The following is a 72,089-nucleotide window of genomic DNA, read 5'->3' on the forward strand; positions in this document are numbered from 1 at the left end:
TTGACTTCAGTTGGAAGAATTCCTATCGTATGTCACTTTAGGCTCCCGCGTTGTTTCTATTTTTTAGTTTGCCCTCGATTTAAAGAACTTGGAAGACGGTTAAATTGATATTAACAACATTGGGAGCAGCCCCACAGTCAAGCTTTGTGGTAACGAGCATGTTCTTCGACCCTAGTTCTTCTCATTGCAAGCTTCCAAATTGGTTGTTGCCGATGAGATCATGTGCGACAACTGAAATTTTCTTGTATTTGTCAAGTTTTTGAGACGAATTTTGAGTTGTCACAATGAAATTCTTCACTTTTGTTATTTTCTCTATGCACTTGACAAACTTTCATCGTATGTAACTTTCGGCTAAAACATACTTTTTGAGTCACATAACATAACGTCACAAAGCTATTGACGGAACAGAAAATTCTAACATGTGAGAGTACTATGTAGATTTTACTTTGTTATTTATATTTTTTAAGCTTTACTAATTAAAATTTGGAAAAGCTGGAAATTAAATACCAATTTACTGAATAATTGCTCTTTTCAGTGTTGAGAGCTGACGGTCATGTTTAGTGAGAACTTCCATCATATTTAACTTTCGACTCTGGTGTCCTTTTTGCGCATGAAATATACCATCAAACTTTTGAACCCAATAAATTTGTTGGCTTCTGCCATTATCTTTTACTTGGTTGTTTCTATTTTTTAAGCTCTACTCAGTTTATAGAAGCTGAAAGACTAATTTACGAAATGATATATTGGTCTTCAAGATGTTGGGATCTGACATACCCAATTTAGTTGCTTGAGCTATAGGAGTTATGAAGACCTTAAGTCGTCCCCTCCGTACACTAGTTAATCTGTTAAGAACTTCTATCGTAATTTCTAGCTCTGGTATATTGTTTTATTGGGAACTTAATATGACATCCCAAAGGTCTTATTGTGAAGAAATATTCTGGCTTGTGCCATTATTTTATACTCGTTTATTTTTTAAGCTTCATTCAATTTAAATTTTAAAGAAGCTCGAATACCGCTGTTCAAGACGATAATCGGGAGCTGACTTTCAAGCTTGTTCTTCTCCCTTATACTTCTCATCGCACGCTTCGATCTCGAAAGACAGAGCTATGAGTTATGAAGACCCAAAGTTTGCCTTTCGGTAGCTCCATGTGCGCCTTTCAATCTGGACATTCAAGAACTTGCGAAAGTGTATGCTGATGAGAAGCTCGTTACACATTTCTACACGAAGATTCACAGATAGAAAGAGTCTGCTGATGAGTGTTGACTTGTAATCATGATAATCATGTTATTCCTATCTGTTCCGTTGGCAAAGCCAATATTGTTGATTCAAGGAGAAGCTATTCTGGTTAAAGCTTGTCCCAACGGTCTAGCTAAATTATTTTCATTTCTTTCGATTGCACTTTTCATTCTTTGCAGCCAAAGATTATCACACCTAATGAAAACTAAAATCTTAAAAGAACATATATGTCCAACGTACAGTTAAGGAGCAATAATGGAGAGAGTGTACAACGTACTCGATCTACCTCTGTCTGTGCCTGGTCCAAGAAATACATGCATATAAAGCTTGAGCAGAGTTTCCCAAAACTAGTCGGTGGCTAAGGTCCTACTTCAAAGCTTGGGGGTAACAGTTTAGATGCTGTCTAACTGCCCTTTGCCATTTGTCACTGTGCTGCATACTGTTTTCGATTAGTCTGACTACTCAGAGATTCACAGAGAGAGTCTGTTGCGATGATGAGTGTTTGACTCATGATCATGGTGCTCGTTCTATCTGTTGTGTTGACAAAGGCTATTATGATTCAAAGAGTTGTGTTCTGCTCAATTTGTATGTCAGGTTGAGCATCATTTAAAACCAAATTTGCATTGGATTCATCTTCTTCTTCACTAGAAGAGTCTAATAATTTTCTCCCCATGATCCCTGTTCACGCTCTTCTGAAAGAACTTGAAAAGTATTAGACAAAGGAACTGGAGAGACATGTTGTTGCCCGAACTTAACAAGAGGACTACGTGCATTAGGTGTATCAAGAACACCCATGACACATGGACTATGTTGACCTTCAATGCGATTGTCCACAAGAGTGCTGGGTCTTGCCTCAGTGTGCTGCTCCTCACAAATGATCATAGAAGCATGTGCCCCAAATTATTTGGAACATAAATGGGAGAATCTACAACATTTGAAGGGCTACTCAAGCCATAGATGGAATATAAGCTTTGCAACTACATCACCCGAGCCCACTGGCGGACCTAGCTCATGCCCAATGAGGGCTCCCAAATTATTTGGAACATAAATGGGAGAATCTACAACATTTGAAGGGCTACTCAAGCCATAGATGGAATATAAGCTTTGCAACTACATTACCCGAGCCCACTGGCGGACCTAGCTCATGCCCAATGAGGGCTGCTGTCGTCTTACCATATATGATATGAAAAAGTTTAATAAAAATCTAAGGACAGCCCCACTTAAAAAATGAAATTCAGCACATAGTTATAACTTTTATACACTAATTATATATTGAGAAATTTTGATAAATGACATTTTTTGGGTCTTCAAAATGGTTTATAACCTTACTTTCTAATTTAATTGAAAAATGACCATTTGAGAAGGTAAAAAGTCATCTAAACCCTTATTAAATCTCCGGAACAAAAATTTGAAAATTTTTAAGAAATCTTTTCTCATTCGGTGAGTAGAAGATTTTGAACTTTTAAACTCTGAAAATTTTCTCCTCTTCAATTTACATATTATTGACCTGCACAAACCAATCTGCTATATTTTTGCTTTGACCCGTGGAGTACAATTGCTCTGCTTTGCTTTAATTGAAAAGGGGAATATCATTTTCATACTTTTTTTTTAATATGGTTGATTTTATTAATAATCAAGCCATGTAAACATGCCAGAGTCTAACAGAACTTACATAAGGTTCCGGAACAAACCAGATAACCTATCTATGCCACACCTAAACTCATTAAGATCTAAAGGGACGCTCGCTGAACAACAAACCTAAAACTACGCAGGAATAATCTCGCCCTCTAAGGAAAAAATATTCATCTAGTATAATCTTCCAAGCACGCAATTGTGGTACAAATATCAACTAGAAATGTTTTAGAAAAGCATATAGAAATTACCCCTCCTGCAAAAGCTTGCGTCCAGAATGTCTTGTTTTGATTGAACCCTAAACAAGTTCTTTCTCTATCCCCGTAGGGTCGGAGTTAGTACCTGCATCAGAGTCCTCAACATCTAACAACCTCGGCCTCAGGTTGGTCTTTCTATTACCCAATTCTCCATCACGAACCTTGGGCTTGTTCTTGCGGCCCTTAGGGCGACCCTTCTTCTTTGGGATCTTCTCAATAGTAACTGGGACATCCACAAGGTCACCAAGATGAAATTCACGAGGTATCACGGCCAAGCTAGGCTTGAACCTCTTCTCCAAGCTCCACTCACCTTGGCACCATTTGTGCACCCCCAGAACTGTGCTTTCTACTGTAGCAGGCCCAATAGCAGATGCATGTTCAGCATCACGCCCCACCAATCTATCTGCCACCTCAGATAAAGGCCTTAGCTCTAAGCCCACAGCCATTTCAGACCCCAACAGTCCACCTACAACCCCAGATCCAAAAAGCCCAAGCTCCGGGCCCACAGCCAATTCCCTCCCAGACCCAGGCCCGCTGAAAACCGGCCCTGTAGAGAGCCATAATTTCAAATTAGGGTTTCCCGCCGAGAAACTCGGTGCAGCAGCAGACCCCGACCAGAGTTCTGCTGCTGAGCCCTCAGCCTCCCCACCTTCCTTCCAGACCTGAGCTATTCCGAGCGCCGGCACCTCCTCAGACCGGCTGGACACCCCATCTCCGAGCCCTTCCATCACCACCATCGCTGCCTCTACTGGTGGAGCAGTGTTCCCCGAAACCATTATTGCTGTCAGCATACCATCAAAGCCACCCATGCCATGGTCGAAAAAACCACAGCCCCTGCATATACCGTGGCATTTCTCATACCTCAGTTCGAGTTCGACCTCCACTGCCGCCGAGAAGAAGTACGTACGTCGAGCCCATATGCGCTGGCGAACGTTGTGCACAATCTAGACTCGTTGTACGGGATCTTTTCTCTGCAACGCCCCTTGATCATACCGCACAAATACCCCCAATTCAGTCCTAAGCAGGGTTAGGGCACGATCATTGCGCATAGCCATGCGCAGCCCTCTCACCACCACCCAAACCGCCATAGAATTCAACGAAACCTCTGCCAGATCCCGGATACCATCATAATCCGCCAAGAGAAGCATCAAATTATTGAAGAACCATGGTCCACCATTGAGGACGTGATCCTTCGTCTCTTGTTCCTTGAACTGGAAGACACAGATCCCTTCTCCCTCCTCACGGATCAACACGCGTTCTTTCAACCCCCAGATGCCAGAAATCGCCTCCAAAAACAACGGTCGGAAGACCTGTTTTTGGGAAAGCAATCGGCCACAAACATAGAAAAAAGGATCTTGGATTGCTTCCTCGCCCCCAACCAAATGCACGGTAGCCTCCTCCACCTCCATGCTCGATCAGTTCCCCTGCTAGAGAAAAACCCTAGCGGAGAGAAAGTCGACTTTTTCCCGTCTGATAAAATTAGAATCTAGCTCTTCTCTTTTATCATTTTCATACTTTGTTTGAATAGCCAAAAAAAAAAAAAACCAACAGTAGCAATGTACAAGGTTCCAGAGACTAAATGGCTTCTTAATGTCAAGCTTAGTGAAGAAGTAAGATGCAGCATATAGAAAAAATTACAACGCTGAAACTTAAGCACATAGAATTAAAGTGTTGTAATTTAGAACACAACATTAATAGGAAGATCGCATTCCATCAAACAAGTGGAATTGGATTTTGGCAAGTTTCACGGTTATGACCTCCTCCACCGCATCTTGTACACTTTTTTCTAATTGCATCTTCTCCTACAGATGGCATTCGTACCGTCTTACGTCTTCTAGGTACTACTTGTCTTATTGGTGGTAAGTCAATTTTGTTCTGCACTTCTTCAGGCACATCCCACTCACTTTTATTCCCAACTGGCCAAATAGGCTCTGCATAAGCTGACATAAGTGCATTGGCTGTGTGGTGACCAGAAAGGGGGGTCCCACAGCGCTGCGACCCCAAGCCAATGAGAAACCGACATGTCACGAATAACATCCCGATAACTCATCAACCCAAAATTGCAAGGCCTTTTGGGTTTAGATTGTTGATTTCGGGTTACCACAGGCTGTGTAAAATTGGGAGCACATGCTATACACTGATATTCCTTTAGTTCTACATGCAACAGTTGCATGGGCACAAGGAAGTCGATCAAGATCAAACTCTCCACATGTACAAGTCAAGTTATTTAAGTCCACCGTAAATGTTTGACTTTGTTCATGTATTTGAAATGCATAGAGATCAATTGGAGACACCTAATGTATAATGAAACCAAAGTTAGCATGTTTCCGAATCGAAAATAAAATAATATAGTATAACAAGTACAAAATATTATGACACTAATTTTTAGAATACATACCCGCATATGCGAACCACTATTGTTGTTTTTGCGCACTTTGTCTTCTGCCCATTTGGTTAAGTGTGTATTAAGGGAGCTTGCTGCATCACGTCATTCAACAAACCATTGTTGAAGCACCTCTCTTAGGTGATCCACTAAAGCAGTAACTGGTAGTTTTCTAGCATCTTTAAGCTTCGAGTTCATAGATTCAGCAATGTTGGATGTCATCATGTTGTATCTGTACCCCATAAAATGAGCTCGTGCCCACTTATGACACCCAATGTCTTCAAGATATTTACAGACTTCTCCATCTTTTATTTTTCGAATGTCATCCATCAATGTATTGAACTCGGATACTTGGTACTTCTTTGCTGCTATGTAATATAACTGAAGGATCTTCATTTTTTTTGCCAAACTTTGATTGCAGGTTGTTAGCTATATGAAAGATGCAGGCTCCATGATGTGCTTTAGGAAAAACATTATCCACAGCTTTGGCAATGCTTCCATGTCGATCAGATATAAAAACCAAGTTCTCTACAACTCTAATGGCCCCTCTCAATTTTGTCAAAAACCATGACCATGAGGCATCATTTTCCGAGTCTACCACCCCAAATGCCAAAGGTTATATTTGATTCTCTCCATCTTGGCATGCAGCCACAAACATGGTTCCAAAGTAATTTCCTTTCAAAAATGTACCATCTATAGCGATCACGGGCCTCATAGAATCACAAAATCCTCTAAATGAGGCTCCAATTGCCATGAAAAAGTATAGAAGGTGATTTTGTTCATCAGTTTCTATGTGTGTTATTGTACCTTGATTTTTGCGCTCTAACATAGCACAATATGTTGGAAGTATAGCAAATGATTCCTCTGGTGATCCCCTTGCGATTTCTAGTGCTGCTTCTCTTGCCCTCCAAGCTTTATTATAGCCCATATTAACTCCAAGTTGGACACGCGCATCATCAATGATATCTCTAGGTTTGTATATATGCGAGCTTCCTCCCTCAAACTTTGACTTGACATATTGACCAATTAGGGAGCTGCTTGCTTGTCGATGATCACGATGAATAATATCCAACGAACAAGAATGTTCATTATGAAACTTTCTTACTTCAAAATAGGCCAAGTCCTGTAGCTTTATTGCACGGAGTTGCCACTTACAGTTAGGATCCACACACCTAACTTCAAACTGATCACTAGCAGATTTGTTCACTTTAAACTCGTAATTCTTTCTTATTACGAGCATGTCCAAATGTTGTTTCAAGGCTTTCTTACTCGGATGTAACTGACCTACCAAAATTTCTTCATTGGTGTCCACAAATGCAAAATTGTCATAATCTTCTATGCGCCTTCTCTTGCTACAATAAGAAGATGATGGAGCAAAGTTAGCATTTGTACGTAGGTTGCTCAGTTTCAATTTCTACATCGTCCATTAGACTCTCATTATCTCAATTGGCATGTGTAAACTCATCTTCCTCTCTATTTTCGTATGAGACATTATCACCATTATCCAACCCAGAGTTTACTACTATTGGCTCATGCGGGGAACTCAATGCAATTGGACTCTGATCTTCAAGCTCAGTAGAGAACATTGTTGAGACAACATCATCATACTGCAAAGATGGGTTAGGTCTACTATTCATGCCTTGATTACTTCCACTTACAGATCTTGATAAGCTGCCTTAATCTAATAGGTCTAATTCGTTAACTTTCTGATGTGGGTTCCAGTTATAGTTGAGTTTTTTGTTTAAATTTTTTTTATTTGATAGATTTCTAATAGTGTGACCCACTCCTAAACTGACTATGCATACCACCTCAACACCACATCATAAAACATAGGCCCCATATGAGGCACGTCAGCAAGTTAATGGACTCAATTAATGGAAAACTAACAGATTGGACCTATTAGATCAAAATTGAAAGTGCATGGGTGTTTTTGATGAAATTAGAAGTTCAAGGACTGAATTGATTTTGGATTCAAACTACAGGGTAGTAATCAGTATTTAGCCCTTATAAAAATAACAACAGCAAAGCTATATGGAGGCTATTAAACAAGCAGACTATGGGGAGACATAAATCTTCTAGGCTAGACTCCTTAAACTATTATTCAATACAGAAACACAAGGAAGCGTGAAGGCAACAATTATTAACCAGGCAAGTATGTCACTAAATATATATTCTGGAACAATAATGCATATATATATTTGTTAAATCAAATATCCCCAACAAGGAGGGAGATCATCAATATTAGTTCAGATAGTTGCACGTCCTATTTGACTCAATCAGCAATGTCTGCATAGATTTTTATGCAAAATGAGATGCAAGCATGTAACAGTGTAAATAGAGGATTGGTACAGAAACTTTCATCCAAGTGTGAAAGTTAAAACTAATAGCTGTACTATGACCATTGTCTCTTCAGTGATTGCATAAATTAGAAGATCAAACTACAAGTAAGCATGAGTCCATAGAAATCAATTCTCATAAAATCAAATTACTAGGAATATAAATCAAATTACGAGGACAAAACTCATAACATCATGATCTTCAAAGAGTATATAATGAAAAGTAGTAAACTAGAAAGCATAACTAGACTAGTAATAGGAAACCTAGATAACATGATCAATAAGTAACAAGTCAAGCATCCTCCGATTACAATCAAATATATCTTTATGTTGGCAATCCACAATCATGATTAGCTTCTTCCTCTAAGACCGCAACCATCAATTATTAGGACTCTTAAACATATAGGAAGCGTTGGACTCTTAAACTCTTGAAGGACCCTAAATTAAACCCTAAATCTTCAAGAACATAATTAAAATAGCAAGCGTTGGACCTTTATTGGACCACGAAATTATAATCCAATTCTTGAAAAGAAAAACAAAGAGATTATTGATATACATACCTTGAACACACAACAATTTTGAACTTTTGATTGTGTTCCAAATCAGTAAGATATTGTTTAGGTTTTGACTATAAGAGCAATTGCTTGTCGTGGTAAAATAGAAGCAGGAACGATAGAAAAGAAAAGGAAGAGGCAAGGGTAGAGAAGTGAGTGGTTCATTAAGGATAATAAAGACATTCTATGCTATCATATGGTTATCTTTCAACTAAATTAGAAAATAAGGTTATAAATCATTTTGAAGACCCAAAAAGGGTCATTTTTCAAAATTTCTCTTATATTTCTTTCTAAATTTCATTGTACTCGTTGGGCGCAACACATATTAACCAAAATCTCGCCCCCACAAAATTAAAATCCTAAGTCCCGCCAGTGATCGAGCCTTAGAGTAGATTTTTATATAGATTAAAAGGACAGCTGAGGCAAAGACTAAACCCATTCTACATTTCTACGAGCATCAAAATCACAAAACTCATTCCTAATAGTATAATAATTACAGAACCCATTACTCATAGCATCAAAATCAACAAATCTCTTTCCTAATAGCATCATTATTAATGATCATTAAACCCATGCAAACAAAGTAAAAAAAAAACCTAGCGTCATATAGAGAGAACGCGTCGCATAGTCTTCCGTCAAGAGCTTATGCCCTGTCCGACGGTACACCCTTGCGGCGTCGTCGTCCAACGGGACAGAGGAGACTAAGTATCTGATTGTGGTTGATCATGGAGTAAGCCCAGCCAGAGAAGAGGAGACGCAGTGTCGACGCTGCTGTCCATATCGCGTAGAGGTGAAGTTGGGGAGTTGTTGTGGGTTTTTGACTGCCGGCGAACAGGGAAGGTGTCTCTACGAGGTGGTCTAGGGTCAACCCTTTCATGGAATTGGTGGAGGGGCAAAACCTGGATAGTGGCACAAGCATCGATATGGGTTGGAAGGTTCAGTCGGGAGGCTTGGGTGAGGAGAGGCCACTGTTTGGTATGTGTTTCCCAAGATTGCAGTGTGGTTGGTCAGTGATCTATCCATTCAAACTGGGTAGTGGCGGAGATGTCGCCATTGGTGGGTCGGTGGAGGAAATACAGGTGAGTGGGTAGTGGCGTGGCACATGCCGTCTCCAATATGGATTTGGGTTTGGTGTTAGTTGGGCATGACTGCATGAACTTTGGCTGTGGGCCTATGTTACTTTTTTTTTTTTTTTTTGGTTTTTACTATTTTTTAATTGTAGGATATGGCATTATGGGGGTAATAAATCCTTACCGATACGTGGTAGGGTGGGGTGGGCTTGGTCCCGAGTAGTACATCTTGTGTATCTTGTCTGCTCTATGCAGGCGGCGAGTTCCTTACTTTGTCAAATGGTAGTAACCTTCTAGTGGCACGGTGAAACTAAGTGTCGTCGGATTTATCCTTCCGCAATAACATAGTAGGAAAGCTGTGCTTATGGTAATTATGTTTCTTTGTAGTCTAGTTATCTTTTTGTTCTGTCATTGGTATGTCAAAGCAAATACGTACAGTAGTCAGTAGAACATACTTTGCTAGTTGGTGCCTGGTTGAATACATTTATTTAGTAGAGACTCTTGATATCAGTTCAAGACGTTCTCTAGATGTTTATTGTAATCATGGATTTAGGCTCAATATCCTCCTTGTGTTAGGCAATTTCATTAATCAAGACTTAAGGGCGGCCACATCAGCTCTTTATTAAAAGAAAAAAAACCCCATGCTGAAGTTAAAATCAGAGTACTTGTCTAATTAAACTGTAATACATAGAAGGAAACAAGATATATGTTTTTTTTTTTTGAGCTCGAAATGACAAACTATATTAATGGAATCAAGAAGATTAAACTAGGTGGAGAGGAGTTCCTCTAATACTGTGGGAACAGATCCACACCAAGAGATTAACAAACCTGTGCCTAGAGCACATTTAGGCAACTTATGAGCTAATACATTGTAGGGCTGGCTCTAATTACCATACCTACTGGAACCGACCAGAAATGGGCTGAACCGGTGGTGCCGGCGTTGAAAAATTCGGTACACTAAGAGTCAGTAAGGTACTACCGTACCACAGCAACATTTTCGGCTCGGTAGTGGTACAACCAATTACATAGGTTCAGTGATACCGAACCAGTTGAGATAGATGGGTCTGGATTTAATTCAAAAAATACTACCTTCTTGCGTCTGCCAAGGATCGAACCGTTGCCAATCTCGCTACAAACTCAATCCATTTACCACTAAGCCACAACCTTGCTTGTTGTCAGTTGTGCAAAAACTAAACAAATATACTTGAATCAGAAATCATAGAAATTAAAAACTCTTTCGAGTCTTCTACTTCGAGATAATTCTCTCTCTCTTCTTCATTCTTTCTTAGTTTCTATTCCTCCTCTGTTTTCTTACTCTCTGCTCTCTCTCTTCATTTCTGACTTTTGTTCTTCTTCCTCCATTTTCTCAATATTTTTCTTATTCATCCTTCCACTTCTTCTTTCACCTCTAGATATGAATCAAAAATCGGATCTCCAACTGAATTCTAGATCTGGAATTAGGAGGGCTGCTGTTCTTCTCTCACTCTCAACTTCATCCAAAAATCTGTTCTCTTTCTTATTCAGTTCTTCTTCTTTTCTCTCTTCTTCCACCTCTGTACTCTTCCTTCTTTCTGTTTCTTCTTCTTCCTCATACTGTAGTTCTCATCTCCTTCACTTGGGTTCAAATATCGGCCAAAACCGACCGTTGAAATTGGTAAACCGAAGTTCCGGTAACTGAAAGCTCCGGCACAGTTACAACAACATATTTGGCAAAACCGAAGACTTTCGGTTGGTATTCTGCTGACGTAAAAAAATCCAGTAACCGTTCCACGGCCAGCCCTAATACATTGACTTCCCTAACAACATGAGTAAACAAACAACTTTGTAAGGTAGATACAGAATGAGAAATGTCATCCACCAACCTACCAAACTCCAAAGTATCTTCGCCCTCATCTTGTATTATATTAAATAACTGGAGGCAACAAGTTTTGAACACAACTGGAGCCAAACCAAATTACTAGCTGACAAGCTAGACGCCCAGTAAACACTTCAACCAAAGTAGGGAATAACACTACACTCACACAAGCACAAGCCCTAGCAATAACTTGGCCATCTTCATCTCGGACTACCACCCCCAAACCACCTCTATGAGCTGCGGCATCAAAGGCCCTATCCATGTTTGCTTTAAGCCAACCTTCTAGTGGGTCTAGAACGAGGTCTCCCCCCCTTGAAACTTTAGCAAGAACAACAATTTTCAAAGACTGAAACAAATTCATAGCTTGAAAGTAAACTTGAGGGAGGGATTGGAACTTATTATTCTATACTCTTTACTTCTTTCCTTCCATACCGCCTAATGTAAAACGAAGAGAAAAGAGAAATCCTCAAGAGATAGGGAAGAGTAGCATGCCTGTAGCCAACCCACTGTTGAATTAGAGAATGGTGGCAGCAGCCCAGCTTGCAAAAAAGGCACCATATTGATCAAATCCTGGACAAAAGGACCGTCCAAAGTAATATGGGAGATGGATTCATCTTCCTCATTACAAAAATAGCAGCCTCCCAACAAAGGAACCTTTGTCTACGAAGCTGTTGTATAGTAGGTAATATAGATTGACATACGTTCCATATTTGCACTTTGACCTTGCCAGGAACCTTGGCATTCCAAATACACTTCCAAAAACTAGAAGACTCAGATGAACTAAAAACATCCACCAAAGAAGAATGTAGCGAACCAAAAGTCAAATGATACACATTTTTGGTTGTAAATCGACCTTTAGGGTCATAGTGCTAGATAATTCGATCAACAATGCTGTTATTTCTTAGACGCAGAGAAAGGATTAACAAAGTATCCTTAGGACTAAAAGCCGCTGCCACCAACTCTCTGTTCCACTCCCCATTTTGAATTAACTCACTAACCAGAGTATGAGGTACATCATGAAACTTTAATGGTCTGAAAAGGTGAGGCCGTGTAATCCAAGGATCCTCCCAAACAAGTACTGATAATCCATCCCCTATCTGCCACCGCATACCGCATACCCTTAGCTATAACCTCCTTAGAACCAAAAATCCCATGCCAACATGTAGATGGAGTACGTGGACTTGGAGCCTGTAAGAAAGAACAATTTGGAAAGTACCTTGTTCTGTATAAACGACTCACCAGAGAATATGCCAACCTTTCTTAGCCAATAACTCCATATTGTGTGCATGTAGATCTCTAAAGCCCATTCCACCTTCCTCTTTAGGCAAACAAAGTTTCTCCCAAGACAACCAATGAATTTCACGATTTGCATCCTTACTGCCCCACTAGAATCGAGCACACATTTGATGCAAAGAATCACAAAAATCCTTCAGTAACAAGAAGCAACTCATGGAATAAGATGGAAGAGCCTGTGCCACCACCCTTATCAATAAATCCTTACCAGCCCCGCTGAGTAACATTCCTTGCCAACCAGCAATTTCCCTACTCAAACTTTCTTTAATATACGCAAAGGACTCCGTCCTGTTTTTGCCCAAGTAAGTAGGCAGGCCCAGGTATTTCTCATGCTTACTCTCAATCTTCACACCTAAAGAAGCTGCTAGAGCAGATTTGTCAACCTCAAGGACTTTCTTACTGAACACAATACTACTCTTAGCGAAATTAATATACTATCCCGATGCCAATTCATAATCAAACAACACCTCTTTTATATGATTGCATTCAACAACATTAGCTTTACCAAAGAGCAAGCTATCATCTGCAAACAGTAAGTGATGAATTACAAGAGCATCCTCACAAATTTTAATACCTGCTAGAGCACCCACCGAAGCTTTTCTTTCCAATAGAGTTGAGAACACCTCTGTACATAACAGAAATAAATATGGAGATAGGGGATCCCCCTGGAAGGAGAAAGATAACCCCAAGGCTAGCCATTAATCAGAAAAGCACACCATACTATAATAACACACCGCATTATAATCCCAACCCAGGATTCATTAAAACCTAATATCAACAACACTACTTCCAGGAACTTCCATTCTATCCGGTCATAAGCTTTGCTCATATCAAGTTTCAAAGAAAACACCCATTCAGTAATGGAATAACAACTATGAATATAATGAGAGACCTCATTGGCAATCAGAGTATTATCTATGATCAATCTTCCAGGTATAAAAGCACTCTGAAAAGGAGAGATAACGGTATCCAGAATTTTCTTCAACTTGTTAGCTATCACTTTAGAAAAAATCTTGTAAATAACATTACAATGAGCAATTGGTCGCAAATTAGCAACAGACTTAGGGTTCTTCACCTTAGGTATAAGACAAATATGAGTAAAATTAATCTCACCCAACAGCTAACCTGAAGTGAGAAAAGTCTGAACTGTTACAACAACATCACAATCGACAACATCCCAATATTTGTGAAAGAACTAAGGAGGCATACCGTCTGATCCTGGTGCCTTAGGAGGATACACCTGAAAGACAGTAGCCAGAATCTCCGCCTACAAATACACTTTAAATTATTTGCCTTAAAAAAAAAGAAATTATGGTCAACTGTGTGTGTGTTTATTTACTTATTTATAACTATATAATATATATGTGTGTGTGTGTGTGTGTGTGTGTGTGTATAGTAAAAAACTAGTTGTATTAATGAAATGACTCACAACATAGACATAAAAGAAAAACAAAATAGTTTGTTAGCTTTATGTAAAAAAATTTATTTAAGAATAAAGGATGCAAAGAGAAAGTTGAGAGAATAGTTGTATATTTCATTGATAGTAGGAGCCCCTATATATAAGGTGTTTACAAGATACGATCCAATATGTATTAGGATTCCTACTCCTATTCTAAATCTATAACCATAATCTAGAAGGATTCACTTTCCTTATTCTAGTCTAGATATGATTACTCCTAGTTTGACTACGCACACACAAACAGGGTTTCCTCGAACACTTTCCCTTGTGCTGTCAACAGTAGGTGGTGCTCATCTCGTTGCCTCGTAAAAAACCCGGCGAAGTAACAAAAACCCAGTGGGACAAAAATAACCGTGGTCGAAGGAAAAGAGTGCAACACACTCTTCACATTTGGAAATTAGCATGTAGATGTCAAACTTCCCCTGATGTCTGTGTCTCCCCTTGATTCCTACAATCATGGGATCTCAGATAATTTAAGCAAACCAATGCTCTTTACATGCTTCTCAAATGTGGATTTAGGCAAAGACTTGGTAAATAAATTTGCCACGTTATCCTCATATCTAACTTGATTCACTCTGATATTGAGGAGTGTCTGCTATTGATGATTATAAAGGAACTTATGCGAAATATGCTTGGTGTTATCGCCCTTAATGAAACCTTGCTTCATTTGTTCAATGCAAGCAGCATTATCCTCATAAATGCTTGTAGGTTAATCTGTGGTAGACCTTAAACCACATATACTTCAAATATGTGAAATTATGGACCTTAACCATATACATTCACGAACAGATTCATGAAGAGCTATAATCTCTGCTTGATTCGAAGAAGTAGCGACAATGGTATGTTTTGTAGACCTCCAAGATATCGTGGTGTTTTCCATGGTAAAGACATAACCAGTTTGGGAACGATCTTTGTGTCTGTCAGAGAGATACCCAGCATCTGCAAAACCTACCAAAACATCATAGGGATTATGGTAGTAGGATAGGGAGGCGGTGGCGGCAGTGATGGGTCCCATACCCATTTTGCCATATTTTCTTGACTCTCTGTAGGGATAGAACAAGACCATATCAATCATACCTCTTAAGCATCAAAAGTTAGTCTTTATGCTAATCCAATGACGTTGCGTGGGCACGGAGCTATACTGAGCTTACAAGTTCACAGTGTACATACCAGTAAATACTTCACTGTCACAAAGTTTCATACTACCACCAGACCCTGTAGGACCACCCAATTGCCAGGCCATGGGCAGGGCCCAGTACTCAGTAGGATGGTGCCAACAATGGGAGGTACCTTAGGCTGTACAGGTCTTAACTCAGGCTGGTAGGGTTAACCAAAGTGCACACCAAATTCGATATAAGTCTGCAAACTGAACTGCGTTCCACATCGAAGAAATGGGAAACTCCTTCCCCTTGCTCAAAGTATATAAACCAAGCTCAACCACATTAATGATGGTAGTAACTTCTGATCCTTTACTGTTACTTTGTCAAATTACATACATAGCCTTACTTAAGCATCAGAGAGGCATAAACCGACCGGTTTCGTTTATACCTCTGACGTTATGTATTTCCTTTAACAGGCTCCCGGAGTTGTCTTCCTATCCGCTAGGGGGTACATCATTCTGCCAGGCTACAGTAGAGGAACTAGCAGAAACACACAACAAATGAGATATCGGGCCTTGTGCACTGTGCCAAGTACAATAATGCTCCTATTGCACTTAGGTAAGGCACTTCAGCCTCTAAAACGTTTTCATCATCATCCTTAGGATGAAACGAATCCTTCTTTGGATCTAGGTTGCGACCAATCATGGGAGTGCTAACAGGGTGGACTTTTCCATATTAAAACACCTGAGCATCTTTTGGGTATAAGCTGATTGATGAATCAGGATTCCACTATCAAGGTGCTCAAGTTCCAATCTAAGGCAAAATAGTGTTTTCCTAAGATCTTTTATCTCGAATTCGGATTTCAAATCTTCAGCTATTTCTTTCAACTCATCAAGAGTCCCAATAATATTCATGTCATTGACATAAAGTGCGACAATTGGAAATCTAAAGCTTATCTTCTTAATGAACATGCATGGGCACAATTCATTGTTCACATAGCCCCTTCCAATCAAGGAGTCACTTAGACAGTTATAACACATCCGTCCGGATTTTTTTTAATCCATATAGTGAGTGTCGCAATTTAATGGCAAACGTGCTCCGTGGTTTAGAGCCACTTGACTTGGGTAATTTAAGTCCATCGGAGACCTTAATATAAATCTATGTATTTAGATCCTCATAGAGATATGTAGTATATAACCACATCCATAAGCTGCATATTCAGTTTTTCAGAAACTACTAGACTGACAAGATAGCAGAACATTATAACGTCCATTACGGGAGAATATGTCTCCTCGTAGTCGATTCTAGGGCATTGTGAGAAGCCTTGCGCCACTAGGTGACCTTTGTATCTTACAATCTCGTTTCTCTCATTACGCTTTCTAATAAAAACTCATTTGTATCCAACAAGTTTTATTTTAGAAGGTATTGGCATCACCAACCCAAATAACTTTAAGGATAAAATTGACATTTAGAATATATATATATATATATATATATATATATATATATATAAATTAAAAAAACATGAGTTTTGTTGGTTGATAACTGTTTTTCATCATTTTATGAGTATGAATTAATGTTTATGTATTATGTTGAAGATGAAATAATCAAGTTTTATGTTTAAGAAATATAGTAATCATGATTTGAACACCCAAGAGACTACTCCACAAAACTATGTCTAATCCACCAAAAGTAATCTCGTGAGTGTTCAAATCACGACGACTAAATTTTTTAAACATAAAATTCAATTATGTCATCTTCAACATAACTGAAAAGCATTAATTTATGTTCATTCGCTCCCCAATGACCCAAAAAATGATGAAGACACCCAGGGTTGATAGTCATCAACCCACACAAAACTCATGTTTTTTATTTTATTTTTATACATATATTCTAAATGTCAATTTTATCATTACATTTAATTGAAAAAATGAACAGAAGTGTCGAAATGTCAAGCAGAGCCTAAGTTCAGGTATCAAATTGTCCTCTTTGAAGACTAGGTGCCAAAGTGTCCAATTGGCCATACCTCATGTACTATCGAAGAAATTTACTCTTTAAAAATTATCTTTTCTCACGCTTGAAAAAATTTTACAATACCTTTTTTTATATAAATTTAATAAACATTGAAACAAATATTTGGTTAATGAAACTTATAAAATTAATATATCTAAAATTTAGTTACATTATACATGTTTGAGTAGGCAGATTACCCTAGATAGGCGGAATGCCTAACCAAGCCCGAGACAGAGATGGCTTTCTAGCTCTTTTCTTCCACAATTAATGGACAAAACAACATGCTCCCAAGAAGACATGGATTCGGCCCCATTAAACCACCTCAATCAGCAAAAATGTTTGACAAATAGGCTCATCCACGTGCCAAGCATGATTTGTGATCGAGTCTTCGTACAAAAAACAAATAGATAAGCATTTTAGGTCATGTTCATGTATCATAGTAATCATACGTTCTCACTTGGTTCCAGACAAAAAAGGAGCATATTAAATGATGATTGTCCAACCCAATTAGCGCCGAGACCGTAGCATAACTTCATTTTGTGGAGGCTGCTAGGCAAACGCGCAATTATATTGAGGGGGACTCAACAAGGTTTTGCAACGAAAATCACAATATAACTTTGACTCATTCCAAGACCCAAGACTTCTCTGCAGGGCTGCAACTTAGTTTTGGGGTCCTAGCTTGAAGCTGACATATAGTGACATGCATAATGCAAGCTGTTCATGATTAATGGGGATGTATATAGTGGTAACAAACCCGAATGAAGTGGCGGGAAGAGCCCACTGTGACATAGATTTAAGGATGGCGGCTAAGGTTGTTTTTGGAGATTAAGGTCATAGGAGTTGATGTTCCTGTATATTTGTAAATCGTACCAGGTAATGTAGTTGTAGACTTGTAGTTGTAGTGATAATCAACCGCACTCTTTAACTGGTACAAAACAATTGGTGTTCCCTATAGTGCTAGTCTCTTTTGTACAAGTGACTGACCGACCCATGAGCTGTAACAACTGGATCCCATCTACCCATTGAGCAAGAAAACTTCCACTCCAATTTATTTGGCACTGTGGTGTGATGAATACTAGAAGGTTTCAGTGCGAGGAGACTTGCATACCAAGGATGTATATGCCCTCTTTTAATGGTCTTAACTGACGCATCCTGAGGAGATAATAGTGAGATAAATATTGTATACGTGTGTATATCAAGTATTTTGATGGTATTAAATAAAGAAAACGAGGTTAATCTACCTCAAAAAAGTAGTACTCCTAAAAATATTTAGGTATAGCTTAGTAGTTTTTTTTTTTGAAATGAGGGCTTGTTGCGCAGTTTTAAATTATTATAATATATGCATTTGAATTTAATAGATGTGGCTGAGAATCCTGAGATCCCTAGTAGTCCATTAAAATTGTCTTTTAGGTGAGTATGATTTGTTTTCCATAAATGTTTTTCACTAATATGTAGCATTTAAGTATTGATTTGTGATTTATGATAAGGAAAACAAATTAAATTTAAGATATGAAACCATTTATTTCTTTTAATTGTCCATAAGAACTTATTTCAATTTACTTATGGCTAATTTCATTTTACCTCCTTGACATTTGCACCTTAAATCCGTTGTGCTAATGCACTTCTAATTTCATGTCATATACTCTCTAATTTATTCAATCTTGTCCACATATTAGTTTTTTTTTTTAATATATTATTTTATAAAATTGAAATGTGACTCTATTGGGCTCCCTTATAAGAAGATGATTCACTAACGTGAACTAACAAATTATATCGTATGCGACGAGAATTTCAAAATAAATTACACAATACTTGGCAAAAAAAAGCTAAGGGTTAGACAAGATTAATTGAAATTGATAAATACAGGATCACCCTTGATGAAATTAACAGTATAGAGGGCATAAATGATTTAGGGTATAAGGATTAGAGAGGTAAAATGAAAAATTTCCTTTCATTTATAATGCATTAGGGCATCTCCAACAGAATGACTAAATTCAATTTTTAGCTATATATAACTAGTTTTTAAAAAAAACTCAACTCCAACAGACTAGCTATAGCTAAGTTAAATTTAATTTTAGCTAAAATGGCTAGCTATATTTAGCTAGACAATCAAGAATAGTAAAAGTAAAAGTTATATTTCTCTCTCCTCTTTTGTCCACATGTCAATTTATAATTCGATAAAATATAGTATATCACTTATAAATAGCTATTACTACTGGATCAACATTGTTAAATCAATAACTATATTTTTTAAATTTAGCTAAATTTAACTAAAATATAACTTCTATTGTTAGACATGCTCTTAACAGGTTTTTAAAATAGGGGGAGGAGTGAGGGTTCCCGGGGGGGGGGGGGGGTTTGTTTCTCTACATCTTCAAATTGACAGTGGTTGTTTTAGGGGAATTAAAACCCTAATTCATTATTTTGGAAAAAAAAAAAAAAAAAAGTTCTAATGTCCTTCACAGACGGTTTCACCCTCTCTTTACCCCCAACGAAAGGTGCAAAATCTATCATTCATTTGAATCATTTCCTTAATTGACCACAATAGTTTATTTTAACCACTATGGTCATGAAATCAATTAGCTTGGCCAAGTGGCACCAATGGGAGTATGAGACTCAGTTTCCTCCCATTGGTCAGACTTACTTATGGTATTAAGCGTGAAAAAAGAAGAATGCATGCCAGACACAAGTAGATGTGTCGTATTATATATATATATAGTGGTGTTCATCTGGTCAGTTACTGACCAAATAATTTATGCTCAATAACCCTTAGATTTACATCCAAGAGTGAAAAACAAAACACCTCAACTTAAAAATAATTCTCTCTGCCATTAGATTTACATCCAACGGTGATTGAGCATTATTTTCTTGATCAGCAACTGACCAGGTGAACATTTTCGTATATATATATATACATAAAAGGAGGGTGCGTCTGGGCTACGCCGAAGTGGGATCAGATGCGTGGGTCGTTCCTGTTCACAAGTTTTGAAAGAGAAGGGCAATGATGTAATTTTCCAGATAACTACTGGTATCAGTAAAAAATACTCCATTATGGTAATACTTTCTTCGCTCTCTATTACGTGGGAAAGCATCAGCTTTCTTCACCGGGGCATGTTGCTGCCAAGTTTCGAATTCCAAGGCTGTATTTCCATGGAACCGGTTTCTTCCCATCTGATTACCAACTGTAGCCCATATATTTTCCTGCAAATTGAATATGAAACCAGGTAGAAATGGAGAAGGAAGAGAGCGGCTTAAAAGCATCGATGCATCGATGCTCCGAAGCTTGTTTGATTGATCTGCTCGGGCTTTTTCATTTGGAGCAAACCTACTATTGATTTTTGTCATTTTGTTTAACTGCTGAGTTGAAATTCCTCTCATGAGTAGTGAACATGCAAGAACAGAATGATTCATTAATATGGTTGCAGACTTGCAGGTGATCTTTGAGAGTATACAAGTCCTCATATTTGACAGTCCTCTTGAAATACAAGTCCTGGCTGAAGACAGAAGACCTCAGCATAAATTTATCGGCTTCTTTAAGTTCTATCACCATAACAGATGCTTTTAACTCCTCACCATAAATTTAACAGATTTCTCCAGTTTATCAGCCTGAACCATAACAGATCAAGATAATTGGAAACTTCCCTATCACCATTCTCAGCCTCAACAACAGATTGACACATAGCTCCAACCATTTTTAAATATGAACTAGGGTCGGAATTTAACCAAGGGCAGCCAAGATAGCCGTCGTGAAAAGGAATTTCGGCTGCAGCCGAAACCGCTCCAAATACCCATTTTGCCAAACTTAACTAAGTTTGAAAATCAATTATTGAAAGACGTAGAGCATGACGAGATGATCGTTTTTCATACCTAATACAGCATTGATTTCCGCCGGAATCGCCAGAATTTGCAGAACATTTGCCGGAAAAAGTCGATCATTTTGAACTCTGAATCTTCTCCTCCAGTCGACGGTTGGTTGAACCGGTGTCAAGGTTTTCTTTGCACTGCCAATCTTGAACCATTTGACACCGGCAAGACCCTTGGAAGTTGCCGGAAGTGGGAAAAACTTCGGGGTCGGATTGTGTTCTTCGTGGTTCTGACTTCTGACATCTGAGAAGCGCGTCTGGGTTCTTCGAAGAGGGAGGTCGCCACAGTTAAATCTTTTTTACCTGTTACACGTCATCTGTTGTCTGGCCGATTTAAATTGACAATTATGCCCTTCTTTTCACTTCCGTTTCAGGCGTACGCTACGCCTGGCGTAGCCCAGAATTGTGCATAAAAGTAGAACAAGTTTGGTACTATTTGTTTAATAGTGACCGGACCATTTTGTCTCTGTATTCTTTGGAATTTTACCTAATGACTTCTAACATGTGTCCGTCTTCTGTGTTACTAAGTTGTTTTAAGGTGTTTTCTCTTCTTTGCTCTATCGAATAATAGAGGGAGTTGAGCGATTCTATTTTTTTTTTTTTTTGCTCTGCAACGCTTTGTTTATTTTTCACTTTTCCTTCACTTGCGCTGAGTGATAAAGAGAGAAAGACATGGATGATTGTTTTTCTTCTTTGCGCGACTTGGCTAGAAAGAGAGGGATGGAGAATTGAAGAGCTTTCCATCTAAGGAAGAAGATCACGAATCTAGGTATTTGATTTTTGATTCTTTTTTTTTTTTTTTTTTATAAGTTTCTTCTAGTTTCTCATGCGTTGGTTTTTTATTTTGATTGTAATATTTTCATACTAAAGAGCACGAACAAGATGAATTATTTGAAATTGGTTTAGAATATGAAAGTGAAAAATATGCATTGACGATCTATATATGTTTGTTTTGAAAGAAACCGGCAATCTTTTGATCACTGATTACTACAATATAACTTTCCTAATGTCATATATGTACCGTTATTGTTACTAACTTATGAAATTTATGTGAAGATACAGATAACATCTTATGTCCATTATAGTTTATGAAACTATAATTTCACCGTCACTAATTTCCACATTCTTCTACTCCATTATTGATGTAGCTTCAAAGTAACTGTGGTTATAGAAGATGAGTCTGATGAAAGCACCGCCATCATTATGGGAAAACTAGCTTATGAAATATATAAATTTACAATGACAGTATAAAGCTTATCAAGCAAACAAACCGTGCGGGAGAAATTAGCTAGTTTTCTTTAAAGAATAAAAATTGTATGAGTAAATGTCACAACCAGTGCTTGAAGTTTTGATCATTTGACACTTTGATTCCAAACATTCTAAAATTATCACATTGGTACCTCAAAAATAATCACCGATATATTTTTAATACATTCCATTAATAACACCGTAAAACTCCTCATATTTACTAAGAGCATTTTCGTCTTCCCATTCTCTCCCTCCACAGATCCATCACTGTCTTGATCGAGATACTTAGTCAATGATCACGAACTAAAAATTAGAAGAAAATAAAAAAAAACAAGCAGAAATTGTAGTAGTATAACATAACGAGAAGTAATTAGAATAACTACTAATTAACCAACTTGGAGAGGGAAAAACGAGAATGTTCTTCGTAAAAAAAAAAAATGAGTTACCAGTGTTATTAACCGAGGGTATTAAAAATATGTTAGGGATTAATTTTGAGTTGTGATAATTTTATAATGTTAAAAGTCAAAACCAAGGTGTCGAATCACAATTTGGAGACTCTTTGTGATAACAACTCATAGAAATATGAAAGTTGATATGTGTTTGTTGAGTCGCCCCTAAGGATCCAGCTTCTCTAAAGTAAAGAGAGTGTAAATTTACTTCAATTTCATAAAATCTGGACTTTCTATCTAATATAAAGGTCATGACAATTGACACATCACTCTTCTATCAATTTTTAGTTTTTCGTCTATACCATAGTTAGCTTGCCGTTAACTCTAGAAAAAAAATAAAAATATATTAGGGATTTGAGTTGCTGCGTTTGCTTTCTCTAAACTTCCATGGCAACTCATCCATGGTTGAAGAAAAGAATAAACAAATCGTGATGTTATTGATTTACCATTCAATTGTTCATTATCTCAGTTGCGTTTGCCCTTTGGTTTGTTCCAATGCTAGAATTATATATTCAACAATTGTTCAGTAATCCATTAGCCAACGTCATGAATTTAAGAAGAAGAAAAAAAACTTTTGTAACAACAAAGGACAATTATTAGTTAGCATTTAAGATTGAAACTTGGGAAAGCGCATTGGGAATTTCTATAAGATGATAGGAGAAATTGCACTTAACTTATATTAGTCATGGAAACTCATTCTTGGTCAATTTTTCCCGATATAGTATTGCTTCTTGATGAATTTTCCAACTGACACAACTTCCAGGGTTATGTTTATAATTGGGAAAAAAATACAAACAGTACTCCAACTATGGTCCATTCTAAATTTTCATATCCAACTTTCCGAAACTATCACAATGGTACCCCAAATAACTAGCCCGACTCAATATACGTACCCGCCGTCCATAATGGGGTTAACACGTATGCCACGTGGCGTATTTGATGGGTATTTGTGTCATTTACTTTCCCAGCCCCATTCTTTAATCCCTTCTCTTTCTCCCTCTCTCTTTGCCTCTCTCGTTTATCTCTCACGCTCTCTCTCTCTCTCTCTCTCTCTCTCTCTCTCTCTCTCTCTCTCTCTCTCTCTCTCTCTCTCTCTCTCTCTCTATTTGCTTCGTCGCTGACTGCAGCATGACCGCTGTTGGCCACCTCGAACACTCCGACATCAACCTGCTACCTCGCTTCACTGTCGCAAGCACTCGCCTAGTTCCGCCATCAAATATCCTCCAATCCTTGAACGAAGGAAGACACCGCCCGAAACCGGATCTCCCTTTCTGACCACAGAAGCATCTCCACCGTGATTGCACCCCGAAGCCAAGCCAACCGAGCATTGTCGCAAGGGCAACCCACCATTCCTCTAACTAAGGGTTGAAACGATCTGTCTCATGACAAGATCGTCGAGACGAGAAGGAATATGGAGGCTACGAAAACCTCCCTGGAAGCAGCCCAAATAAGGCGGCTCTATGGTTTCAAGAGAGAAAGCTCTCGACTCTCATTTCCCCATTCTTCTCCTTGTTTCTTCTTAATTTGGATTAATCTTTTTGAATTTGATTAGATGTTTGTGGAATTTGGATCAGATGGATTGGTAGTTTTTGGAATTTGGATTTGTTCCTTTCTTCTTATGCCCAGTTGATGAATTGATGAAGATAAAATTTTCAATAGAATTATGAATGGATCTGTGGGGATACCTCTCTTTTTCCTCTGGGGTTGTAAAGAGATTTGGTGGTGATGGATCTAATCAGGGCGGTGGTTTATGGCTGAAAGGAACGTCTGGTTTCAGAAGGGATAGAGGAGATGAAGAGAACTGGATTTCCATTGGCAAAGAAAGAGAAAATGGATTAGAAAGCCAAAAACAGTGGTATTATTTTTCTGGCCGTAGGATTTTAGTGAGAAAGGAAATGAAGGGCTGATATTCCCTTATAAGTAAATATAACTAATAAAAAATTTAGTTAAAAAAATAATTAAAAAAAAAATTAAGGTGAAGACACGGAAGGACCAAAATACCCCTGAAAATATGCCACCTAGCATAATAATTAACGCCGTTATAGACGGCGTGTATGGATGTTGGGTCGCGCTAGCTTTTTGGGGTACCAATGTGATAGTTTTGAAAAGTTGGGTATGAAAATTTAGAATGGGCTATAGTTGGAGTATTGTTTGTATTTTTTTCCCTTTATAATTCACATGGCATATTCATTGCTGCTATTCATTGCAAGTCAGCTTTTTTTTTTCTCTTTTCTTCTTCTCCTCTGCAACCCTGAATGAGTTACCATGGCCAGAAACACAGAGAAAGAACACGCAGCAACTCCACGCTAAATCCCTAATTTTTTTTATTTCATTTTTTTTCTAGAGTTAACGACAAGTTAACTATGGTTTACACGAAAAAATAAAAAATTGATGGAAGAGTGATGTGTCAGTTGTCATGACCTTTAGATTAGATTAGATAGAGAGTCTAAATTTTATGAAATTAAAGTAAATTCACACTCTTCTCACTTTAGAGGAGCCGGATCCCGCTCGTAAAACTAGTGTTTGTAACCCATAATTACTAAATGAAACTGTGAGTTCTCCAAGTTCAAAGCTTAGCAACAGCAACTTAACATGCCCAACTCTTAATTTACCCTTTAAATTTTGTGCTGTCCTTAAAATTATTAGAATTTTCGAGAAAAATTTCTCGACGAGGTAACTTAGTTCCTAAGAAATAATTGTAAGTGATGTTAAAAGTAGGGGAGTGAAATTTGCACTCCCCTTTTTGTAAACCACACTCAGTTCAAAAATACCCCTAGTTCTTCATCTCTTCTCTTCTTTTCTTTTTTCTTCTTTTCATTTCTTTTCTTTAGTTCTCACATTCTGATCAAGTTCAATGGGAAGGCTCTTCTGCCATTGCTTAACAATTGAAATTTCTAATTTATGGTTAGACCACTAATGAGCCTAAATTCAAGCTGGAAATCACCTCAGCCCCAACTCGATGAACTTCAATCAACCCCGGTTTTGATCGAATCGAAACCAACGTTCATGGATTTGCCAAGCTACTTAGAGGGTGTAAAGTGTGACTATAACAAACATATTCAGACTCTATTTCCTCTAAATGATGAGCTCACAGTAGTTAGCCGTTGCATAGATGCAATAGCCTCAAAGGCCCTCGTAGAGCAAATTGGTTCAAGCTTCTCACTCTCGGAGTATAGCAGCTCCGGGTCGCTTCACATGAACAGGCAAGCCAAATGTGATGGGCACTGTTGGTTAGATGATCTTTTTGGTCTATGAGTTGATATGAGAGTAAGCGAGAGAAGATTATAGAGAGAGGAGCTACAAAAGGCAATGAGGGGCAAGGAAAATATAGAAAGATGGTAAGGGTAATTTAGAAAATTTAATAAACAAAAGAGATAATAGGAGTGTGGTTTACAAAATGGGGAGTGCAAATTTCACTCCCCAAGTACCTCTCTTTCCACAATGCATGAGATTGACATCTAGTTGTCTCGATCAGTTTGGTTTTAGTTAATTTATTTAATTTAATATGGAACATGACTGGATTCATTTCCAATTAGTTAATCTCTTAGTAAGAAAAGAAGCTAGCTCCTGCACTACCAACCAGATTGTTCTGTGAACTCCATTAAAGCAACATTTAATCGTATCAAGTACTACTGCCAGCATACAGAAAATTCCAGGAACCAACATAAAGAAAGCTACAGCCCCTACTGGGTTTTCAATGTTTAATTTACTGCTTTTTCTGCATCATTGGCATGGTAATGAAAGGAAAAACAGTAGGGGGAGTACCAGAAGAAGTGAAGAAGGTCGACATATATGTTGGTGAAGCTTATCGTTTACCTAAGAAAAAGACTTGTTGAAGTCTTTACAGAAGACTTCCAAGTCAATATTCTCATCAGAAATAAAATATCCTCCAAATTAAATAAAAAAACTTTTCCTCAAGTACATATTGTATACTAGAGCAAGTTATGATATGAACAGGAATGCCTCCTAGTAAACAACGCGTAGTTGCTTTGAATCATGACAGCATTCCCAGTCATTGGTCACCTGATTACATGTCTAGACTCTAGACTTCTTGAGATGAAGAATGAAGCCAACAAATTATAGGTAAGGAATTAGTTAAGAAAATAAGAAGTGCTATTTGTATAATAATATTATCACCATGTACTCCATTGGTTAATTATAGACTCGGCCACTAGAAAGAAAAATTTGCTTTTAATGATTAAGATTTTGAAGTCCTGCTATGGGACCCTTCAAGTCAACCCAACTCTAGCAACATTTTCCTTTTCTTTTCTGATGAGCAGATAAAATTGATTTAATTACCATAAGCATTATAGAATATGAGCAAGAAGATCACTTTGAATCAAACTGAAGGTTCCATTTTCCACTTCTATTAATAAAATTATCTTCGAGTAATAACAGGATATATAATTCTGAGAAAATTCATAATGCATGCATTAAAAGTTGACTGTTGCAAAAAAGAAAAAAGAAAAAAGAAAAAAAATGGTTCGTTGAAATTGCATTTAAACTTCTTTACAACCTGCAATCGAAAATATATGACTTTTTTTCTTAATTTGAGATTGAGAGTTTCATTTATGGAGACTTAGTCTGCAATTTAGTTATAAGAAAAACTGTTTTTTGATTAGAATCGTACATTTTTCGAGTCATTTTTTTCTCAACTAAATGATAACTAATTTGAAAAGTAATGATCCACGTATGAATATTGCAATGTATGTATGTGACTATATGTCTGTGCATACATTGAATGATATATGTATGAATGCATGGGTTCTAACTACCAAAGTCTCTTTTTCCAAATTTTGCTTCCAAACCACTAAGTTAGTTCAACTCAAAAGAATCAATCAAGGTGCTTATTCCTACCTCAATCATCCTCCCTCTTTATTTGTGGGGTTTTTTTTTTTTTGGGGGATACATCTTTTTGCATATGAAAGGAAAAAGGAAGGAAGCCTGACAAGTTAAGGCTTGAAAATTACTAGAAGGTTTGTAGTGATTTTTAGTGTTGGGTTCCATGTAACAAGAGGAGACTCAAAAGTAATTAGACTTGCTCAAACTGATACTACAAATAGCATGACCATTGAATAGACTGGCTTAGCTGACTATAGACCCCCTCCGAAATTTTGAAGCTCTAGCTGTTTCATCCAAACCATTAGGATTATGTGGTAGCAATTTACTTGGAAATTAAACCAGAATATTGTCTGTGCAAAATTTCCAGGTAAAAGTCCAAACCCCTTAGAATTTAGAAGTCAAGCAAAGAAATTGCCAAAACTGTCCCTGTCCATGTCACTAGGACTTTCTATATCGAAACCGCGTGGGTCCCGGTCCGCATATAACTCCAATTTTCTATTGACTATTGATTGGAGACTCGGTCTAATGGTCCCACCCAAGCCCCCTTCTCCATCAAACCCTCACCAACATACAAAATCCTGGGCTTCTATAAATATTCTTTGATATTATGTTATGCTTCAGTGCACCAAAATCAAACCAAACACATTGTGCATGCCTTCCTTAATTTCTTACACAATCATAAACTAGCTGGCTCAGCTCGCTTCACTAGTGACCACTAAGCAAGCCTTCAATGGCATCTGAAATGACACCACCTGCAGAACTCGAACTTCCGGGATTCCGATTCCATCCCACAGAGGAAGAACTTCTCGAGTTCTACCTCAAGAGCGTGGTGTTCGGAAAGCGATTGCGCTTCGATATAATCGAGTTTCTGAACATCTACCGTCATGATCCTTGGGACTTGCCTGGTACTTTTACACACATTTTCCCTCATACTAATTATTCTCTAAACCTAATTACTTGTTTATTTTGGTGAATGGTAATGGTGCAGTGATTAATATATGGGTGTTGTTTGGTTGGTGTTATAGGATTGTCAAAGATTGGAGAAAGGGAGTGGTACTTTTTCGTGCCCAGGGACAGGAAGCATGGGAGTGGAGGAAGGCCTAACAGAACCACTGAAACTGGGTTTTGGAAAGCGACTGGTTCCGACCGCAAAATTGTGAGCTTATCTGATCCGAAGAGGATTATCGGGTTGAGGAAGACTCTGGTTTTCTACAAAGGGAGAGCACCAAGAGGAACCAAGACTGATTGGGTCATGAATGAGTATCGTTTGCCTGATAACTGCAAATTGCTCAAGGTAAATATTGATGCATCCCAATTTAATTTCTTTGTAGTATGTACTACTAGCCATTAACGTCGAACAACTTTCAGTTATTATATATGTTGAAAATATGCAATTCAAATTTGTACGTAAATCATTTTTTAATTTTTTTTTCAAATTTAGAATCTCATCCAAAGAATTTTTTCTTCTTCTTTGAATAAAATCGAAACAAATTTTTATTACGAAGAAACTTGAAAGCGTAAGTTTTATATTAGTGTTTAATTTTCAAGGAGCTAAAAGACATTGATTGATACCTGTACATGAAATTTCTTGTGAAGTTTCCATGCAAACTCCTAGAATCCATACATGGATTGTGTTTGCTTCATTAAGAGATTGGTGGGCCCTCGAATATATTATGATGAATCTTAATCTCAGTGTAGAAGTCAATTTTCAATTAATTAATTTGGTAGTTTGCTAATGGAATTTTATCTTATTCTTAATGCAGGACATAGTACTGTGCAAGATATATAGGAAGGCAACTTCCTTGAAAGTGCTAGAGCAAAGGGCAGCAATGGAGGAAGAGATGAAGATGGGCTTTCATGCCAATTCCCCTAACATTTCCGCGTCCCCTCCAACGTCAATGGACACCACCATGTCATTTTCCAGCTTCCAAGAACAGGAAGCACACCAGCATCATCATGATCTAACTGCGCAAATTCCCATAATTCCCACCAACCTTAAGAAAGAATTAGCAGATGATGCAGCACTAACTCCAGTAGAAGAGCAGCGAAAGGAAGAGGATGAGCAAGCAATGGAGATGAAGGAGGCTCCCACATGTCTTCATACTCCTTTTGGAAAAGACAAGCTGCCAGAGCTCCTGGTTCCCAAAATGAGCATGGACTGGACCCAAGACCAATTTTGGGCACCCATGAATAGTCCTTGGCTTCTGCCGACCCCTTATGCCAACATTCTCAACATGGAATTACTTTGATTAAATTGGTGGACATAATAAAAGTTTGGTCATGTAGATAAATTTTGGTCCGCAACTTGAGGACAGTAAGTGCGTCTCTAACCGGATCCCAGAATCCAACCTCGACTATGCGTTGTAGAATCTAAGATAATTAAGTGAGGAGTAAGAATTTTAATGGCAATTTGAAGCTAGTACGTATGCACACGTAGATAAGGACTTGGAGTTGTTTCAGTAATAACTTTGCATAGGTACAAGTGTTTGCTGTTCTAGATGAAGAGCAGCTTTGAATTTAGTTTCCCAGCTCAATGGCTTATCTATACATTTTTTTCTTTTCTCTTGAGAGAGAGTAATGCTATCTATCAACATTATTACATTATGTAATATGTGATGGTAAGATGTCTCATGGATAAATACGCCCGAAATCATGGGTATTGGGTAATGAGAATTGTTATTTTGTTCAAGTTAATTTGGGCTTCTCATATTATTATGCAGGGACAAACTTCCTCGTCTTTGGTGCTTACCCTTTGGGTTTGTTCTACGAATTGATCAAACATTTCTTTGGTCCAGATCATTAAATGTCAATTCAACTTTTTAAGTGTGTTTTGACTAGGTCCTGATTAGTTGTTCCCACTACTAGAATTTTGTTAATAGGCATCAGTTCAAAATTGATGTTAAACTAAAATTCAACCGATCTCTTAGTGGGTGATGTAAAAAATCAAGAAAATCAGACATCGGTAAGAAACTGATGTCCAGGATAACAACCAACATCGAACATCGCTTCTAAAACACAAATCGATGTATAATTGTTACAAATGAATGTTAACTATATTTAATTCCTCATAATTTGACATTTTATGGTTAATAAGTATAAGGTTAAATACTGTTTACTCCCTGAACTTTCAAGGAAAAAACAGTTCAGTCCGTCCCTTTTTAATTTCACATGTTTACTCCCTCATCTCTCAATTTTGGATCAATAGGTCCATCCGTTGAGATTTGACGTTAAATCAAGGATAAAAATGTCTTTTTCCTCTCTTCTCTCTTTGCATAAACAAATTCCCAATTTTTTTTGGTCTTATCCCAATAACCCATCGAATTTTGCCTGGACGCCCTTGCTTCTTCATTCAGGGGTTCCTTCTCCTCAAATCCTAGCGAAATCCCATCAATCCTCACAACTTATGCTTGTAAAACAGTGTCGTTTAACTCCTCAAAGAAGGATCTTTCTGGGTTCCGCCATTAGAGAGTTCGAGCTTCCCCACAGACCTTGCCGCCACCGGCGGCAACTCCACTCTCGAAGCCACCGATTGGATTCTCAATCGCAATTCCTCCACCGCCGCCTCTCAACCCAAACTCGATCGCTTCTTCCTCTCCCAATCCACAAACTCACAATCCGAAGACAAACAAGAACTAGAAGAACAACAGTCCACCCCAACCTCCCAACTCCCCAAGCGCCTCTCTCTCTAATTAGACCTCTTCAAGCTCAACACCAAAACCAACAACATCCACATCGCAGTACTCGACTCACTTTCTTAACCAAATCCCACAACCCAGATTTTGTACTACATGTTTGGCCGGAGAGCATCGTCGAAAGACAGCATTGAGGACGACGACGACGACAACCAGAGCGGAGATTTCTCCAAGTCGAGATCGGGATCGGGCTGGACCGATTCGTGAAGGTAAGAATCTGAGGAGTTGTAAAGATTTGGACTTTGTTGGAGGCAGTGTTGGTTGTCGTTTTTGAGTTATAAATTGGTCTCGGTGAATTGACTAGTTAGAGAAAAGAGAGAGAGAGAGAGAGAGAGGAAGATGAATGTTGCTCTTTATTTTTCTTTCTTTCTTTCTTTAGAACTTGTTATGAGCTTGAGGCAGTGAGGCTAATTTTGTTTGAGTGATGATGGGTTGCTTAGTAGTGAATTGCAGAAACAGAGGAGGATAGAATTGGATGGGGAAATGAGTAGGAAGAGAGTGAGGGGAGCGATGAAATCGAAATTGAAAATTGGGAGCTCTAAAATCTGAAATTGATGAAATCGATTTGACAGCAGCGGTGTTGGTTGATATGGAGTTGAGGGGTTGGATCCTACGTCGAACGAGGGAGGTCAGAGATGGAGATTGGAGAGAGCTGTGGGGATGGGTTACTGGAGTTATATATGGGTTTTGGTAGAAAGAGAGAGAGGTAAGAAAAGGGGGTACAGGAAGTGTTGGAGGTAGTGTTGGATAAGTCTCAGACTTGAAGATGAAGGGAAAGGTTGCGGAGGAGATGGAGGGAGGTATCTAGAGTAGAGAGAGCTGAAAAAAGGAAGAAGAAGAGATAAAAAGAAAAAAAAAAAAATATATATATATATATATATATATATATAAAAGAATAAAAAGAGCTAAAAAAAAGGTAAGGGTATAATAGATTTTGATGCAGAAGGATTGCCATGTCACCAATTTAACAGAGTTTTTGGACGGAAAGTTAACGGAATGGACCTATTGGTCCAAAATTGAGAGATGAGGGAGTAAACGTGTGAAATTAAAAAGGAGGGACTGAACTGTTTTTCCCTGAAAGTTCAGGGAGTAAACAATATTTAACCCATAAGTATATGTCGAACTGAACTGTTTTTCCCTAAAAGTTCAGGGAGTAAACAATATTTAACCCATAAGTATATGTCGAACAATGTCTAAGTGGACATTTAAATCGATTACTATTTCAGAAATGACGTCTGATACTCTTCTAAACATCAGTTTTCAAAAACTATTGTTTGTTCTTGGCCATTTTTACTTGTATCTTGCCACCTTATTTTCCTAGGAATGATGGTTTGTGCCTTTAGGCAACATCGGTTACTTTATTAAGAATGATGTGTTCTTTTACACAAGACATCATTTTTATTTATGTAAAATGATGTTCACTGATTTTATGTACATCGCTTCTTTTCACATAGACTGATGTGTTATTTAGTCGTAGACATCACTTCAGTTTTTTAAAATTGATGTTCTCTATTTTATGGTAAATCAGTTTACTTTATAGTAAGTGATTTGTACGTTAACAATAGATTACGTTTTGGTGTTTAGAAATTGATGTGCACTGGCTTTGGGTATATCAATTTTGCGCACACATTTTGATATGTTGATAATCATGAAACATCGATTTTTATTTTGATGCTGATTTCTAATCCCTCAATTGACTTCGTTTTCCTTGACATTACTATTTTGTTATACTTTTATGTACATCACATCATTTTGACAAGCATGATGTGCAAAGTTTTCATCTAGCTGCTATTGGGAAAAGAAATACATTTCTCAACATATTAACTCAAGCACATCATCTAAAAGTTGGGGCATTCCATTAATTTTCTGTCCAAATTCATGATCCAACATAATTCACAAAATAAAACCCCAAACCTATAAATGCTAGCGTAGTATGAACAAGTTAAAAGATTAGTTACATTTTCAGTCAAGATAAAGAATTGCATAGGTATGCCGAAACTCAAAGATTTCATACTAAGTGTGCCCCATTAGAACCGCAGTACCTTTCTTTTCCTGAATATCCCATACCTTAACCTGGAACAAAACCAAAGAAACAACGGAATCACTTAGTAACTAAACCAACTGCTATACAAGGCAGAATTACAATTTGATCAACTATTATAGGCCTGGAAAATTGAAATGGTCCAATGATATCAGAGTATTAGGAAATCAGAACAAGAAAAAGCATGAACTGAACACAACAAAATGGACAAACTAAAAATTGGAAACTAAATGCCAATTTCAGCCTAGTGTTATTTCACTCTTACAAAAGTTTAGAGTAGTGCCAACTGATATGTTTTTGTCATGTCCCAACCTCCCAACAGGTCAGTTATCTTTAGTTTTGATGGGGAGCGAGTTCTAAGGTTTCGTTGAGAATGGTGGTGGCGGTCCTTCTTGCATTTCTTTTGATAGCCTAAGTGGTCTTCTACCATTAAATTGGATTGTCAGGGCGGCGAAGTTCCAAATAAAGCTGGTTTATCACGTTTGTGTGTCTAACTAGATTGTACTACCTTTAGGCATCAAGTCCATGGACTAAAAAATCATCGAAATTTTTGTTTTTTGTTTTACAAGCATTAATATTAATTTTCACATATTTGTAATATTTTCTTTTTAGTATATTTTTAGTTATTATACATTTACTTCAAATTTCGGTTACAACGATATCCTATATTTTCTCGATATTTCTATGAATTCCGATAGTTTGATTTATGATCAAGTCTACACCTTTTTTTTTTTTAGAATTGTATCAACTATTTTATAGATGAGTGAAATGACACATAATGACCCACCTAGTAGGGTTGTCAGAAAGAGTCGTTTTCTAAACAATTCAACCTTTTTAGCAAACAATGAAGCACATCCAAATATACCCTACACTACCTACTTAAAACTCAAATGTGTGTAGATACTGTGGCAATATTGACGACGAATCTCAAACCTGAGAAATTACGAATTCCTTCCAAAAAGAGAAGAAATTCAACCAAAATAAAAACTAAAGCCAAGCCCAAACTCCAGCCCATAAACTTGGACAAAACCCTAGTCCAATAGGCCCAGATAGAAACAACTCTCTCTAGCCCAAAGCATCCTCTAGTACGGCTATCGTTGTCACTATCAACCTCGCCCCTAGCATGACCACCACCTGCACCCCTGAGCCACACCGACAAAGAAGAGTAGCCACCATGCCTAATGACTGTAGCCCCAAATTAATTCAAACCACCAGCAAGGCAGCCCCTCCTCTAGACTCGAGCCTCACTCCTAGCCAACTCTACTGTCACAGAAAGTCCACCACTAGCAAAGCCCAAAAGGCCTAGCCACAATCCATCACGATCGCACCACCATAAGGGAAACACAACAACGCCACCGGACAACGACCAAAGATAAGTGTTGCGCCGATAATTCATCTACATTGTCAATTGGTTTACCTGCACCATAACAAAGACAATCGAAACTCTTCGTGAGTGAGGACCTGTGTGGTACCAGTCAAATAGACTCTGAGGTCAAGTCAATAAAAGTGTTTAGGGTTTTTGTGTACATAATAGCTTGTGTAACTTTGGATTACCTTACCCTCAAGTGGTGGAATATGATGGGTATATATAATGACCGTGTATGAAACCCGGTTGGTTTCAGATTGCAATGGGCTTTCTTGGAGCCTAAGGAAGGTTCCCGAATTCCATTGAAGTATAGTCGCAGTAGAGGTTTAGGTGAGATTGTCTTCCTCACTTGGCTGAGAAGAATTAGCGTGTAACCCACCACATCCTCAAACTCGTTCTGGAGTCTTCTAGTCTAGATTGGATGAACTTGAATGGGATTGTTTTATTCCACACTGAGTGTTGGGCCTTAGCGCTGGGCTTAGGTTATTTAGAATGTGACGTGGAATTCGTCTACTGGACTTGGTCCATATCTGTTCTGAATAAGTTGTGGGCCTCAGCCCATATCTCATGGAGACGTACTAGATAGCTTTCCAGATTATACAGACATGATCTAGTTCTGGATTCAGCGTGAGCTCGGCTCATTCTCTTTGAGGGTAATTTGGTTCTTTCGGAGCCAAGAGACGTTTGTCCCGAAGCCGCGTGTTATTTTTGAGCTCCACAATAAAAAATCAAACGGTCTCTTTCACCCATATCCACCACCATGTCAAAACACAAATATAGATCTCCCCAATCCACTACATCGTCAATCGCATCCACGCCAAACTGAAAAACACTGCCCTTCATTCAATCATGTGTGCCAGTCTAGATTCACCATCAAAACCATCCCCATCCCCACCAAAGAGAACAAAAATGAGGAAGAGAAATAGGCTAAGGCTTACAGACTTCTCCATCAGCAAGAGCAGATAAGAAGAATCTTGACTCCAAGCCTAACGGCTACATTCCCAAACCCTTGTAGTGAAAAACTTAAGTCTAGGATTAACAGTTATATTATTTGCAAGTTATTACTAGAGCCATTATTACTATATACTAATCAAGTCTACACTTGGTCTTTACAATGAGAAGGATGGTTTGTGTAGAGTTGCATCGGTACTGGGGCGAAGGCTAGCTTTGCAAGATGTCGCAAGAAGGATGGGGGAGGGGCTTGACCCTTTCAGCTTAGGTCTTAATTTTATTTATTTGTTTATTTAATTTTTTTTTTTTTGAGAAAAAGTTATAAAATGGTCTTGAACTATAAGTTATTTGACACTTTGGTACTTTAATTTTCAAAATTATCATTTTGGTATCTCAACTTGTACTTGTTGGTTAGCTTTTATATATGTCGTTAATAACGCCGCCAACAAACTCAAATTACAAGGGTACTTTTATCTTGTTCTTTCTCTTGCAATCCTTGAGTTTTTTTTTTCTCATCCTGATTTTTCACTCTCTCTCTCTTCCCTTTCCCCTCTACACCCAATTATTCAATATCCATCACTTCAACCCTATGTATACCCGAGAAGGCTTCTAAGTTTCTCAGAGAATAAAATAAACAAAAACCTGTTTAATCTCTCTCTCCCTCTAAAAAGTTTTATCAACAATACTTTATCAAAAATTAGCAGAAATAAACCTTAAGGTCGTGCTTGTGCTCAGTTGCCGAACTCAAGCAAAACGAACAACATCCGTCGTTCTCCCTTCTTCTAAAGTCTTTCACCATGTCAACCATCGATGAGGTTACCTCATCCTTTGTTGCATCCCTGGCATTGGCTAGCAATGATGTTGTCGATCTCTCAAGAACCTCTGGAGAAGCCCAAAGGCGTGCAACGCAATCCTATATGTTTGCACGTCTTTTGGTCAAGAAGTCGGCCATGCTCAATGATCTAAACGTTTCTTCCGGCGAGTTTGGGTCCTAGATAAAAGTTTCAAGATTCATGAGAGAGCACCGAACAGATTTGTCTTTGCTTTTTATCTGCCTAGGGATCAAAACAAGGTTTTGAATGGTGGACCATGAAGATTTAATCAAGCACCTATGGTTCTTTAAGAATATGATGGCGTTACTCCCATCAATGAGGTCGACCTGAACTCACTCTTCTTTTGGGTTCGAATCAGCAACATACCACTCTTGTTCAAAGAACCTGATATGATTAGAAACATAGCTTCAGTGGCTAGTAAGTTTCTTGAAATGGGTGACAAAATTTTTGCAAATGTGAGCAAAGTTAGGGTTCATGTTGCACATGAAATTTCAAAACTCTTTGTTCTCAAGAAAACCCTAAAGTTGGCGCCTAGGGTTGAAGCTGAAATCTCCTTTTTTTTTTTTTTTAGAATCTTATTGGCAAATGTGATCACTACAATTTGATATATCATGAGGGTGACCATTTTCCTCTACTCGATAGCCATGCTTCACTGAGTGTAGCACATGGTCCTGATGAACAAAGAGTGGAAATCGCAGGTCCCCCCTTAGGGTTTGTCACTAACAGAATTATGGATGAGCTTTTAGATTTCAAGGTGTGCAAATGCCTATATTACCGGATGCAGGTCTCTATTTCAACCCAAAAAAGGCAATAAGGGCCGCTGACCTATTATATTGCATGAAAAAGTCCTCAATTCCAAAGAGGGAGATGATGCTTCTAATCAATCTTTGCCGTTAGCAGTGATTGAAGCGTCGGAAACTGAAGTATCAGAGCATGCAGACTTTGCTCTGAGTACTTGCATGGAGCTTGAGAAAGAAAATTTAGTTGAAGCAGATAGCAACATCAAAAGCAAAGATACTTCTGAGGACCAAACAAGTGAGACTGTTCTGACAGCAGAAAAAGAAAAAGAACACAGGGGTGACAATCGTAATCAACCTCCCTCTCATGCCAAATCTCCACATAAGCTCAAAATATTACTGCCTGAATTATTCAAGCCACTCCTAACTGATGTACCTGCAAAGAAGCAAAAAATGTTAACGTTCACAAGCAAATTCTCTGCCAGGTCCTTAGGTATGATTGAGGCTCCTGGTAATATTCTGGTGCCTAAAGAAGTGTTGCAGCCAAGCTCTGAACCAAAGAAAAAAAGGGAAAGGCCTCTGGGTTCCAAGAATAAAAATCCCCCAAAGTCAAAGAAGATTGTTGAAGCACAAGAGCTCTGTTTAGCTTTTCTCTCTAAATCCCCTAGACAACTGTTAAGGGCAAGGAGAAAATTTAGTTTTGTTTATTTTCTTTTTCTGAACTTGCCTAATTGCTATGTATTGCTTTCATAGTTATTAGGCTTGCTTGAATAAGTGAGCATTGGTTGTCTAATGGTTGGTGCTAGCATAACACGTCCTAAACTTGCCCTAGAGTTGGCAAGGGAAGATATGTATCTGTGCCATTTTGGTTTGAGATGAATGAATGACTACTTTGATTCAAAAAAAAATCTCTCTCTCCTCTCAAATCTCATTACTATAAGTTTTTTTCCTCACTCTTATTCATCTTTATGGGATCAATCTCAAGTCTAATTGATGGGTTATTGAATTTATGGCACTTTAAGGACAAAGTCCACAAGATTGATTATATAATAGTCACAACATAATTGAATAGAATTCTATTGTTGGAGAATGGAGATGAGTTGCATAAAAAATGGACAGGATAAGAATGCGGCATTTTAAATGGAGAAAGCAAAAAAGATTATGTTATGACAAAAATACCCTTGTTATTTGTTTTAAGTTGAAGCCATTATTAAAGGTATGTATGAAAATTAATTGGTACAGGTTAACTGAGGTACCAAAGTGATAATTACAAATCTCGGGTAAAGAAATGTTGAATGCCTTAAATTTCAGGAACTCATTGTGACATTTTCTGTTTTGTTTTTTAAAGGCCTGATAGGTAAGAGGGAGATCCATCTTATCCTCTTATATTAAGAGAAGAAAAAACAGAATACAAAGGAGGGGGACCAAAAAAAAAAAACTCCCAAAAGAACAACTTAATGCAGACGAAAGTTCGGAAGACCCAACTTGTCTTTGTTATACTGCACAAGGATGAAAGATGGAGCAATGTCCCACCAAACCAAGCTTGTAAAAGTAGCACAATAATTCACTAATGCATTAGCAACTTGGTGAGCGGAAATTCATTTGACAAATATGATACAAGAAATTGCGCCATTCGATGTGAAACGCCTATGGAACTAAACTAGAAGTGCGAAGAAAATCAAGACTGAGAGAAGAATCCACTTCCAACCAAATATGCTTCCAAATTCTAAACCCAGCAAGTCCAATGGCCTTGATGACCGCCATTACCTCTGTAATAACTGAACTAGGAATTTCAAGATTAGCAGAGAAAGCACCAAGAACATGACCTTTGTAATATCGAAAAACTGCACCATATCCCCCCAAATTAGAACTATGCTTTTAAGCACCATCAAAGTTAATTTTAATCCATCCATAAGGAGGTAGATGCTAATTAACCTCAATTATTCTGGGAGCACAGCTAGGGTTGCATTAGATACTAAACCGTTTCAATATCTAGAGATTCCGTATCTTGTTATACATGTTTCTGTGTGCAAGTCGACTAGCATATTGAATGTGCCCTAAGATTATCAGACATATCACATCCACTTTAGTTGCTACTTCATTATGAACCTTCTTGGTTAAAGGAAAATTAGATGAGAGATTACTACCTAGGGACTGATTTTTCATTAGCTTTTCGACTTTTCTTAAACTCAGCTTAACTTCTCTGATCACATTTGAGTGCCTTGGCAAGAGTTAGTGGGTGTAGGGCATCTAGTCCTTTTCACAAGATTAAGGCTAGCCGTTGTCAATTGAGGACTTGCTAATTGATTGTTGAATAAAATTTAGTTCTTTTTTAGAAAAAAAATGATTTTATTATTATTATTATTACTATTATTATTATTATTATTTAGAAAAAAATAAAAAATAAAATGATTGTTCAAGTAAATCTTTATTTGTGTGTCTGGCCCAAACTATAAGTTACTTGACCTAGTGGTAATAGAGTTTAATTAGAAGAATCTAGATATTCCTATTCAATGTATGATTACCTTTCTTTGTATGATTCGGATTCTATGCATTGTAATCCTCTATATAAAGAGGCCCCTATTATCAATGAGAATATATAGCGATTTTCTCTAAATTCCCGTTTCTCTAAAACACGTTATCAGCACGAGCCCTAACCCTAGCCCTAAAAACCAAAACCCTAAAACTCTTCTTAGTTAATCTACCACAAGCCCTAGCCCCGCAGCCCCGTGCTTGCTGCCTCCGTAGCTCCTACGTGCCCCCGCAGCTCCTTCGCGCCCCTGCACTCTAGCGTCTGCCCCCCGCAATCCTAGCAACTGCAGCCCGCAGCATCCCCGCAGTGGTCTTGCTGCCCCTGCAGCGCCCACGAACGCTCCCTCGCCGGCGACCCTGCGACAACGAGACCTCGCGACTTAGCGATCCCTCGACCTCACAACTTCGCGACCCCGCGACCTCGTGACTTCCGACCCTGCGACTCGGCGATTCCGCAACCTTTGCGACTCCGCCACCACGCTGCAATCCTTTAAGTCTGCTTGCTTGCACTAGGACTGAAGTTCATCTCCAATCCTACAACAAGGACCAAATACGTTTTGCAATCCTAAGAGGTAAGTTTTTGAGATTAAAGTTCCGGTTTTTGAAGTTTTTCATTCCTTTCTCTTCTTTTTCTCAGGGACTTGTAGGCTCCCTTCTTCTACCCCCTTTTCTTCTTCATAAGGGAGACCAAAAGCGGAACTGTGGGGGTTCGTACTCACTCCAAGCTTGGAGCTTGTTGAGATCTCTAAACTTATAGTTTGTAGAGAATTTATGATCGACCACTTACATCATTGTTTCGATCTAATCCAACCCCTCTTAGAATTGAATTGCTTAAAAGCGACTATGCTCGAAAATTCCTAATTTCTTGGAAGCGACTACGCTCAGAAATTTTATTTGTTTTCGTGGTAGCATTTTTCTCTCCGAAACTAACCCTAATTTCTTGTTCTCTTTCAAGATGTGTAACCTGAACAAATTGGACTTTGCTCCATTGGGAACAACTGGCTCTAGATATCACAGGTGGGTTTGTGATGTCCGCCAGTATCTCAAGGCCGATGGAATCCTGGATAGGATTCTCGAGCCTAGCCAGGATGTGCTGACTGTTGAGCAAGCTCAAGCTTTGGAAGCAAATAGAGCAGCCTTAGAGGCAAATAAGGCGAAAACCATCATCCTAATGACTCGTCATATGGATGATTCGCTCCATTACGAGTGTATGAATGAAGAAGACCCCAGAAGGCTGTGGGTCTCACTCGAAGAAAGATTTGACAACTTTCATGACTCTGTGCTTCCTGACCTAGAAGTGAGATGGCATAGCCTCCGCTTCTGTGATTTCAAGTCAGTTCTTGACTACAACTCAGAAGTACTTCGCATTAAATTCTTAATGGAATTCTGTGGTAAAGAGATCACAAATGAGATGTTGATTGAGAAGACTTTCTCTACCTTCCCCGTCTCTGCATTGATGGTTGCTAAGAACTTTCGAATCGATGTTACTTCAGGCGGATCACAAGGTTTCATGAGCTCATTGGAGCTATGAATGTCGCTGAAAAGCATGCCAACATCCTTGTAAAGAACTATAATTCAAGATCCATGGAAATAGAGCATAGTCCGGAATCCAATTATAGTCGCACCCCTAAGAGAAGGCGCCAAGAGCGAAACCCTAACCTTAGGGATACTTCTGGACGTTTTGGTCCATATAATCGCTCTACTTGGGAAGGTAACCGCCAAAATAGGCGAACACGGAACCGAAGAGGTTAACGTAGAAAGAGAGAGGGAGGCAACACCTTTGGCCATGTTGGTGGCATCACCAACACTAAGAGCCATCTAAATGACGCTTTCAAAGCTCCTCAATCAATGAAGTCTGAGCAAAGGGATGTATGTTCTCGATGTGGAGTATCCGGTCATTGGGCACACATTTGTAGAACTCATGAAGAAATTATCACCGCCTACAAAGCATATTGTGAAGCAAAAGAAGCTCATTATGTGGAACAAGAGGATCAAGAAGATGATCTAGAATGAAGGGTTGAATACTAAAAATCTGGCTGGGATCAATCGATCACCAATTCTGTTTAAGTCTTTATTTTTCCAAGAGATGTAATGGGCAATTGCCATATATTTTTGTAGTAGATGCAAATGGTTTAGTCTCTCTTCAAAGTAGGCGCACCCAAAGTAAATGTGATGTCTAGGAAGGTTCTGAGATTAGTGGTACTTAAGCGAGCCTTGCTCCACTGACATCTCTCTACTCACCTGGTCACATTTTATTTGGAATTACCGAAAGAAGTTAGAAGACTACCATTGTTTTGCATTAGCTAGCATTTTGGATTAGATTTTCTTCGGTCAAAGAGACAATGATGTAACACCTTGATTACTGTCACAGACTCTCTCTACGCTCGTAGGGCAAATCGCACCTATAAATAGCCAACGGATTTCATGCAGAAATGCATGTAGAGAACGGAAATGAGTTTCCTTTGCAATACCTCTAATGATTGCGAATAAAGACGCATCTTAGAGAAGTTTATGTGTCTCTCTAGTGGACTTTATGTCACTATTCGAGCTATTAAATCTAAGGGCTAAATACAAATTACTACCCTGTGGTTTAGGTCCAAAATCAATTCAGTCCCTGAACTTTTAATTTCATCAAAAACACCCCTGCACTTTCAATTTTGATCTAATAGGTCCAATTTGTTAGTTTTCCGATAACTGAGTTATTTAACTTGTTAATGTGGCTCATATATGGCTTATGTTTTATGATGTGGTGTCGAGGTGGTCTGCATAGTCAATTTAAGAGTGAGTCATACTATTAAAAATAAATAGTTTTTTCAACAAATAATCCAACTATAACTTGAACTCATAATAGAATATTAACGAATTTGCCCTATTAGATCAAAATTGAAAGTGTAGGGGTGTTTTTGATGAAATTAGAAGTCTAGGGACTGAATTGATTTTGGACCTAAACCACAGGGTACTAACTAATATTTAGCCCTAAATCCAATAAAGTTATGAGAGAAGATCTATTTGATTTAGACACATATTGGCTTTGTCACGACAGGATAGGTCATTCTAGTCATGATATGATGATCCGTCTACTAAAGACTTCACATAGACATCCTTTCTTTCGATCGAAACGAAGCATGAATCAAAAGTTGATTTCTGAACTAATTATGACTGCCACTGCTGCCTTTGGCACCGCCGCCGTCCACCACTAGCCTAGGGCTGACACAGTCCTTATCCATGACTCCATGGATAGCGTACATCATGGTGATGACACACCAGGTGATGCTGCAATCATCAACATGCTTCAAATAGCGTTTCAGACGCTCAGGCCTGACCAAAATTCTCATTGGTTGCTTTTAAAGCCTCTCGCTCGTTTTACAAAGCCTGTTCCTTAGGGAAATTAGGACTGAGACCGTCCTATGCAAAGGATATGAAAATACTCATTATGTTCTTATATAGAATCCAAGGGGATATCTGTGGACTAGTTCAACCAACTTGCGGACGTTTAAATATCTCATGATATTGGTTGACAAGCAAACACGCTGGTCACGTGTTGTGCCATTATCCACCTGTAAATGCTGCTTATGCTACACTTCTAGCACATATCATATGACAACGGGCTTACTCCCCGGATCATCCTCTTCCGTCAATTGGGCTTGACGATGCTAGAGAGTCTACATCAAAGACTTTCGATGGTTATTGCATTAGGACTAATGTTGGACATTATATTCTCATGAACACACCTAATTGGTCTCGCAGAAACGACTAAGATGGTAATCCGGACATTGGTAATGCGCACCAATTTCCTTATATCCGCTTGGCATGATGCAATATCGCATGCAGCTATGCTAATTCATCTACGACCCACTGCCACTCAATCTACCTCTGCGTTACAGCTAGTGACTGGGTACAAATACCGTACTTACACATATTTGAGTGTGCCATTTATGTGCCAATTGCGCGGCCACAGCGCTCTATAATGGGTCCTTACAAACGAATGGGCAACTCATTTGGATTTGAGACTCCAACAATCGTCCGCCACTTAATGCCCTTGCATGGCGATCTCCTTACCGCTAGATTTGCAGATGTCACTTTGATGAGACAGTCTTCCCGTCGTTAGGGGGAGATAAGAACACGAATGTTCAGCAGGAACAATATGAATTGTCGTGGTCTGTCCCTACTATGTCTCATCTCGATCCCTGTTAAAGTGACGAGATCACACACATTTGCTGCAAATATGCCTGCAAGGAAGGACGTCCCTACAAGAGGACGTAGTACCAGCCTACACGGAGGTAGGCATGGCGCAAACGCCAAAGAGAGTGGCAGTTTGGCGTTATAGGCCATGGCCCCAGCTAGGATGCGTGGGAGGCCTGTGAGTTCGAAGGATACTTTGGCATATTCCAATCCTTTGATCATCAAGGCTCAAAATCCGTCTCATGAGAATCTTCCAGGTTATGGTTATCGTTGGGGGACGCCTCAACGTCATAACCTATTCCTGAGAATATAGAGCTCTATGAAAATTACACTAGTGTACATGAGACGTGGGATAGAAACTTCATCATAATTGATGATGTAGTCATGCATTTCGTTGCGCATGAGTTTGTTGAGTCCGATGATATCGAACTGCGCTCCGTTGATGAATGAATGCCAACGTAGAGAAATTTGGCCTAAATGGAAAGATACGATCCAAGTTAAGTTGGATTTTCTAACAAAGAGGAAGGTTTTTGAGCCAGTGATGCCAACACCTCCTAACATAAAACCTATTGACTAATGGGTCTTCGTTAGAAAGTGTGATAAGAAAAAGAGATGGCAATCTCGCCTTATGGCGCAAGGCTTCTCACAAAACGCCTTGGAATCGACTATGATGAGATATATTCTCTCGTAATGGATGTCATTGCACTCTACTACCCTGTCAGTTTGGTAGTTTCCGAATAACTGAACATGCAGCTTACGAATATGGTTACTATGTATCTCTATGGGGATCTAGATACAGAATATACATGAAGGTTCATGGTGAACTTCATTAACCCAAGTCAAGTGGCTCTAGACCACGGAGTGCGTTTACAAAGAGGTTGAAACGCTCACTAAAATGACTACTTGATTGGGAAGGGATATGCCTGCGTGTTTTCATAACACTTTTCTGATTCTATCGCGGTTCATGTTGGACATGATATTTATTGGAAGCCCCTTAAAGCGCTGAACACTTGAAATCCGAGTTTGAGATGAAGGATTTTAGGAGAACACGATTATGTCTTGGTTTGAAACTTGAGTATCGTGTTGATAGATGCTTAGGCATTTTGACAAGGTCAAGCCTTCAAGCACCCCCATGATCGTCCGTAGTCTTGATCCAAAAAAGGATCCTCTTCATTCAAAGGATGATGACGAAGATGCACTAGGGGCAGAAATGTCCTAGTTAAGTACAATAGGCGCATTATTGTATTTAGCTCAATGCACAAGACTGAACATCTCATTTGCCATGAACTTGTTAGCTAGATATAGCTTTGCGCCAACGCAACGCCATTGGATTGGTGTAAAAGATCTCTTTTGGTACTTGAGATATACGATTGATATGAGCTTATTCTATCCCTAAAGAGAGATGATGGATTCGGACCCATCACACACCAGGATTGCCGCCAACACTGGTTTGCGTCCACTTCCCATCCCAAAACGACATGTGTTTTGGAAGGTTTTGCTGATATTGGGTATTTCTCTGACCCATATAAAGGTCATTCCCAAACTGGTTAAGTGTTCACTATGGGAAAAGACTGTGATATCTTGGAGGTCTATCGAACAGACCTTAGTCGCTATATCTTTGAACCATGCAGAGATTATTTCTCTTCACGAAATGGTTCGTGAATGTTTATGGATTGGATCCATAATTACGCATGTTCGAACAATTATAGTTTGAAGTCTACCACAGATGAGCCTACGAGCATTTAGGATGATACTTTTTCGTTTTGAACAAATGAAGCAAGGCTACATCAAAAGCGACAACACCAAGCATAATCAGCAACAACAAACTCTCCTCAAGATCAAAGTGAACTAGGTTCAATCTGAGGACAATATGGCAGACTTGCTCACTAAGTCATTGCCTAAATTCCACTTTTGAGAAACATGTTGGTAGTATCGTTTGCGGAAGTTATCCGAACTCCAATGACCATAGTCATGAGGAGGAGATGCAGACATCAGCGGGAGGTGTCTACATGTATGGTCTCGAAACGTGAAAGGTGTGTTGTGGTCTTTTTCCTCTTCGACCGAGGTTATTTTTGTCCCACTGGGTTTTTGTTACTCGGCAAGGTTTTTAGCGAGGCAACGAGAGAAGCACTGCGTTTAGGCGACACAAGGGGAGTGTTCAAGTAAATCCCTATTTGTGTGTCTGGCCCAAACTCTAGGTTACTTGACCTAGTGGTAATAGAGTTTAATTAGAAGAATCTAGATATTCTTATTCAATGTATGATTACCTTTTTTTGTATGATTCAGATTCTATGCATTGTAATCCTCTATATAAAGATGCCCCTATTATCAATGAGAATATATAGCGATTTTCTCTAAATTTCCGTTTCTCTAAAACAATGATTTTATTTTTATTATTATTATTATTATTATTATTATTATTATTATTATTATTATTATTATTATTATTATTATTATTATTATTATTATTATTATCATCATCATTCATCATCATCGTCGTTATAATAATAATAATAATAACAATAATCATCATCATCATCATCTTCTTCATCATCGTTGTTGTTGTTGTTGGGAATAAACAACAAAACTTCTTTTGTCAAAACAGAGAAGAAGATAAAAACATCAGTTGACAAGCCAAGTACCCCCGCTTCTTAATGTCAATATCGAAGACAAAGATGTGTAGTCATCACTGGCTAAAAAGAACTATCAAAAGTAGAATAATGAAAAACCTGAATTGGCTAGGGCGGAAATGATCAAAAAAACCAAAAGTGTATAGATCTCAAACTCCTATGTGAAACCCATCAAAATCAAGAAGTTGAGATTAGTCCTATGCCCAAGACCCAAAACAGATTTAGACTAAGCATGCTGAATTGGTCCCATTGTGAGCAACCTAACCAGAACCATTATCTCTTAGAATTGCTTATCATTTTGACGTTTGAGTTTAAGATTTTGTTATGAGTTTTAAAATTAGATTGGCACTCTAAACCTATATTCATGTTGTTTGGGTTTATAATTTTGTTATTAAATTTTTAATATTGAACAATTAACTCTAAATCCACGTTGTAGTAAAAGTACATCCTAAATAATCAAGGAAACCACCATTGCAAATTAGTACATACTACATAGCCGTTTAATCTTCAATCTGGAGGGTAGGCAGTGATTCCCATAGAAAATTGGTATCTACTTTGCAAAAAATGTGGAGCCAAAAGTAGGGGTATGCAAAATATGGTACAAACCGGTCAAAACCGACTGATAAATATGGTTTGGTTAAGAGTTTTTAACTTTGAAAACTAAAAGCTGGTTTAATACCAAACAAAACCATTTATGAATTGCGTTGGTTTGGTTTTAGACCTCATAAAAAAGCCCGTGGATCAAGTGGGCCGATGGAGGCCCGCCGGCCTTGAGGGCTAAAAGCTCGGCCCGGCCCTTTAAAAAGCCCGTCTCGGTGGGTAGTGGGCCGGCTCGCCAAAAGCCCGCAAAAAACCGACCCGGCCCGTAAAATCTCGTAAAATATTATATATGTGTGTGTGTGTGTGTGTTTATATATATATATATATATATATATATATATATAGATATGTGTGTGTGTTTATAAATACACACACACACACATAGATATATATATATATATATATATATATTTGTGTGTGTGTTTATAAATAGATTTATATATATATATATATACACACACATATAGATATATATTTGTGTGTGTGTGCGTGTGTGGAAGTTCTTATACTTCTATATAGAAAATGTGCATTAGTGCATATATATATTCTACATATCGGTTGACCAATTCGATCGGATTAGAAAATATAGTGAAATTGGCTAAATTTTTTACCACACTCATAATTTATTGTAATAAACTCATCCAACGGTCGGTTTTTCCATTTTCTTTGAATTGATAGGGGTTGCTATTTGGAGTGTATGATATATAAATATAGGTTTATAAGAGTAACTAAGTTTGACGTCGTGGATCGAATTCGAAACGAGAACCAAATTGGCTGAATTTTCTACAACCACCATAAAACATTACAATCTCTCCATCGAGCGGTTGGTTTCTCCAAATTCATTTTCCACTTCATGGTTTCTTTAGAATGAACCTTAACAATTTAAATGTAATGTATAAGTCATCCAACTTTAGGAGGAAAATTGGTATAGGCCAATGTGTTTGTAATTAAAATTATTATTATTTTTTATCTCATGTCCACACACATACATCGATGGAATATTTACAAATGTGATGTGAAAAAATAAACACGTTTCACGGTCGTCATGCCATCGGTTAACAAAGAAAACATATAAGTGACGACGGTTGACCAATTCAATCGGATTCGAAAATATGGTGAAATTGGCTAAATTTTTTACCACACTCATAATTTATTGTAATAATCTCATCCAACGGTCCATTTTTCCATTTTCTTTGAATTGATAGAGGTTGTTCTTTGGAGTGTATGATATATAGATATAGGTTTATAAGAGTAACTAAATTTGACCTACTTGATCGAATTCGAAACGAGAATCAAATTAGCTGAATTTTTTACAATCACCATAAAACATTACAATCTCTCAATCAAGCGGTTGATTTCTCTAAATTCATTTTCCACTTCATGGTTGCTTTAGAATGAACCTTAACAATTTAAATGCAATATACAAGTCGTACAACTTTAAGAGGAAAATTAATATAGGCCAACATCTTTGTAATTAAAATTGAAATTTTATCTTATGTCCACGCACATCCATCGATGAAATATTTACAGACGTGATGTGAAAAAATAAGCACGTTTCGCGGTCGTCATGCCATCGGTCAACCAAGAAAACATACAAGTGACGACGGTTGATCAATTCGATCGGATTCCAAAATATGGTGAAATTGGCTAAATTTTTTTTACCACACTCATAATTTATTGTAATAATCTCATCCAACGGTCCATTTTCCCATTTTTTTTGAATTGATAGGGGTTGCTCTTTGGAGTGTATGATATATAGATATAAGTTTATAAGAGTAACTAAATTTGACCTAATTGATCGAATTTGAAACGAGAATCAAATTAGCTGAATTTTTTACAATCACTATAAAACATTACAATCTCTCAATAGAGCGGTTGATTTCTCTAAATTCATTTTCCACTTCATGGTTGCTTTAGAATGAACCTCAACAATTAAATGCAATATACAAGTCATACGACTTTAGGAGGCAAATTGATATAGGCCAACATCTTTGCAATTAAAATTGAAAATTTTATCTTGTGTCCACGCACATCCATCGATGGAATATTTACAGACATGATGTGAAAAAATAAGCACGTTTCGCGGTCGCCATGCCATCGGTCAACCAAGAAAACTTACAAGTAACGACGGTTGACCAATTCGATCGGATTCGAAAATATGATGAAATTGGCTAAATTTTTTATCACACTCATAATTTATTATAATAATCTCATCCAATGGTCGATTTTCCCATTTTATTTAAGTTGATAGAGGTTTCTCTTTGAAGTGTATGATATATAAATATAAGTTTATAAAAAATATTATCTTTAAAGATTTATTTGTAAATAAAGCGCGCAAGGCCTGCCCCGAAAAAGCCCGCAAGGCTTAGCCCGGCCAGGCCCGAAAAAGCTCTTGAGGCCCGCATTAAATGGATGGGCTTGGATCCTTCAATTTACAATAAAGCCCGGCCCGGCCCGGCTCGGCCCGCTATTATTTAAAAATGGAGTAAGGCCCGACCCGTTGATGAGGCCTATTTAGTTTCACTTGTACTTAAACCGTAGAACCCGAACCAACCGGTATGTATGAAATATAATAAGAAAAAGTTTTAAATTTTATATATAATATTCATTTGTACAGTCTGTTCTAAGTAAGTTCTAAATCTCAAATTATAACTTTATTCCAAATGATAAATTATCATACTGAATCCGAGGCCCAAAAATCTAGAACCCTAGTATATAATCGCTACAATTTCTTTGATTCTCTCACATCATATCTCTCAATGTCTCATTTTATAACCTTTGATACTACCATATTAACATAGTAGCCTAGCACTGATGGCTAAGCAATCAAATAAGTGAATCACTTTTATTCTATTCTAGATTTTGATTTTTGAAAAATTGGTTTGGAGTTTGATTATTGAATTTTAAATTTAGATATTGTTTAACATAATTTTTATTATAGAGATTGAACATTACTATAATTATTTTTTAATTTTTTTTTTTTATAAATAGCATGTTATAAATAGAGTAAAACCGCCTAACTGACCGAACCAAACCATCTTTTTTTTTTTTTTGAAAGAAGGACGACAAACTATATTAAATGAAACTGAGGAGTACATGGCGCGATGCATAAAACATCAAAAGAAAGCAATAAAACATAACGAGATGCACAAACACATCTATGATAAAAGAAAAACAATGACGCATAACCAGATGCATAATCGCATCGAGAATGAAAGGTAACCAGGTAACCATGTGACTTGATGCCATAAGGCATCGCTGCATTGCGTATGTCACTGAAGCAGTGTAAATAGAAGAGTAACCGTAACTGTAACCGGTGATATGACCACCTAGGAGAGGCGATACACTCACCAAGAGATGGAAAGCAACCGAGGGTGTCAAAAACTCGAATGTTGGCAGACGAACTCCCAAGAACCAGAACCAATACCAGAACAATATGAGCAGCTGTTTCGGATCCAAAATCTGAATTAGGGTACCACCTGGGTCCCAAATGCGGATCCAAATCCGGCCTGAAGTCAGATTGAAACTGATGCAGCAAGGAGAGTCCAAGCCCAAGTAGCGTTGTTCTGCACACCCAAGCAACTGGGCACCCAAGAGGAGACGACCCATTTGGAAATACTCAGGCCACCTAGGCAATTGGGCACCCAAGCATCGCCGATCTGAGCAGCAGCACCGCCGACCACAACTCGTCGCTCCGCCGATGCTGATGGAAGAGAGCAATTTGGGAAGAGCAGACGATCGAACGACCTGGAAAAGCTCATCTCTGAGCCGATCTGCAAGTGATGCCAGAAACGCAACGCCTCCAACCCTCTGTGGAGAAGACTCAGTCGCCGTGCCGCCGTCGCCCAACCGTCCAATCCACCCCATGTCATTCCAGTCAATCCACGCCGGACGGGATCAGCCTCACCTTGTACCGATTCGGTGACAACGCCGCCTGATCGATCTGGTCTGGGCATTCCCCGAACATCCAAGAACAAACCAACCCGACCCACCTCACCAAATTTAAGACGCGCACGCTGAGGCCTCGACAAACCACCACCGTGAGCCGCCATCTGCGATGATAGGTGGGCTATCAACCTCAACACCGATCGATCCGGCAAAGCGCACACCGTCTCCATCTCAATGCACGGGAGCGTCATTGGATAAAACGAGAAGGAGGAGAGAAGAGAGTCCCCAATCCCAAGAGCCGACACCACAGAAGGTGAAGGAATAGATCCCCACTGAACAAGGGGGAAGGTGCTGCTAAACCTCACCCAAGGGCGGCGGCCGCTCAACCCTAGCAGGACCCTGCTAGGTCGCATAGTAGTGTCTCGAAATTGCTCAGATAAGTTAATGTGTATTGTTCCAAACCATCTTTAATTTGATTGGAATGGATTGGATCGGATTAAGTTTTTTTTTTTTTTTTGATGAGCGGTTGTTCAAGATACTTAAACCGCTCACTTTGGCATAGAGACAGTTTTGAGTTAAAACCGATCCAATCCAATCCGTATGCAGCTCTAGCCAAAAGCTGTCTTAATTACCTTAGTCACTAAATGTGGATTTGTTGATGCTATTACATCAGAGATTTACCTTAGGACCTTTCTTTTGTAGCAAAAAAAAAAGAAAAAAAAAAGAAAAAGAAAGAAAGTGGCTAAGCCACCCTTCTCGTCCGACTGGGATAAAATTGCAAAGCAGATGACAAGAGCAGCAAGAGATTTGTTTTGTTGGTTTATGATCAATCAAACGATCTAGTGAAGTGTGCTCTGGTAATGAAAACATGGATGAATAATTCAAGGATTCATTTATTATTTGCTCATGACTTTCACAGTGCACTTTTTTTTTTTGGCAAGGAGGAACTTCCGTAGAACAAGAAAAGAAAACTACAGAACGTACAACAGCATCTCCTCCAAAGAGTGTCACCAGTGTTCTGACAACAAGGGAGGCCATCATACAATAGGACATTAGAAAGAGAGGAAGTCGGATGTGAAACCCAGTTCACAGTTGCACTTATTTCCACATAACATCTGCATTTGCATATGAAACAGTGTCACTCGTGTACTGACAACACCAATTAAAAAAAAAAAAATTCACACCTCATATTACACTGGTTTGAGGCACTGAATAGCATAATGAATAAGTCTATTCCAAAAAGCCTCTGATTGTAACAATCAAGGTTGTCACCATAGCCAACCCCAAGCAAATCGCCAAACCCTCTTATAAATCCAATACGGTCCTCAACCTTAGCATTCCAACCTTGACCGCATACATCCTGGCATGAGGGTTTGGGAGATCGAGGGGGGTCATCCAGAAGTAGAATGCGGTCTTGAAGGCAATGACAGGGTCACTGGCAACAAGGTCTGAGTTGCTTAAGACCCCCTATAATACTCTTCCACACTGTCCGTAGTTATAGTTCTTATACATGTCACATGGTGCAAATATCAATAATTATTTGGGAGCACATATAAAATTCAGATGTAGGATTATGTTCTTACCAAGAAAGTTGCATAGACCACAGCCATAATACTGCTTATTGGCAGCACAGGCGGGTTGGGAAAATTGGGATCACAGTAGAAAATGGAGGAGTCTTTTCCTGTTGAAAGCTATGTCCCCTAGAGTATGGTCAACTATCAGGTGCACTAGCCCATCCCCCTAAACATATATCAAGTAAATTATTCATAATAATCACCATGAATTTAGTAAACAATTTAGACAACTTATTGAACTCAAGTAGTTAAAAGGAAAAGGTAAATAGCTATTGTTACATATAGTTGATTTGGATGAAATGACAATGGTAAGCTAATTTGAGATGGGGCAAAACTGTAAGAATTAACTGAAGTAATTAACCCCATATGCTTCTTGCTGTTTGTAAAGAGGTACATGATTTAAGGTGCATTATTTCAAGTAAATGTTTTCTTGTCAGACAGTTGACACGTTGTTTTATTAAACTGTCAATATAAATAAATCAATTTTCATTAAAAAATGTAATCATACACATTTCTAATCTAGTGCACAAAATACCATATGTTTAGCAAAAGATTACAATGTTTGATAAGACTGTTCTTGTTTTACCAAAAAGTTATGTTAAGGCATATATTTGAGTACTCATATGTCATGCAAAATTTTAACTAAATGAACCCACATATCAGTAGTTTCATGCGAAGTTTGAGCTAAGAAAGCAGCAATCTCCCGTTTACTAATGGCAATTACATCACTTGTATAAAGTTGGGGAAGGACTTGGCAGCTGCAACGAAGGCATCGTAAGTATAAAACCCTTTGGCAGAGCAACCACCATCTTTCCTATGCTTAAGCATCTGATCAAAAGTTGCCCGTGATATGAGACTGCAATATCACTGCTACCCCCGCTGCCACATTGATTTGGTGAGAAATTCTTAGGTAGGGACTGCCCTACCGCCACTGCCCTACCACGTGGCGGTAGGGCAGCCCAATTAAAACTAAGAAAGAACTTTGCATATCCCGAAATTAGCCCTATTTTAATAAAGAAATATACCCAAAACACCCCCTACAAGATCCTGATTGGGCAGCCCTACCACCACGTGATACCAAGGCCGTTCCTGAGTTTCTCAAGGCCCTGGGCTAAAAATAACATAAGGCCCTCTTGTATATTCATCAATAAAATGATTTAAAAAGAAATGAAAAAAAAAAGAAAAAAGTCTTCCATAATTGAAATCTCTAAAGAGAAGCCGAACATAAGTCCACTAAACTTTGAATGTAAATGAATCAACTTTGTTCCCCTTCTTGTTTTTCCTTTTCTGATCGAAATCGACTTGCAACTCTAACTTCCAATTGCATCTAATATTGAAAATTGAAAACGACTTAGCAAGTTGTTAGAAATCAACAAAACTCAAAAATCAAGTAACTGAATATCAAAATTTGAAGGACACCCAGTACCTATTTTGATTTGTACCTCAACCTACATCGATAGAAAGTCGAAGAATTCGTATGAACACCATAGAAGAACAGAAGCATAAAGAGGAGAGAGTGGGTGATGATAAATGATGAGAAGAAATTGAAGATTGAATAACCATTGAAACCAATTTAAAGAGAATTTGCTTGATTTTAAGGTTTGGAAGAGAGTAAGAGATGTTGGAATGGCGTAATGCGTGTAGTTGGAAGAAAAAGAAGAAGAAAAGATGTAGATTACGTTTAGGAATCTGCAATTTTTTTTTAATGTTCTCTACTTATTTATGTGTTTATATATATATATATATATATATATTAAACCTTATTTAAAAAATATGGTGCCCCCTCTTGGTTATGCCCTGTGCGGTCGCCAATGCTGCCCAGCGACAAGGCCGGCCCTGTATGGTACGGCTGCCCTACCTAAGAATCTCTCTTATTTGGGAACCGGTGTAGCAGTAATCAGGTGCAGTGCTGCACCAGCTATATTGGTTGTAGCATCGCCCTCCTAGGCATACAGCACCCCCACTGCTCTGCTGAGCCTCTTCGGAGATTTGAGGCCACCAGAAGATAAACAAATACCAAAGCCCACCACAACATCATGGGATTAATTAGTTTTAGAAATAGTAGTCGATGTCATTGTATATATAGAGATTAGAGGGGTGGAAGAACTAGGTGATAAAAACATGTAGTCTTCAGTTCGTCAACAATTGGTAACATCTTATCTATAGTACTAGTAGGTTGATTCATCAACCTTTTAACTTCTTGTTCATGAATAATAGTTCAGGCACGATCCCATATACTGATTATTGAGTAATTGACATTCATGTCTTTATGCATAGAGTTCAAATTAAACAGAGATAGGTAGTACACATAATTTCAGAATTTTGGGGATAAATATAGATCAGAAGACACATGAAAACCAGCTGCCTGAATTGTGCCACTCACCCATGAATCATGACGTTCATAGAGAACAAAGAGAAAGTAACACCAGCATATTTTGCTGGATATATATCATTTTTGGTTACGGTGAGGCTATTACCACCCTATAATTTTCTTTGTTCACCCTACTTGCTCATTACACCCTACATTTTAATTTCAATTATTAGATTTACTTATCCAACCAATTTCTCTTTTTAGGAATATCCTCCATCATATAACATATCAAATTTAAAAAAAAAAATTTGTTTAACGAAAATTTCTCATTTAATTTATATCAATTAAAAAAATGTCTTAAAATATATTAAAGTTTCATAATAAAATCATAATTTGATTTATTTCTATTTTTTTATTTTTTCCATTCAGCGTCAATGTTCGTTTATTCAAATCCATATTAAAAAATTAGTAAGTGCTACTATGAGCAATGAAAAAAAATATTGATTTTTTTTTTCGTGTTTTAAATTTTTTACTTTCAGTATTTATAAAGGTATTATAAAGATTTTGATGAAATTAACACTAATGGTTTTGTGAATTGAATAACGAATTAACGATGAGGAAGCAACAAAAAGATAAAAAATAAAATTGTAATAAATTGAAAATTGGATGGAGAAGATGAAGATTAATGTTATCAGAAGAGAAATTAAGTAGTTTTGTATTTAATTAGTTATGTATTTAGTTTTCCTTAAAGATTTAAATTTTAGAAAATTAGTGTACTTATTAGTCATTTTGCATTTGGGTAATATAGTCTTTCAATAATTCAAATATTTGTAGGGTGAACAAAGAAAATAGTAGGGTGGCAATAGCCGCACCCTTTGGTTATTGAGAGGTTGACTATCTTGTGAATTACCTCTTCAAATGAATTCATATAGACAACTTAAATTTAGCGAGTTAGTCGTTTTTAAATTACAATTGTCAATCAAAAGTGTAAAACGATGTATTGTTTTTTTTTTTTTTTTTTTTTTTTTAAAAAGGGGTTTGGAACCCATCTAGCCTAGCTGGGAGGTTTAGCCCCACGCCCAGTTCTGATTATTATATTAATATTTAGATTTTGCATCGGGGGGGACATAAAACCTGAACCCCGAGCCAAATAAGAACAATTACACATATCCTCATAAAGAATATCCTTAATAATAGTAGGAGTCTCCTCTAACCATACATCATCAAGCATACCACAACTAGCAAGATGTTCTAAATGATCCGCGACACCATTTGCTTCTCTATAAATGTGATGAATATTAACAGATGGAAAAGCCGTCATATATGCCTTACAATCTTCTAATACCCGTCCCACCGCAGAAAGATCCTCTCCACCTCTTTGTAGGGCAACGATCAAAAGGATAGAATCGCTCTCAATGTCAATGTCAGTCTAACCTTGGTGAATACCAAGAAATAGACCTGCTCTACACGCTTCAACTTCCATATTCAACGCGGATTGAGCATGCACAAAGGGCCTAGCTAATGTCGCGATTCCCACACCTTCATCAGTTCTAACCACCACCCCAATTCCCCCACTACCATCAACCCCATGAAAAGCTCCATCAATGTTTATTTTGAGCCTTCCCGGTGGTGGACACTCCCACTTCGTCACACCTCTTTTCATCTTCACAGTAGGTTTGTAATGAACCTTTTGGAACTCCACCAAATAATTAACTGCCCATTGAGCAGCGAACGTAGGATTGAAGTGAGCACCCTGCCAAATTATTTTGTTCCTCTCATTCCAGAGACTCCAAAGAGCCATGAAAAACATGTAGAATTGCTCCCCATGCAGTACGTCAATCATACCATATATCCATTCATGCAAATTAGTGTCTGCATAATCTTTGGGCTTTAATTTCAATGGCCCCTCCACCCAAAAGAGCTCCACTCCATCACAGTTCTTGATAATATGTACACTAGTCTCAAAAGTATTAGAGCAAAAGACACACCTGTAATCTGGTAAGTGAACCCTCCGATCAGCAAGAGCAATACGTGTAGGCAAGATTCCTCAAAGTAGCTTCTAGAGAAAAACCTTTGTTTTAGCTAGCATATGTGCACTCCAGATGGCATTCCAATACTTGCTCAACGGACCTCTAATGATAGAGTTAGATGTAGAGGCAGTTGCTGGGGCCTTCTTCAACTCTCTCCAGACAAAATACCCACTCGGGACATTATAAACGCCATTCTTATTGTAATGCCACACTAATCGATGACATTCCAATACTTGCTCAACGAACCTCCAACGATAGAGCTAGATGTAGAGGCAGTTGCCAGGGCCTTCTTCGACTCTCTCCAAACAAAATACCCACTCCGGACATTATAAATGCCCTTCTTATCGTAATCCCACACTAATCGATCTTCCACCAGTCTAGTACTAAGATGGATACTTGCTATAAGCTCCACCTCACCCTGAGTAAACAGTTCCTTCAGGAGGTCAACCAACCACACTTTGTCCTTCTGATCAATCAAATCTGCTGCATAGAATTCCTCGAACCCCTCCATGAGTGCTGAATATGGTATGAAATTCCGAGGTACCGGCACCCACCTATCACGCCACACTAAGATGCGCTGCCCATCACCCACTTGAAACCGCAGCCTTTGCTCTAACACTTGTTGACTTGCCATTATACTTCTCCATGTGTAAGAGGAACCAACCTCCAACGCCACCTCCATAAAGTCAGAGTGCGGAAAGTATCTCGCCTTGAGTAGCTCTGTCAATAAAGCATCTGGACGCTGCAGCAAATGCCAGCCTTGCTTCGAAAGTAACGCGAGGTTGAAGTCATGCATATCTCGGAATCCCAATCCACCCTCTTTTTTTGACACATAGAGCTTGTCCCATGAAAGCCAATGCACCTTCCCCTTATCCTCCACATCTCCCCACGAAAATTGTGCCATTAGCCTATGCATTTCATTACACATCTGTTTCGGAAGCTCAAATCACATAAGAAGGGATTGCTTATGCTACTGCCTTGATCAATATCTTTTTACTTGCCGCACTAAAAAGCTTCTCTCTCCACCCATGCGTTCTCTTTTGCACCCTTTCCACAAGATAGCCAAAAGCTTCCTCCTTAGAATAGCTCACCTCCATTGGCAACCCTAAATATTTATCATGTTTGTCTATCTGTTCAACACCAAAAAAATTAGCCAACCCTTTTTGCTTCCCCATTGGAACGTTGCAGCTGAAGGAGATTGAGCTTTTCTATAGGTTTATTTGCTACCCCAACGCCTTTTCATACCTACTAAGAACATCCTTTATAATCGAACAATCTTCCAATTCAGCTTGATAAAAAATGAACGAGTCGTATGCGAAGAATAGGTGACTGATGCTAGGTGCCACAGTGCATATCTTCACTCCCCTTAATCTCCCTTATTCCTCCTCAAAGCTAAGCAACTTTGAAAGGCCCTTGGCACATAACAAAAACAAGTAAGGCGAGATCGAGTCCCCCTGTCTAGGTCCATGCTCAGGATGAATACAACCTTTTGGGACACCATTCAGCAGGAAAGAATAAGTGACCGTCTTTACACAAACCATTATCCACTGCACCCACAAACTACAAAACCCCATTTTGAGCATAATAAGTTCCAGAAACCGCCACTCAACTCTATCATAAGCCTTGCTCATGTTGAGCTTTAGCGCACATAAGCCTTTGTTTCCACTCCTCCGTCTTTTTAGAAAATGCCCACTCTCAAAGGCAATGAGGGAATTGTCTGAGATGAGTCGTCCCGGCACGAAGGCACTCTGACAAGGTGAAATGATTGAGTCTATTAGTGGCTTAATCTGGTTTGCACGCACTTTCGAACCTAGTTTGTACAATACATTACACAAGCTAATCGGTCTTAACTGTCCCACATACTGAGGTGCCTTTACCTTCAGAATAAAGGTGACAAAGGTGCAATTGATAGCTCGAAGCAGCTCATCCGACAACAAGAACGCCTTCATAGCCTTAACTACATCTTCCCCAACTGTCCTCCAAAAGAACTGATAGAAGTAAGGGGAAAAACTGTCAGGCCCAGGAGCCTTCGACGAATGCATTTTCTTTAGTGCACCAAAAACCTCATCTACTATAACCTCTTTCGTAACCTCCTTATTAATATCATCTATGATCACGCAAGGGATAGCATCCAACACTTGTTGAAAGTCAACAGGCTATGAAGAAGAGAACAAGCCACTATAATAATCCAACACAATTTTTTCAATATGTTCATCCCTTGTACACCAGACTTCATTCTCATCGAAAAGCCCTGTGATCAAATTCTTGCGCCTCAACAACATCTCCTGCTGTAGAAGATTATGTAGCTTTGTTTCCAACTCCACCCTTAGCGATACCGCAGGGGGGGGGGAAGTCAGCGGCCTTGCATTGTAGAAAACCGCTAACCTGGCCCTAGTATCTTCAATTCCATGGGTAAGACTCCTAAACTTATCAAAACTCCAAGATTCTAGGGCACTCCGTGTCAGCCTAATCTTATCACATATTTTCAAAAAAGCATCTGACCCAGTTCCACTCTCCCAACTTTGCTCAACAATCTGCTTACAATCCTCTTCCCTGAGCCAGTACACCTCAAAACGAAATCTTCTCCCTCGTCTCCTCTTCGTTTGCTTGTGCTCACAAACCTCCTGAAGGATTGGCAGATGATCTAACGTGCTAGGGTTTAAGTGTAAAACCCTAGAAACCGAATATAAGTTTTTCCAGCTCTGAGATGCTACAAACATGTCAACCCTAAATGATGTATTGTTATAAGTGGTGGACTTGTATATATAGAAAAAAAAAAGTGTTGGACATGATTCTTTATTTGTGAATTAGGAGTTTGTGTATGTTGAAGGCCAAAATCATAATATGAGGCCTTTGTTCTTTTTCACAATGATGCAAGGAGTTGAAAATGATAGTTGGGCCCAACAAAATGAAATCTAGCCCTTAATATGGAGACATAAGGTGAATTGTAAATGCTCTGCTAGGTTTTTAGGATACTTTGTGACATTTCTTACCCATTGTTTCTTAAAACCTTGAGCCTTGGCCCCATTACAACCCGTTTTAAGACCTTTTTGATCCTTAAGATGGGACAGCCTTTGATCTGTGGAGGTGAGTTATAAGAGTTGAACCTATGGCTTGGGTCCATTTGTGCAAGTAGTTGATATATTTCATGAGATCTTGAAAAATTATATTCACAAAGTGCTTTTCATTTCTTATATATGTGAGCTATTTGATTACCTCAAAATATTTTCTCTCACATATAATTGAGTGATTATAAGCTTTTAAGCATTGCCTTGATCTGAGTGAAGAAAGAGTGGATATATCTTGTGAGGATATGAATCATACTTGTCTGAAACATGCTGAGCTCCACCCATCAGGATTATTATAACCAAGTCATACTTATTTATATGTGGATTATATGCTTCAATTAACTCTCTGACTTGATTCATAAACTCTCGCAAGCGTACGAATCGTTGTCAAGTAAGGGAAGTGTTAAAACCTTGATTATCATACCTTCAGGATTAGGTGTTGGACCTAACCGAGGTAATTGGCGCTAGAATAACTCAAAAGCATACAATGAAAAATAAAAATAAAAATAAAATAAAGTAAAATAATATTCACAAAGCACCAAGCCTTGGCAATGCTCGGCTTAGCTCACACTAAGCCTAATCAAAGCCACTAACTTGTAGCTCAAATGAGTTATGCACAATGGAAGGTAGAATTTTGTTCGGGAGTTTTGAATTGTGAATTAACTAAATTAAATGCAAACTAAAATAAAAACAAACAACTAATTAACAAGCAAGAAATTAAATTTGGATTTTCAAATTAATGGGAACATGGGAGTGTCGGGTGATTCACACTAACTCTCTTGTAAACATCGATGCCAATTTTACAAATGCATGCATATCCTAGATGTGTCGAGTCCCGTATCTAGTACCGGTTAAGGCTACTAAACCAATTATCCTTTCAGTGTATTGACTATGCCGGTTAAGGCCACAATCAACTCTCTAATTTGGGCATTACTCTGGTTAAGGCCGCAATATCCAAAATTAAAGGTCTAGAGAGAAAGATAATAGAGACCCAAGCAAGCTTAGCTACAATTAAGCTAGCTAATGGTTACCACACTTAAATCCACAAGATGAGTTAGGGCTTCACAACCTTAACTCCCAAAATTGAACTACTCACAACCCATACATGAATTCATCAACAAAAGTATATAAAAATTATGAAATAGATAATAAGGAAGAGAGGGGAGAGTTAACTTGGTCACTTCTAGCTAAGAGCTAGTATGAATCAAGCAATTTCTTCACCCAACTACCCAAATTAAGGTGTGGTACTCTTGATGATGATTCCCTTGAGGCCTTGAGTGAGTCCCAAAAAGGTGAAAATTAGAGAAAAGAAGAGAGTGAGTAGTGATGGGTGAGAGAAATGAGAAGGGATAAATCAATGGGTGGTGGTGTGTGTGCGGCTGTTGGAGTAGAGAATATATATGGGTCTCTGGCTTTTTCTGCTGCCCAAGAGAGGAAGAGGAATGGGTTAATTCAACTGAGTGGCTGGGATGGTTTTGTGAGAAAGAGGAAAGGATATGGGACAAATGGCATGGCTGCAATGGTTGAGGGGGAGGGAGTGACGTCATGGTTGGTTAATCACAAATGGCATGGCTGCAAGGAAAATGGAGAAGCACGTGGAGCTGCTGACTTTACTAAGCATGATTAATCAAATAATTGGTTAATTAACCAATTGTTGTAGAGAAACTAAAATTGAGAGGAATTTGCTGTGCTTTCTTATTGATAATAAGGGTCTCTTTATATGGAGGATTACAATGCATAAAGTGTGAATCATACAAGGAAAGATAATCTCTAGATTCTTCTAATTAAAGCCTATTACCACTAGGTCAAGTAACCTAGAGTTTGGGCCAAACACATATTAGGGTTTTACTTGAACACTCCCCCTTGTGTTGCCCAAACACTGTGCTTCTCTCGTTGCCTTATTAATAACCTTGCCGAGTAACAAAAACCCAGTGAGACAAAAATAACCTCGGTCGAAGGGGAAAAAGAGCACAACATACCCTTCATGTTTCGAGACCATATATGTAAACATCTCCCCCTGATGCCTGCATGCCCCCCTTATGACAACAGTCATGGGAGTTCAGATAACTTCTGCAAATGATGCTACCAACATGTTTCTCGAAAGTGGAATTGAGGCAATGACTTAGTGAGAAAGTCTGCCACACTGTCCTAAGATTGAACCTAGTTCACTTTGATCTTGAGGAGAGTCTATTGTTGCTGATTATCCTTGGTGTTGTTGCTTTTGATGTAGCCTTGCTTCATTTGTTCAAAACAAGCGGCATTATCCTAAATGCTCGTAGGCTCATCTGTGGTAGACTTCAAACCACAATTGTTCGATCATGCATAATTATGGATCCAATTCATATACATTCACGAATCACTTTGTGAAGAGCAATAATCTTTGCATTATAGTGATTAGGGTCTGTTCTGTAGACCTCCAAGATATCATGGTCTTTACCCATGGTGAACACATAACTAGTTTGGGAACGACCTTTGTGTGGGTCAGAGAGATACCCAATATCAGCAAAACCTTCCAAAACACATGTCGTTTTGGGATGGGGATAATGGAAGCAGACCAGTGTTGGCGGCGTTTCTAGTGTGTGATGGGTCCGAATCCATCATCTCTCTATAGAGATAAAATATGCCCATATTAGTCGTACATAGTATCAAAACATATCTTTTACACCAATCTAATGGCGTCGCGTTGGCGCAGAGCTATACCTTAGCTAACACGTTCATGGCAAATGAGATGTCCGGTCTTGTGCATTGAGCTAAGTACAATAATGAGCCTATTGTACTTAACTAGGGCATTTTTTCCCCTAGCGCATCTTCGTCATCATCCTTTGAATGAAGAGGATCCTTTTCAGGATCAAGACTACAGACGATCATGGGGATGCTTGAAGGCTTGACTTTGTCAAAAATACCTAAGCATCTATCAACACGATGCTCAAGTTCCAAACAGAGACATAATCGTGTTCTCCCATAATCTTTCATCTCAAAATCGGATTTCAAGTGTTCAGCGGTTTCCCTTAACTCATTAAGGGCTTCTAATGAAGATCATGTCCAACATAAACCGCGATAGAATCTGAAACTTGTTATGGAAATGCACGAGCATATCCCTTTCCGATCAAGTAGTCACTTTAGTGAGTGTTTCAACCTTATTGCAAACGCGCTTCAAGGTCTAGAGCCACTTGACTTGGGTAAATGAAGTCTAGCATGAACCTTCATGTATATTTTGTATCTAGATCCCCATAAAGATCCGTGTTGACCACATTTGTAAGCTGCATGATCAATTATTCGGAAACTACCAAATTGACAGGGTAGTGGAGTGTAATGACATCCATTACGAGAGAATATGTCTCATCGTAGTCGATTACAGGGCGTTTTGTGAGAAGCCTTGCCCCATAAGGCAAGATTTCCATCTCTTTTTCTCATCACGCTTTCTAACAAAGACCCATTAGTCAATAGGTTTTATGTTATGAGGTGTTGGCATCACTGGCTCGAAAACCTTCCTCTTCGTTAGTGAATCCAACTTAACTTGGATCGTATCTTTCCATTTAGGCCAAATCTCTCTACGTTGGCATTCAGTCATCAACGGAGCGTGGTTCGATATCATCTGACTCAACAAACTCATGCGCAACTACATCATCAATTATGATGGAGTTTCTATCCCACGTCTCATGTACACTAGTGTAATTTTCATAAAGCTCTATATTCTCAGGAATAGGTTCTGACGTTGAGGCGTCCCCCAACGATAACCATAACCCGGAAGATTCTCATGAGACGGATTTTGAGTCTTGATGATCAAAGGATTGGAATGTGCCAAAGTATCCTTCGAACTCACGGGCCTCCCACACATCCTAGCAGGGGCCATTGCCTATAACGCCAGTGTACCACTCTCTTTGACGTTGGCGCCATGCCTACCTCCGTGTAGGGTGGCGCTAAGTCCTCTCGTAGGGACGTCCTTCCTTGCAGGTATATTTGCAGCATATTTGTGTGATCTAGTCACTTTAACAGGGATCGAGATGAGACATAGTGGGGACAGGCCACGACAATTCCTGTCATTGCTGCTGAACATCAGTGTTCTTATCTCCCCCAAACGACGGGAAGACTGTCTCATCAAAGTGACAACCCGCAAATCTAGCGGTAATGAGATCGCCTTGCAAGGGCATTAAGTGGCGGACGATTGTTGGAGTCTCAAGTCCAACGTAGTTGCCCATTCGTCTATAAGGACCTATCATAGTGCGCTGTGGCGGCGCAATTGGCACATAAATGGCTCACTCAAATTTACGTAAGTACGATACTCGTACCCAGTCACTAGCTGTAATGCAAAGGTAGATTGAGTGGCGGTAGATCGTAGACGAATTAGCGTAGCTACATGCGATATTGCATCACTCTAAGCAGATATAAGGAAATTGGTGTGTGTTACCAATGTCCGAGCTACCATCGTAGTCGTTTCCGTGAGACCATTTGGGTGTGTTCATGGGAATATAATGTCCAACATTAGTCCCAATGCAATAACCATCGAAAGTTTTCGATGTAAACTCTCTAGCAACGTCAAGTCCAATTGACGGAATAGGATGATCCGGGGAGTGAGCCCGTTGTCATATGATATGTGCTAGGAGAGTAGCATAAGAGGCATTTACAGGTGGATAATGGCACAACACGTGACCAGCGTGTTTGCGTGTCAACCAACATCATGAGATATTTAAACGTCCGCAAATTGGTTGAAATAGTCCACAGAATCCCCTTGGATTCTCTGTAAGAACAGAATGAGTATATTCATTTCCTTTGCATAGGACGGTCTTAGTCCTAATTTCCCTAAGGAATGAGCTTTGTAAAATGAGCGAGAGGCTTTAGAAGCAACCAATGAGAATTTTGGTTAGGCCTGAGCGTTTGAAACGCTATTTAAAGCAAGTTGGTGATTGCAGCATCACCTGGGGCACTATCACCATGATGGACGCCAGCCATGGCGTTATGGATAGGGACTGCGCCAGCCCTAGGCTGGTGGTGGATGGAGGCGGTGCCTTAGGCAGCAGCGTCGGTCACACTTAGTCCAGGAATCAACTTTTGATCCATGCTTCATCTCGCTCAAGAGAAAAAATGTCCATGTGAAGTCTTTAGTAGATGGATCATCATATCATAACCAGGATGACCAATCCTGTCGTGACAAAGCCAATATGTGTATAAATCTAAGAGATCTTCTCTCATAACTTTATTGGATTTAATAGCTCAAATAGTGACATAAAGTCCACTAGAGAGACACATAAACTTCTCTAAGATGCGCCTTTGTTCGAAATCATTAGAGATATTGCAAATGAACTCATTTCCGTTCTCTACATGCGTTTTCGCATGGAATCCATTGGCTATTCATAGGTGCGATTCGCCCTAGAAGCGTAGAGAGTTTCTGTGACAGTAATCAAGGTGCCATTTGGCAAGTGGAACTTGGACTATTCCATGTCCTTGAATTAATACTGATGGCCCAGCCATCGTAGTCACAAAAGTCATATGCTCAGAATCAAAATGGAGTCATAAAAAACTCGAAATTTTATTCATAAGCCAACGGAGTTACATCATTGTCTCTTTGACTAAACAAAATCTAATCCAAAATGATAGCTAATGCAAAACAATGGTAGTCGTCTAACTTCTTTCGGTAATTCCAAAATAAATGTGACCAGGTGCGTAGAGAGATATCAGTGGAGCAAGACTCGCTTAAGTACCACTAATCTCAGAACCTTCCTGACATCACACTTACTTTGAGTGAGCCTACTTTGAAGAAAAACTAAACCATTGGCATTTACTACAAAAATATATGGCAATTGCCTATTACATCTTTTGGAAAAATAAAGACTTAAACAGAATTAGCGATTTATTGATCCCAGCCAGATTTGTAGTCTTCAACCTTTCACTCTAAATCATCTTCTTGATCTTCTTGTTCCACATAGTGAGCTTCTCTTGCTTCACAATATGCTTTATAGGCGGTGACTATTTCTTCACGAGCTCTACAAATGTGTTCCCAATGATCAGACACTCCACATCGAGAACATATATCTCTTTGCTCAAACTCCATTGATTGAGGTGCTTTGAAAACGTCATTTAGATGGCTCTTAGTATTAGTGGCGCCACCAACATGGTCAGAGGCGTTGCCTCCCTCTCTCTTTCCACGTTGACCTCTTCGGTTCCGTGTTTGCCTATTTTGGCGATTACCTTCCCTAGTAGAGCGATTATATGGACCGGAATGTCCAAATGTATTCCTAAGATTAAGGTTTTGCTCTTGGCACCCTTTCTTTGGGGTGCGACTATAATTGGATTCCGGAATATGCTCTGTTCCCATGGATCTCGAATTATAGTTCTTCACAAGGATGTTGTCATGTTTTTCAGCGACATTCATAGCTCCAATGAGCTCATGAAACCTTGTGATTCGTCTTGCAGTAACATCGATTCGATAGTTCTTAGCAACCATCAATGCAGAGATAGGGAAAGTAGAGAGAGTCTTCTCAATCAACATCGCATTTGTGATCTCTTTACCACAGAATTCCATTAAGGATTTAATGCGAAGTGCTTCCGAGTTGTAGTCAAGAACTGACTTGAAATCACAGAAGTGGAGGCTTTGTCATCTCACTTCTAGGTCAGGAAGTATGGAGTCACAAACGTTGCCAAATCTATCTTCGAGTGAGACCCACAGCCTTTTGGGGTCTTCTTCATTCATATACTCGTACTAGAGCGAATCATCCATATGACGAGTCATTAGGATGATGGCTTTCGCCTTATTTGCCTCTAAGGCTGCTCTATTTGCTTCCAAAGCTTGAGCTTGCTCAACAGTTAGTACGTCCTGGCTAGACTCGAGAATCATATCCAAGATTCCATCGGCCTTGAGATGCTGGTGGAGATCACGAACCCACCTGTGACATTCAGAGCCAGTTGTTGCCAATGGAGCAAAGTCCAATTTGTTCAGGTTACTCATCCTGAAAGAGAACAAGAAATTAGGGTCAGTTTCGGAGCGAAAAAGGCTGCCACAAAAACAAATAAAATTTCTGAGTGTAGTCACTTCTAAGAAATTAGGAATTTCCGAGCGTAGTCGCTTCCAAGAATTTCAAATCCAAGAAGGGTTCGATTAGATTGAAACAATGATGTTTGTGGTCGATCGTTTTATCTTAACAAACTCTAAGTTTGGAGAACTCTACAAACTCCAAACTTGGAGTGAGCATGAACCCCCATAGTTCGGCTTAAGTTGGTCTCCCCTATGATAAAGAAAGGGGGATAGAAGAAGGGAGGTTGCAAGTCCCCGAAAAGAAGAGAAATTGAATTTAAAAACTCTAAAAAAGGGAACGTTTAGTAAAAAATACCTTGAAATAGGTTGCCGAAAAATTTGACCCGAAAAAGTCGCCGGAAATTGGCCGGAATAGAAGCCAGCGGCGGCCGAAATAGTCGCCGGAATAGGTCAACCGATGTTGAGAGATGATGACGTGGCATTGGTCCGCTGCTAACGTGGCGAAGCTGACTGGTGATAACGTGGACGCTGACGTGGCGAAGCTGACTGCAGGGCTGGCATCAGTGGGCCTGGATCAGTGGGCTTCTGGGTCGGAATCTCTCTTTTTCTTCTAGGCCAAAAACTGTCTTCATCTGGGCAGAAGACTTGTTGGCTTCTTGGGCTGTTGACTTTGGGCTCGGTGGTGTTGCAGGTGCAGGTTTTGGCAGGCAGCAGACCAGTGGGCATGTTAGGAGATCTGCTGGCCAGTTTTGGGTCTCTGTGATCGGTTCCGGGAAATTTGTGGCCGGTTCCCTGTTTTTGGAATATGGTAACAGCTACAGCCGCGGTTGGACGGTAATTGATTGACGGAAAAAGGGTGAACCGGGCAGGAAGTTTTCTAATTCTTCTCGGGGCCGGTTCGGTGTTTTTCCGGCAGGTTCAGGGAATGGCGCCGCCGGTTCTGGGCTCCTGGAGGTGAGAGCTTCAAGGTGGGAGGAGGAGACAGAAAAGGCTTTAAGGTTTTGTATTCGGATTCAAGGTTTTTAGCTTCTTGAATCAGGGTTTGGCTATTTGTTTCAGGGTTAGGGCTTCGTGCTGATAACGTGTTGTAGAGAAACTGAAATTGAGAGAAATTTGTTGTGCTTTTTCATTAATAATAAGGGCCTCTTTATATAGAGGATTACTATGCATAGAGTCTGAATCATATAAGGAAAGATAATCTCTAGATTCTTCTAATTAAACCCTATTACCACTGGGTCAAGTAACCTAGAGTTTGGGCCGAACACATATTAGGGTTTTACTTGAACACCAATTAGTTAATTGGTTAATTAATTGATTATCTGCCAATTCATTTAATTAAGTCTCCTTCTTTGCTTCTTCTTGTTTTTTTTTTTTGCTTCTCTTCTTCCTTTGCTTTTCCTGAGCTCAAGCCAAAGATTTTCACATATTTGCTTGCATTGACTCATTGACCATTGTTGACTTTTCGTCTTTTTTTTTTTGTCGATAACTCCAATTAGCTCCATTTTTGCACAACTTCTTCCGAAATCTGCAACTCCGCTTATTTACTACAAAATAAATAAAAATGGATTAATTACATAATAATTGATTTGAGGATTAACTTATTTCTAGTGTTTTAGATACAATTATATGCATAAAAATACGTGTAATCACACCCCCACACTTGAACTTTGCTTGTCCTCAAGCAAACTAAAATGAAATTTAATCCAAAAATGTACTAACTCACAAACATAAAGATAATATAGTATTAGCCTTCCCAACCATAGCCCTCGGAGAAGTAATTATGTACATGACCATGAAGTAGATGTAAGCACAACATAAGATTTTTGAATTTGTAAGGCAATTAAGATGCACGTGTAATAGATGATCAAGTATATGCACGTGTTGACCATGTGTCAAATTAATCCACCATAATCAAATAGGCATATAAAAGACCCAACATAACCCGCTAAACTCACATAGGTTCACTAAATATTACTGCTCAAGTGTTTAGGGACTATATGTGTTTCACTCAAAAGCAATTTCATAACATGAGCTGCCATATGCTTGCTCTTCGATCTCATCTCCGCTAGGTAGCTCACAACATTCAAGATCAAGAGGTCTTTTATTTGGTTGTAATGGGACTAAGGGCAAGTGGCTAATAGAAATGAAGGATAAGGAAATACAAAGTCCATAGAAATCGGTGAAGCAACTCTCTCTTGTAGAGATTTAAGACTTTTGCTTTCGAATGCTAAGTCACTCAATCTAATCCCAATGTAGAACCCGCTAAGTAAACTGTGTAATATTTTTTTTTTTTTTTCAACACAACTTTTTTCTTTGTTTGTTTGTTTGTTTTTTTTTTTTTACTTTTCTTTTCCTTGAACTTTCTTTCTATTTTCACAAACTTTCTCTCTTTTTTTTTCTTTTTTTTGAGAACTTTCTTTTCTATACAAATCTCTCACCCCCGCACTTATTCTTTTGTAACCTCGCACTTTTGAGTTTTCTTTTCTTTGGAAGCACTCAAACATAAAGTCATTCTCTCGAATCGCTTCACCAACTACCACGGAAGGGTAGGATAAAAGTGTTTAGGCTAGGTAGGGATTTGTGGTGCTAATGAACAAAAAGGCTAAATATATAAATAGGCTCAAAGTGGCAATCTAGTGGTAAATATCTTTGGGCACATGCTTCTTTGTCCATGGTGATATATAGTCCTAATGCCTCAATCCTTTCCAGCATGTCGTAAGCTAACAAGTAGCCTCGAGAGGTCTCAAGCAAGTTCTAGATACGCAATGCCATGAAATTGTACACACATGAAGAAAAAGTGAATGAACAATGCATACACTATTGATATTAGACTCAAAACCTCACAAATAAGGGCATGCAAGTCAATCAAATCATCTATATTCTTCTCTAATTATGATGAACCAACCTAACCATAGGCTATGTGCACACATATATTCAAGCATAGATCACATATACACTTAATTAGAAAACAAATTCAAAGTCCTATATCATACTCAATCTATCCACAATCATAACAAACTAAGTCCATGTCTCGTCATTGGGGTTGGAAAAAGGCATTAACCACTAAAATATAATTACAAAAAGCTAATCTTTTTTTATTTTTTTTATATTTTTTTTATAGGGCACCCGAGCCCTCACCCCACACTTAAAACCAACATTGTCCTCAATGTTGTAAAGTGAACTCGAAAGCTAAAATCCGTGTCAGATTTAGGCATGAGAGTGAAGTCCGGGCGAAGGCACACAAATTAACTATGAAAATGAAAATGTAAATGCGGAGAAAAGTTACGGAAAACCCCATTTGTAGAACCTCCATTGCTCACGACCTTCGGAGAAGACTAATATGAGACACCAACCTCAAGGCAGAAGCCTTGACTTCCTTAGCATATGCTACATAATAGCACAAGATGCTGAAGAAAATATCAACTCCATATAGAACATATGAATGTCCAAAGAGCAATGCGTCACAAATAGACCATTAAAGAATAAGGACAAAGGTCCTCCATTAAGATCATGGCCTTTAACACATTCAACACACTCCACTACTGCCCATAGATTATCCTCCAAAGATGAAATGAATTGCAAAGAAGTCCAATCACCCCGAGTGAACAAAAACTAGTGAGTGCAGAAAACTTCCAGCAATGACCTTTCTGTCTTCAAATACCCATATCTCAAAATTAGAAATAGATAAGTAAGTGAGACTTTATGGAATAGAAAGTAGACTCAGAGAGCTTTCTATCCATATAAAGTAAGCCACCTATATCCAAATGGGATGAAAACCAAAGCTGGTCAAAATTACTCATCTGTCATGAAGTCTTCTACTGACCCTTGGTCACTAAAACTGCAATATCTGAAGCTCTAAAGGCGAAAAGAGGGTGAGACTAATGGGATATGAAACTAGACTCATAAGGATACCTGATGGTAAAATTTCACTGGAACATCAATTCTGAGTCAAAAATCGTTGGCCTCCAAACTCACTGTTGTGTTATACAGTTTCTGCTGTGCCCTGTTTCTGACCTCTGTCACTTGGAACACTATATCAAAAGCTAGGAAGGTTCAAATTAAAAACATTTGTACCAGAATATAGAGGATATGTGAAAATACATCTTTGGAAAATTTGAGCTCCAAATAACTTAATATGTAGAGGGTGTAGCTTCCCAAAATACTCTACAGTAGCTGTCTCTGTTCTGACCTCCTTTAATTGACCACTAAGTAACTTGAGTTCCAGAGACTCAAAGGGGTTGAAATTTTGGCATATGACAATAAACATATAGGAGAATAATCTTAGAAAATTTTAGCTCAAAGTAACATGTAAGTCAGAAGCTATCGCCATCCAAAGTCAACTGAACTTTCTAGACAGAAACTGCACACTGCTACATTCTTGCTTTCTTCACACTTCCAACTCCAAACACCTCCCATCCTCCCAAAAATATGGCTAAATAGCCTTATTGATGAAAAATGGACAAGGAAATTTCAAAACCACCTAGGGTTGCCTTCCTAGAAGCGCTTGTTTTTAAAGACCCCATGCCGGTCCATAGAACATGATCTTGTCAAGGTGGATACTTCTCAAGTACGACCACCCTATTGTTTGGGGCTAAGGGACTCCTTGACGTATCATAGAGACAAGACCAAGAGCTATCCATGAATATTGCAATTGGTGACCAAAAGTAGAGCTTCTTAATCTTCCTCTTATTCTCAATTTTTCTTCTAGAAGCCAACCTTGCCTTCTCCTTCTCAAGCGGTGTAGAAATGATGCTCATATGAACAATTGGTGGTAGAAGATCTTGAGAGTGATGAGAAAGGTTGAGTGCAAGTGCTCCACTTCCTTTCCAATCCATCACCTCATTGTAGAAACATTGACCACTTAATGGTGGATTGAGAGCTAAAAGTACATTAATCTCAATCTTCTCATAAAGAACATAAGTGCTCAATGTCCTACTCTCTACCTTGGGAAGCTCATGATGGATCTCCATGGATGTGGGAGGAGAGAAAGTCCTCGGCTCTTCAACTTCTTCATCATCACAAAGTATTGAAGGACTATCTTCCTCCATGAGAATATCGGCCTCAATGAATAAGGGATTATGATGTTTATTTCA

The 72,089-nt window shown here is 38.7% G+C and overlaps 1 protein-coding gene and 1 pseudogene across 1 annotated transcript; one reads left to right on the plus strand and one right to left on the minus strand.

Moving 5' to 3' along the window:
- The first annotated feature begins 28,194 nt into the window (after nt 1–28,194).
- On the plus strand, nt 28,195–30,285 carry LOC112172486 (NAC domain-containing protein 6). Its single transcript, XM_024309845.2, has 3 exons — nt 28,195–28,496; nt 28,617–28,885; nt 29,355–30,285. Exons 1-3 carry the CDS (start codon nt 28,322–28,324, stop codon nt 29,838–29,840), a joined length of 930 nt encoding a protein of 309 aa, XP_024165613.1. The 5' UTR covers nt 28,195–28,321; the 3' UTR covers nt 29,841–30,285.
- Nucleotides 30,286–52,141: 21,856 nt separating this feature from the next.
- On the minus strand, nt 52,142–56,729 carry LOC112171373 (annotated as a pseudogene).
- Nucleotides 56,730–72,089: the final 15,360 nt, after the last annotated feature.

This window comes from Rosa chinensis, chromosome 6 (genome assembly GCF_002994745.2).
Source record: "Rosa chinensis cultivar Old Blush chromosome 6, RchiOBHm-V2, whole genome shotgun sequence".
Lineage (NCBI taxonomy): Eukaryota > Viridiplantae > Streptophyta > Magnoliopsida > Rosales > Rosaceae > Rosa > Rosa chinensis.

Coding starts and splice junctions, on each gene's coding strand:
- LOC112172486 (XM_024309845.2), top strand. CDS start 28,322: ATGGCATCTGAAATGACACCACCTGCAGAACTCGAACTTCCGGGATTC. Junction 28,497..28,616: donor TGATCCTTGGGACTTGCCTG/GTACTTTTACAC, acceptor TTGGTGTTATAG/GATTGTCAAAGATTGGAGAA. Junction 28,886..29,354: donor ATAACTGCAAATTGCTCAAG/GTAAATATTGAT, acceptor TTCTTAATGCAG/GACATAGTACTGTGCAAGAT.